A 72,089-nucleotide genomic window follows, 5' to 3' on the forward strand; every position below is an offset into this window, starting at 1 on the left:
TGTATGCGCACTTTAACCTAAATCCTGTGTACGAGATTCCTATTGTGTGGCTACTTCATGAGGTACTAGAGAGACGTCATATGGCAACGTCTGATCGTGCAGAGGAATAGCAGATGATGTTCTATCTTTTGATGACGTTCCACCTGACTTGAGTTGTGAAGACTTAGAACGTACTTTCCCTCAGTTTAGTAGTTTAGAGGGACTAGGTGAGTATAGAGTCTAGGCTAGCCTGGGTGCCAGCTTAGGGACTTCTTGAACAGGTCAGGGCCTAGGATGTTGTATGTATATATATGTATATAGTTATTATCTAGCTATATCTAGGGGTGTTCTAACTAAAAGTCTATACTCTAATAAAGCCTAAATCACTGAATGTTGTTGACTACCTGTGATATATTTATGTGTGGTTGTTTATAACTGTTTTATCTGTTATCAGTTCTGAATTGATTATGAATGATTCTGTTTATTAATTCAAACGTTTTCAAAAAAAAAAGTACCTCGCAAACTAACTACGCTTTTAACAACGAATCAGGCTCATATAATAAATAATAGATAATAATTAAGATGACAAATTGGTAGCACTCAGTTTCCGGTATGTCCTAGGCGTACTGAAAATTGGGTCGTTACATAAACTATTGTTTGAAGTTCTCAAGAGCGGATGTTTGGTTCATCTTGGAATTACTAAGAGATATCATGATTCAAAGAAGATATTTTGGGTGGCCAGAATAAAAAAAATGACGTGATGGTGCTTGAGTCTAAGTGTTTGACATGTTGGAAGGTGAAGATAGGGTATCAGATATTGTGCATCAAGAAGTTAGTGAGGTTAAACAGAAGTGCTAATCATCTCTATATTGATATGAACCTGGAAAAATCAAGCATTTTAGGTCCCAAAAGGATAAACGAAACGACGGAGAGAAGATCAAGCAAACTCGAGCTAAGATTTTAATTGAGCAAAACTGATAGAAAGGTTATTTGGATAAAAGAGGAGAACACTTAGAGGGTTTGAAGAAGGAAATTACGCATTCTTGAAGGTTACTCGAACAAACTGAAATTGGATGAGCAATCAAAAACTAAGGAGTTGAACCCGAGGTATATTAGGTCGTTCAAGGTGTTGAGACGTATTGGTGGCCAGTGGCATATCAAATAGTTTTACCGTAGTATTTTTTGAACATGTACAATGTATTCCACTTTCCATAGTTTTAGAAGTACACATCTGATGTCAATTGTGTTTTAGAACCTGAACCAGTACAACTGAGAGAGAATCTAACGCTTCAAGTAACTCCGGTTAGAATTGACAATACCAGTGTTAAGCGGCTACATAAAAAAGGAGTTTTGTTAATAAAGGTTGCTTGGAGTCGAGCTGGAATTGAGGAACACACCTAAGAACTTATGTCAGAAATGAGAGAAGACTGCCCTCACCTATTTTTCGGATAACTGAATCTGAATTTTGGGGACAAAATTCTTAATTAGGTGGGTAGGATGTAAAACCCGGTAAATTAATAAATAATTAACTAATAAATTAATTATGAACCAAAGAAATTAAAAAATTAAATTTTATAATTTAAAGATGTAAAAATATTTAGAACAGGATTTAAAACGCAAATTTTAAAGGTTTTGACCCAAAATTAGGCCAACGAGCTAAACCGGTTGGACATGGCCTATATTGAGCTCAAGGCCCAACCTATATAACCACCCATCATCCCTCCCCTCCAATTCAGCCACTTAAACCCCTCATTCTTGGTTCCATGCTGAAATGGAGATGGGGAACAAAATCTAAACAATTCACTATTCACTTCCCATTTCAATCTTCCATAACTTTCAATCCAGAACTCTGATTGACGAGCCGTTTATGGCCACTTGTTCGTCTTGGAGTTCTTTTCAATTTTATTTGAGAAAAGTAATCAGAAACTTTGTGATTTGTGCCCAATTTCTTTCCCCTTTCTATTTTTGTATTTTTGTATGAATAGTGAGTGATTTTAGTAATTTTGGTGGTTTAGGTACAATCTAGCATCGGATAATTGTTGATTTTTACCTCAATCATCAATGGATAAGGTAAAAAAACTCTAAAATCTTATTGTTTGTCCAATTTTGTGTGTCCTAGTACTAATTTGAGTGAATTGCATGAACTAGCTTGAGTTTATGTTAAATTGGAGTTGAATTAGCAAATGGGAGCTCTTGGGATAAAGCTTTGGTGGTCGGAATTTTGCTTGAGTTGATTTGAAATCTTGGAAGCTTGTATTATGGTGTTTTAAGCTTAGGAAGGAATCGACCAATGTATGATTTTGGTTTCTCATAGTTAATGTATAATGTCATGTGAAAACTTAGGCTAGTTGACCATAGGATAAGTTGAATTATATAAATGATTGAGGATTAATGATTTTGTTGGAAATTCTTAAATGAATTGGTTGGTTTAATAGAGTATATATGGTGTAAGTATATAGTGTGAAATGTTGATGAATGATATTGGATTCGGTGGGGTATCATTAAAGAAATTATGGAATAAATTGAAGGAATTATATGTTGATATGTTGTAGCATGAATGGAGAGTGTAAGAAATATGGTTTGGATATATTTGGTGCTATTTTGGTTGTGGAACAAATGATTTTGTTTTGGGATTTTGGAAAGAATGAGGTTTTGAACTTTTTGGTAAAAATTGACTTTTTGACCAACTTCGACGAGCCATAACTTGGCTTCTGGACTTCCAAATTTTATAAAACTTATTTAGAATGAAAATTGAGTCTGTTAAAGTTATGCGTGATCAAAGTTCGGTACAAAAATCTGATTTCTGAGACTTAGCAGCCTTTTGAGGAAAAAGGGGTGCATGCGTACGCGATATGCCACGCGACGCGAGGTTTCTCCATTGTTTTGTGATCTCGCATATACAGCATAGTCGTGTGTACATAGACCTGTCAAATTGGGGGTGTGTGTACACAAACATGTACCACGCAACGCAGACCCTGTGCTCTACCCAGACGTCCCGCGTACGCGGGAGGTATGTGTACACTAAACTCTGTTTTAGCTGAAAATTGTGTTTTTGAGCTTTAAGCCATTCTTTAAGCTTTTCAAACCTCTGTAACTACCAATTGAGATTCCCTAGCTAGTGTTTAAGCTTTTGGGGTGAGCGAAAGTATACTGATAAGATAAAAGAGGTAGTTTCTGGTTTGTGTTTAGAGCCGGAGACTTAGATTGCAGAGTGTTGTGGGTAGATTAACAGAAGTGATTTCGAGAAGTGTTTTGAGTTGATTAAGAAGAACATATCGGATTATAGAGAAGATAAGGTTGCATAAATATATTTTTAATATTATAAAACTGATTTTTAAAGGAATAATTGTTTCATTTGAGCACTCTTTCTTGAAAGTGCGACCTTAGGAGATGGTGGAAGGTGAGGATCCCCTTCTTTGTTCCTCCTGGTATTGTAAAATTGCCTCCAGCGAGATGGTGGGAGGTTAGGATCCCCTCCTTTGTTCCTCCTGGATATATGAGAACGTACCTCCTGGGTAGACGCAAGGGTTGTGGTTTCGACCCACTTGCTCCAAGTTGGTTAGTATTGAGGCTCCCCAGGTAGATGCAAGGGTGTGGTTCACCCCACTTGCTCCGGATTATGATGATTTGAGTTTCTTGGGTAGTAGCAAGGATTGTGGTTCGCCCCATTTGCTCGAGGATGGAAATATAAATTATTTGCATCTCATTCCTTTGACCCTGCGTCGTAAGTGTGGACGGACACTTATACCTTTCCGGATGAGCTCTCCCCATGGGTGTATATATATATATATATATATATTGAATGTATATGAATTTTTTAGCTTGGGGATGCGCACACGTAGGGACTGTCCATGTTTAGCTACCGGACATGTTGGGTTTGGCTGGATAACCGACAAATGAGACTCATCGGCCATAAAGCAAACATGCATCATGTGCATTTGTATGTTTTACTTGAGTGTGAATTACTTTGGTTTGCCGAATTGATTAGGCATGCTTATCTGCTATTTGTCTTACTTGCTGTAATTGCATCATATCTGTGTTTTCTTTGCCTGTCTTATGTGTCTTTACAACTGAGAGATCCCTCATAATGGCGGAGATGACGCTGAGGGTAGTTTTACCGATGAATACGAGGTTTGGTGAGACAGAAGATGCAGAGTTAGATTAGAATTAGAATTCCCTTAGATAATTACCAATATTACTAGTTTAGAATAAGTTTTAAGCTTAAATCTGAGTGTCGAAGTTTTAGGAATGCCTCTGCCTTTTCCGGGACCTTACATATTAGTTATGTGGGCACCTTTACCATACTAAGAATCTCCGGTTCTTATTCCATACATGTTTTATATATGTATGTATTTTATTTGATGGTTTCAGTGGCTAAGAGAAGGGGGGTTGAATCTTAGCCCCCTTTTTGGTTGCTAACACTTGCTGAACTCAGAGGAGACTTTTCTGTTTTAGCTCGTCTCTGGACACGAGACTTTTTCTTTTATCTCGTTCCTAGCCACGAGACTTTTCGTTTTGTCTCGTCACTTGGCACGAGACATTTTTAGATTTTTGCTCCTGTGCAGTAGAAAACAGAAATGGAGTAGGAGAGAAGAAAGATTACACCCAGATATATCCTGGTTCAGCTGCTAAGTGCAGTGCATCCTACATCCAGTCTCCATCACAACAATGATGGAATTTCACTATAATCAACTTGATTACAAACTGTAAAGTGCTAACCCAACTTACAAGGGGATTCCCACAGAATCATGAAACACAACATAGATGAACAAAGGAACTCTAAGACATCTATGGCTTTTTCTTTTAATTTTGCACTCTCTGCCTTTTTCCGCTCTATGGCTTTTTCATACAAACCTCACTGTTTGCCTTTTTTCCATGAGACTCAAGACATGACAAAATTAAACAGAAAAATACAAAGCAGAATACATTGAAGGAGAAGAGAAAACTATTAGCTCAGGTAGCTCTGAGAACACTGTGTCTTGCACTCTCAAATTTTTCTCCTTGCTCCAAACAGTGGCTGTTCTCCCTTTTTTATAGAAGAGAGAAGCCTCCACACTTGAAGCCAACACCCAAACCAACTTCTTCCTCCTTCAACAAATAGAACCGGTTCGGCCACATAGAGAGAGAAGAGATAATCGTGCAAAACCCAACATGCAATTACCTCTAGTCCTTTCTTGATCATCACCTCATCAATCCGAGCTCTCCATCCTTGGCTTGCTCTCCAAGATGGATTTTTGGCCCTTGATGCTTCATGATGATGATGACTTCATCTGCTTCAATCTCTGCCTCAACCATCACTTCGCCACTCTAGCTACTTCCTGTGGTGGTTGAGCAAAATCAAAGACAAGCCATGCTTCAAGAATCTCCCTTGCTGGCCGAATCTTCATCGTCCATTTTTGAGCATGAAGAGCTCAAGATTACTTCACCAAATCTAATCATATTTGGTGAAAATCTCAGCTACAGCTCATTTTTATTTTAGTATGTTTTCTTGCCATCATTAGCTTGATGGTATTGATGCATGCAGCTTCATTTCGGTAGCTCCATGTAGTTTCCATGGCTTCCTTTATTTTCTGGATATTGACCAAAAAGAAGAAAGAGATGAGAGAGAATAAACAACTTGAAAGAAAAGCAATTCAAATGTAATAAACCAATTAGTTAGTAAAAGTTGCTTTTACTTCCCTAGCTTAGAGTGGCGTGTAGCACTATGGCCATCAATCAATTCACCTGCAACCTTCTCTCTCATAGTTCTCATGCATTAAATGACAATGTAATGAATTTTGGAATCCATCACATGGTGAAGTGCTTGGATCCGTTGAAAGCATTTTTGCTTTCTCTTCATCTTGGTTTCGGACCAAGTTTGGAAACATTCATCAACAATAAGATTGGGCTTTGTAACATTGAGTTTTATTCTGGCCCAATTAGTAACATTTGCTTTCCTGATGAATTTTGTTTCGGATCAAGCAATGAAAACATTCATCAAAATTAAAATTGGGCTTGGTAGAAACAAATATTGATTTTGGCCCAATAATATTTTGATTTAGGCTAAGTATTGGATCACTTAGCAAAGATTTATAATTGGACTTGTAACCACAAGCATTAAGTCTGGCCCAACACAAGAACAATAATTCAACCAAACTTCATTGATTAATATTTTAACCAATGCTAAGCAAAAATTCACACTTGGGCTTGTAATCATTTATATTTTATTTTCGGCCCAATTAAAAACCTGCACAGCAAAATTAATTTAATTAATATATCAATCAAAATTAGATTAATAATTTTGCTGTTAATAATGTTTGATCATCATCAATTTAATTTAGAGTTTTCCAAACTCATCAATCTCCCCCTTGATGACAAACATTATTAAAATTAAAATGGAAAGAAATTTAAAGATTGAGTAAAGAATACTCCCTTTGAATTTGAATTTCTCCCCCTTTCAAATTGTCACATGGCTCCCCTTTAATATATGTCATTTTTATCAAGGGAAGCACTAACCTGTAACAATTTAATCAAGCTTCAAGTAACAATGTTATTCAACATGTTTATTTTAAAATGTTGAATGCTTGATTTATGAGCAGTTTTAAATTGATAATCAAAACTCATTTGATATCATAAACTGATTTACTGCTCAAACTTTTTACACACACCAATCAACAAGAAATTTTATTCAAATATTTTTCTAAACAAGATATCAGAGCATTATTATGGTAAAAAAGTATTTGAAGCACATATGGTTAAAACATGGCAATTTTTTTTATGCTTTCCATAGTTTAAAGGAACTGCCAAAAAAATTAAGCATATTAACCAAGATGAAAACAGAGTTTTAATCGTGCATATACATTCATCACAGTTAATTATCAACCATTCTTCATAAAACAAATGCATTGTCAACTCATTATTAAACAATATCAGCAAACACAATGCAGTTTCAATATTATCATCAAGCTATCATCAAGCACCAAATATAACAAGGGTGATCATGAATTTTCAACAGAAAATTTCATCCCCTGTTTTCTATTTTCTCCTCCCCTGTTTTTCATATTTCAATTTTCAGCTTTTCTCCCCCTTTTGTCATCAAAGGGGCATTATGTACCTGCAAGAGATCAGTGGCAATATAACAAAATATTCATAAGTTGCCAAGTGTGTCAAAGTACCAAGAAGCAATGAGTATCAAGTCATGCTACAACAAAATAGAGATTGAGCCTAATCATGCCAACATCAAATAACATAAAACAACAGTTATCAATCATCTGATAGATGAAAGGCGGAGTCCTCAGCGCCTTCTTCACTATTATCACCCAGATCCTCCTTAAGAGTTGCTAACATCAGGCTGACCCTTTCTTTGCAATTTTTCCAAGCTTTCTCGCTCTCAGAGGCTTACTTGCGAGTCTCTTTGTGAGATTGAATCATCATGTCTGCCATGTTTGAGAATTCACCCAAAATTTCTTTGATGGATTTGACTGTTTTGGAAGACTCTGGCCGAGTCTCATGGTCACTGTCTGATGCCACAGATTTGCCCCCTTTGGTTCCCTTAGTCGCTCCTCCTCCTCGGATTGAGGATACTTTGTTCTCTACTGCCTCATTCAACAAATCAACTTTAAAGTATTCAAAAATTCTTGTTAAAAACTTACCATAAGGCAGATTAGCCTTTTTGGTGCTTCTAACAAATCTCACATATGCCTGATCATAATATAGCCAAAAGATATAGGAGTAGAGGTAACCAAAGCAAATAATATGAGACAGTCAGAAAATGTTACTCGGTTGTATGAGCCACTTTGGGGAGTCAAAATATGGGTGATGATTCAGTGAAGCAGGGAATTGACTGGTCCTAGAGCTTTGTGGGTTGGAATCGTTCAATACAAGCCAGAAAGATTTTCACAGATGTGCTGAAGAACTGCTTTGTATGAAACGCCGACTTGTGTATCCCATTTGTCTACCATATGCGCTCGTGGTCCTTCATCCTTGAAGCCCAGGGCCGCTCCAATGGTCTCAGAATCAAGGGCTATTTGAACCCTTTTGACATAGGAATGAAGGGTGCCGTCAATGAGTCGCATATTGGCGTAGAACTCTCGGACTAGGCCAGGATAGACTGGTTTCTGAATGAGAAGAAGGGGCTTCCAGTTGAGGAGTTCAAACAGAGAGGAGATGTTGATGCCCTTGTTAGTGAGAGTGTCGAGATTCACAAGGTAGGTTGTACATAGATGACGTTTTTCCATAACCTCATTGTGAAACTCAAAAGAAGTACAAGAGTTGAATCTGCTAGGATCAAAGTGGGAGTGAGTCTTGCCATACTTGTTTCTGAATTCCAGGGATTCCAAGTTTGGAGGTTCGGTGGTGTCGTGAAGAGAAAAACCTTTAGTCTTTTGAGCACTCTTCCCGGATGCATGGGGAGTTGATCTCTTTGGTGGCGATTATGGAGGGGAAGGAATGGGAGAAGTATGAGACTCCTCTTCTTCTGTCACAGGAACACTTTTCTTCTTCCTTGAGGAAGTTTTTGTGGCAATGACATTTCTTCTCATTGTGTCTTTGCGTTTTGATGGGGGTGAGGGTGATGAAGATGATGTAGAATGGATGTGAATGTGTGTGTGTGATTGTGGAGTAGACTATTTTTGAGAGAATAGAAGCCTTTCACTTTTTCTTGGCGCGGTTTTCTTTTTCATGGTGATGGAAGAATGAAATATGAAAGGTTAGGGAGATAACCGAATTGAGTGGGTGAGAGAAGCAAGGTGAGTGACGAATTAAATAAGGTTTGGAGAGAGAATATGAAGAGAGTAATGACCATTAGTGGGTGGTTAATGACCATTATAGGTGGTTATTACCCAAAAAAATGATTTCTCTTTTTAACTTTTGAAATCTAAAACTGAAAAGTTGTTGCCTTAAATCAAGGGATTAGATGGAGAGAAGGATTTTGATTTGACAATAACTACTTCTAAGAAGATTTGATGACACAAGAAGGAGACTCTTATTTGTAGAGAGATAACTACCATAACTGTTAAGGTGGGGTCAAGGAATTTTGGTGGGGACCATAAAATTTTGAACTCTGCGTTGCCTCCCCCTTGACCACAGCTCCTTCATCATCCTTGTATTTTATCTCGTCCAAACCTACGAGACAAAACTGGACAGAGTTAAAAAATTCACAAATTTTCAATGAAACTTAAATCAAACATTCCCAAACTTTTTCTTAAGTTACAGAATCTGTCTTCACAGAGGGGTTTTGTAAAAATATCAGCAATTTGGTCTTCAGATTTTACAAATTGAATATCAATAGTTCCCTTTTGTACATGTTCCCTAATAAAGTGATATTTTATCTCAATGTGCTTTGTTCTTGAGTGCAAAACAGAATTTTTTGAAATGTTTATAGCACTCATATTATCACAAAATAAGGGTATACTATTGATTTTTAATTTGTAATCTTCTAATTGTATTTTTAACCAAATTAATTGAGTGCAACATGCAGATGCGGAAATGTATTCTGCTTCAGCGGTGGATAAAGCCACTGTGGCTTGTTTCTTGCTTGACCACATGTTGGGTGAGCTTCCAAGGAAGCAACACATGCCGGACGTGCTTCTTCTATCCACTCTATCTCCCGCATAATCTGCATCACAAAACACTACTGCACAAAAGTCATCAGATTTAGGATACCATAATCCATAATCACAAGTTCCCTTAATATATCTAATGATGCGCTTAACAGCCGTGAGATGGGATTCTTTTGGGTGAGATTGGAACCTTGAACATACACCCACACTTTGGACAATGTCCGGTCTAGAGGAGGTAAGGTACATGAGTGAACCTATCATTTCCCTATACCTTGTTTCATCCACATCTTGACCATCATCATCCTTTTCAAGTTTTGTGTTGGGATGCATCGGTGTACCCATAGATTTGGAATTTTCAAAGCCAAACCTTTTAATAAGTTCTTTTGCATACTTTTCTTGGTAAATAAAAGTATCACTAGGAGTTTGTTTAATTTGGAGGCCAAGAAAGAAAGTAAGCTCTCCCATTAAACTCATTTCAAACTCACTAGTCATGAGTTTTCCAAACTCTTCACACAAGGAAATGTTGGCCGATCCAAATACAATGTCATCAACATAAACTTGAACAAGGAGTATATCATCATTAGATGCTTTAATAAATAAAGTAGTGTCGGTGGTACCCATTTGAAATTGATTTTCCAACAAGAAGGCACTAAGCCTTTCATACCAAGCTCTTCGAGCTTGTCTAAGACCATAAAGAACCTTAGTTAATTTGAAAACATGATTTGGAAACTCTTTATGTTCAAAACCGGGGGGTTGTGCCACATACACTTCTCTATCAATAAAGCCATTAAGGAAAGCACATTTAACATTGATGAGCGGATAATTTATACGCTTTTTGGCACTGTTTTTAGTATGTTTTTAGTAGAATCTGGTTACTTTTAGGGATATTTTCATTAGTTTTTATGTTAAATTCACATTTCTAGACTTTACTATGAGTTTGTGTCTTTTTCTATGATTTCAGGTATTTTCTGGCTGAAATTGAGGGACTTGAGCAAAAATCAGATTCAGAGGTTGAAGAAGGACTGCTGATGCTGTTGGATTCTGACCTCCCTGCACTCAAAGTGGATTTTATGGAGCTACAAAACTCAGAATGGCACGCTTCTAATTGCGTTGGAAAGTAGACATCTAGGGCTTTCCAGCAATATATAATAGTCCATAGTTTGGCCGAGTTTAGATGACGTAAAAGGGCGTTGAACGCCAGTTCTACGCTGCTGTCTGGAGTTAAACGCCAGAAACACGTCACAAGCCAGAGTTGAACGCCAGAAATACGTTACAAACTAGAGTTCAACTCCAAGATTGACCTCTACACGTGTAACATTCAAGCTCAGCCCAAGCACACACCAAGTGGGCCCCGAAAGTGGATTTATGCATCAATTACTTACTTTTGTAAACCCTAGTAACTAGTTTAGTATAAATAGGACTTTTTACTATTGTATTAGAGATCTTTGATCAGTTTTATGCTATCTTAGACTTTCATGGGGGCTGGCCATTCGGCCATGCCTGAACCATTATCACTTATGTATTTTCATACGGTAGAGTTTCTGCACTCCATAGATTAAGGTGTGGAGCTCTGCTATTCCTCAAAGATTAATGCAAAGTACTACTATTTCTCTATTCAATTCAACTTATTCCGCTTCTAAGATATTCATTCGCACTTCAACCTGAATGTGATGAACGTGACAATCATCATCATTCCCCCATGAACGCGTGCCTGACAACCACTTCCGTTCTACCTTAGATTGAATGAGTATCTCTTGGATCTCTTAATCAGAATCTTCGTGGTATAAGCTAGATTGATGGCGGCATTCATGAGAGTCTGGAAAGTCTAAACCTTGTCTGTGGTATTCCGAATAGGACTCTGGGATTGAATGACTGTGACGAACTTCAAACTCGCGAGTGCTGGGCGTAGTGACAGACGCAAAAGGAGGGTGAATCCTATTCCAGTATGATCGAGAACCTCAGATGATTAGCCGTGCTGTGACAGAGCATTTGGACCATTTTCACAAGAGGATGGGATGCAGCCATTGACAAGGGTGATGCCTCCAGACGATTAGCCATGCAGTGACAGCACATCGGATCATTTTCCAGAGAGGATAAAAAGTAGCCATTGACAACGGTGATGTCCTTACATAAAGCCAGCCATGGAAAGGAGTAAGACTGACTGGATGAAGACAGCAGGAAAGCAGAGGTTCAGAGGAACGAAAGCATCTCTATACACTTATCTGAAATTCTCACCAATGATATACATAAGTGTTTCTATCCTTATTTTCTATTTATTATTTAATTTCGAAAACTCTATAACCTTTTGATATCCACCTGACTGAGATTTACAAGGTGACCATAGCTTGCTTCATACCAACAATCTCCGTGGGATCGACCCAGTGCACTTGCTGGTTAGTTGTATCGAAGTTGTGAATGAAAAACGATTTATTAAGACGTGCGTACAGAGTTTCTGGCGCCGTTGCCTGAGATCACAATTTCGTGCACCAAGTTTTTGGCACCGTTGCCGGGGATTGTTCGAGTTTGGACAACTGACGGTTCATCTTGTTGTTCAGATTAGGTAATTTTCTTTTTGTTCTATTTTCAAAAATTTTTCAAAAATCTTTCAAAAATTTCTCATCTGTTTTCGAAAATTATTCTAAAATTTTTTAAGAATGAATTCTAGTGTTTCATGAAGCATGTTGAAGCCTGACTGGCTGTAAAGCCATGTCTAAAGTTATTTGGACTGAGGCCTCCACATGTTAGAGAATTGCTTGTACTGCTAAAGCTTGGCTGGCTATTAAGCCATGTCTAACCCTTGGATTGGAGCTTTAGGCTAATATTGAAAGATTCTTGGAATTCTTCTTAAAGATTTTGGATTTCTTATTTTTCTTTTTCCATATGTTTTTCGAAAAATAATATACAAAAATCCAAAAAAGTCATAAAATCATAAAAATCAAAAAAATTATTTCATGTTTCTTGTTTGAGTCTTGAGTCAATTTTTAAGTTTGGTGTCAATTGCATGTTTTAAAGTTTGCATAAAATTTTCGAAAAATTCATGCATTCATAGTGTTCTTCATGATCTTCAAGTTGTTCTTGGTAAGTCTTCTTGTTTGATCTTGATGTTTTCTTGTTTTGTGTTGTATGGTGTTTTTCATATGCATTCTTGAATTCTTAGTGCCTAAGCATTAAAGATTTCCATGTTTGGTGTCATGCATGTTTTCTTTGCATTAAAAATTTTTCAAAAATATGTTCTTGATGTTCATCATGATCTTCAAAGTGTTCTTGGTGTTCATCTTGACATTCATAGCATTCTTGCATTCATTGTTTTGATCCATAACTTTCATGCATTGCATCATTTTCATGTTTTTCTCTCTCATCATTAAAAATTCAAAAATAAAAAAAAATATCTTCTCCTTTTTCTTCTCATAAATTCAAAAATTTGAGTTGACTTTTTCAAAACTTTTTAAAATTTAGTTGTTTCTTATGAGTCAATTCAAATTTTCAATTTAAAAATCTTATCTTTTTCAAAATCTTTTTCAAAAATCAAATCTTTTTCATTTTTCTTAGTTATTTTCGAAAATTTTAAAAATATTTTTCAAAAATTTTTTTCTTATCTTTATCACATAATTTTCGAAAATAACATCATCAATTAATATTTTGATTCAAAAATTTCAAGTTTGTTACTTGCTTGTTAAGAAAGATTCAAACCTTAAGTTCTAGAATCATATTTTGTGATTTCTTGTGAATCAAGTCATTAATTGTGATTTTAAAAATCAATTCTTTTTCAAAACTAATTTCAATCATATCTTTTCAAAAATATCTTCTTATCTTATCTTTTTCAAAAATTTAATTTTAAAATATCTTTTCTAACTTCCTATCCTCTTATCTTTTCAAAATTGATTTTCAAATTTGTTTCAACTAACTAACTAACTTTTTGTTTGTTTCTTATCTTTTTCAAAACTACCTAACTAACTCTCTCTCTCTCTAATTTTCGAAAATATCTCCCTCTTTTTCAAAATTTCTTTTTAATTAACTAATTATTTTAATTTTTGATTTTAATTTTCGAAAATTACTACCCTTTTTCAAAAACCATTTTCGAAAATCAGTAACTCTTTTTCAAAAATAATTTTCGAAAATTCTTCTCTCTCATCTCCTTCTATTTATTTATTTATTTACTAACATCTCTTCCTCACTCACCAAAAATCCGAACCCCCTCTCTCTCTCTGAGTTCAGATTTTCTCTTCTTCTTTTCTTCTACTCACACAGGGACCTCTATACTGTGGTAAAAAGGATCCCCATTATTATTATTTTTCTGTTCCTCCTTTTTCATATGAGCAGGAGCAAGGACAAGAATATTCTTGTTGAAGCAAATCCAGAACCTGAAAGGACTCTGAAGAGGAAACTAAGAGAAGCTAAATTACAACAATCCAGCAAGCACCTGTCAGAAATTTTCGAACAGGAAGAGGAGATGGCAGCCGAAAATAATAATAATGCAAGGAGAATGCTTGGTGACTTCACTGCACCTAATTCCAATTTACATGGAAGAAGCATCTCCATCCCTACCATTGGAGCAAACAATTTTGAGCTGAAACCTCAATTAGTTTCTCTGATGCAACAAAACTGCAAGTTCCATGGACTTCCATCTGAAGATCCTTTTCAGTTCTTAAGTAAATTTTTGCAGATCTGTGATACTGTTAAGACTAATGGAGTAGCTCCTGAAGTCTACAGGCTCATGCTTTTCCCTTTTGCTGTAAGAGACAGAGCTAGAATATGGTTGGACTCTCAACCTAAGGATAGCCTGAACTCTTGGGATAAGCTGGTCAAGGCTTTCTTAGCCAAGTCCTTTCCTCCTCAAAATCTAAGTAAGCTTAGAGTGGATGTTCAAACTTTCAGACAGAAAGAAGGTGAATCCCTCTATGAAGCTTGGGAGAGATACAAGGAACTGACCAAAAAGTGTCCTTCTGACATGCTCTCAGAATGGACCATCCTGGATATATTCTATGATGGTCTGTCTGAATTAGCTAAGATGTCATTGGATACTTCTGCAGGTGGATCCATTCACCTAAAGAAAACGCCTGCAGAAGCTCAAGAACTCATTGACATGGTTGCTAATAACCAGTTCATGTACACTTCTGAGAGGAATCCTGTGAGCAATGGGACGCCTCAGAAGAAGGGAGTTCTTGAAATTGATACTCTGAATGCCATATTGGCTCAGAACAAAATATTGACTCAGCAAGTCAATATGATTTCTCAGAGTCTGAATGGAATGCAAGCTGCATCCAACAGTACTAAAGAGGCGCCTTCTGAAGAAGAGGCCTATGATCCTGAGAACCCTGCAATAGCAGAGGTAAATTACTTAGGTGAACCATATGGAAACACCTATAATCCCTCATGGAGAAATTATCCTAATCTCTCATAGAAGGATTGGTGCACGAAATTGTGATGTCCAGGCTCGAACAATCCCTGGTAATGGCTCCAAAGCTTGGTGCTTTGATCTTAATTCATAATTGTCACAACTTCGATACAACTAACCAGCAAGTGCACTGGGTCGTCCAAGTAATACCTTACGTGAGTAAGGGTCGAATCCCACGGAGATTGTTGGTATGAAGCAAGCTATGGTCACCTTGTAAATCTCAGTCAGGCAGATATAAAGTGATAATGGTGTTTTCGAATTTAATATAATAAAATAGGGATAGAGATACTTATGTAATTCATTGGTGAGAATTTCAGATAAGAGAATGGAGATGCTTTTCGTTCCTCTGAACCTCTGCTTTCCTGCTATCTTCATCCAATCAGTCTTACTCCTTTCCATGGCTGGCTGTATGCAAGGGCATCACCGTTGTCAGTGGCTACATCCCCTCCTCTCAGTGAATCATATGCTCACGCACCCTGTCACGGCACGGCTATTCATCTGTCGGTTCTCGATCATGCTGGAATAGGATTCACCTTCCTTTTGCGTCTGTCACTAACGCCCAACAATCGCGAGTTTGAAGCTCGTCACAGTCATTCAATCATTGAATCCTACTCAGAATACCACAGACAAGGTTTAGACCTTCCGGATTCTCTTGAATGCCGCCATCATTCTAGCTTACGCCACGAAGATTCTGGTTAGGAGATCTAAGAGATATTCATTCTAGCTTAATTCATGTAGAACAGAAGTGTTTGTCAGGCACGCGTTCATAAGGGAGAAGGATGATGAGCGTCACACATAATCATCACCTTCATCACGTTCTTGGGTGCGAATGGATATCTTAGAAGCGAAATAAGAAGAATTGAATAGAAAACAGTAGTACTTTGCATTAATCTTTGAGGAACAGCAGAGCTCCACACCTTACTCTATGGAGTGTAGAAACTCTACCGTATGAAAATACATAAGTGAAGGTCCAGGCATGGTCGAGATGGCCAGCCCCTAAAACGTGATCAATAGTCTCCTAAGATGAACAATGGATTAAAACTGAGACCAAAGATGCCTAATACAATAGTAAGAGGTCCTATTTATAATAAACTAGCTACTAGGGTTTACATGAGTAAGTAATTGATGCATAAATCCAATTCCGGGGCCCACTTGGTGTGTGTTTGGGCTGAGCTTAAGTGTAGCACGTGCAGAGGCCATTTGTGGAGTTGAACGCCAGTTTCTATGCCAGTTTGGGCGTTCAACTCTGGTTTTGGATCCTTTTCTGGCGCTGGACTCCAGATTTGGGCAGAAGTCTGGCGTTGAACGCCAGTTTACGTCATCAATTCTTGGCCAAAGTATGGACTATTATATATTGCTGGAAAGCCCTGGATGTCTACTTTCCAACGCAATTGGAAGCGCGCCATTTCGAGTTCTGTAGCTCCAGAAAATCCACTTTGAGTGCAGGGAGGTCAGAATCCAACAGCATCAGTAGTCCTTTTTCAACCTCTGAATCTGATTTCTGCTCAAGTCCCTCAATTTCAGCCAGAAAATACCTGAAATCACAGAAAAACACACAAACTCATAGTAAAGTCCAGAAATGTGAATTTAACATAAAAACTAATGAAAACATCCCTAAAAGTAACTAGATCCTACTAAAAACATACTAAAAACAATGCCAAAAAGCGTATAAATTATCCGCTCATCACAACACCAAACTTAAATTGTTGCTTGTCCCCAAGCAACTGAAAATCAAATAGGATAAAAAGAAGAGAATATACTATAAATTCCAAACTATCAATGAAACATAGCTTCAATCAAATGAGCGGGACTTATAGCTTTTTGCCTCTTGAATAGTTTTGGCATCTCACTTTATCCATTGAAGTTCAGAATGATTGGCTTCTATAGGAACTTCAGATTTCGAATAGTGTTATTGACTCTCCTAGTTCAGTATGATGATTCTTGAACACAGCATCTTTATGAGTCTTGGCCGTGGCCCTAAGCACTTTGTTTTCCAGTATTACTACCGGATACATAAATGCCACAGACACATAATTGGGTGAACCTTTTCAGATTGTGACTCAGCTTTGCTAAAGTCCCCAATTAGAGGTGTCCAGGGTTCTTAAGCACACTCTTTGTTTTTGCTTTGGACCTTGACTTTAACCGCTCAGTCTCAAGTTTTCACTTGACACCTACACGCCACAAGCACATGGTTAGGGACAGCTTGGTTTAGCCGCTTAGACCAGGATTTTATTCCTTTAGGCCCTCCTATCCACTGATGCTCAAAGCCTTGGGATCCTTTTTATTTGCCCTTGGCTTTTGGTTTTAAGGGTTATTGGCTTTTTCTGCTTGCTTTTTCTTTTTCTTTCTATTTTTTTCTATTCTTTTTTTTTTCGCCTATATTTTTTTTTTCTGCAAGCTTTGTTCTTTGCTGCTTTTTCTTGCTTCAAGAATCATTTTTATGATTTTTCAGATTATCAAATAACATGTCTCCTAGTCATTATTCTTTCAAGAGCCAACATATTTAACATTCTTAAACAACAACTTCAAAAGACATATGCACTGTTCAAGCATACATTCAGAAAACAAGAAGCATTGTCACCACATCAATATAATTAAACTAAGTTCAAGGATAAATTCGAAACTCATGTACTTCTTGTTCTTTTGAATTAAAACATTTTTCATTTAAGAGAGGTGATGGATTCATAGGACATTTATAACTTTAAGACAAAGTTACTAACTACTAATGATCATGTAGTGAAGACACAAACATAGATAAGCACATAACATAGAAAACGAAAAAAAAACAGAGAAAGTAAGAACAAGGAATGAATCCACCTTAGTGATGTCCTTGAGCTCTTCTATGTCTCTTCCTTGTCTTTGCTGCTCCTCCTTCATTGCTTTTAGATCTTCTCTGATTTCATGAAGGATGAAGGAGTGCTTTTGATGTTCCACCCTTAGTTGCTTCCAATAATTGTGTGGAAGAAAATGTATCCCCTGAGGTATCTCAGGGATCTCTTGATTTGCAGTCAAATGTTCTACCACTGAGCTATAGACCCTTGATGGAAGCTTTTGTCTTCCCTTTCCTCTTTCTAGAGGTTTCTTTGGCCTTAGGTGCCATCAATGGTTATGGAAAAAACAAAAAAGCTATGCTTTTACCACACCAAACTTAGAATGTTGCTCGCCCTCGAGCAAAAGAAGAAAGAATAGAAGAATAAGAAGAAGATATGGAGGAGATGGATGGGAGTGTGTATTCGGCCATATGGGTGGGATTGGGTGGGAGAGAGATGTTGAATTTTTGAAGGTAGTGGGTGTATGGATGTGAGTGGTAAATGGAAAAAAAGAAGGGATGATCATGAATGGAAAGAGAGATGATGAGGTAGGTGGGGATCCTGTGGGGTCCACAGATCCTGAGATAATCCTGTGGGGTCCACAGATCCTGAGGTGTCAAGGCATTTACATCCCTGCACCAATTTAGGCATGCAAAATGCCCTTGCACACAACTCTGGGCGTTCAGCGCCAGGTTGGTGCCCATTTTGGGCGTTCAACGCCCATTTGCTGCCATTTCTGGCGTTGAACGCCAGAACCATGCTTGTTCTGGGCGTTCAGCGCCAGGATGCTCCCATTCTGGGCGTTCAGCGCCAGAACTATGCTCTGTTCTGGCGTTTGAACGCCAGACAAATGCTCCTCCAGGGTGTGATTTTTCTTCTGCTGTTTTTGATTCCGTTTTTAATTTTTTTTGTTTATTTTGTGACTCCACATGATCATGAACCTAAGAAAACATGAAAAATAAGAATTAGATAAACATTGGGTTGCCTCCCAACAAGCGCTTCTTTAATGTCAATAGCTTGACAGTGGGCTCTCATGGAGCCTCACAGATGTGCAGAGCTTTGTTGAAACTCTCCAACACCAAACTTAGAGTTTGGATATGGGAGTTCAACACCAAACTTAGAGTTTGACTGTGGGGGCTCTAGTTGACTCTGCTTGGAGAGAAGCTTTTCCTGCTTCCTCCCCATGGTTGCAGAGGGAGATCCTTGAGTTTTGAATACAAGGGAGTTCTCATTCCATTGAAGGACTATTTCACCTCTGTCAACATCAATCACAGCTCTTGCTGTGGCCAGGAAAGGTCTTCCTAGGATGATGAATTCATCCTCTTCCTTTCCAGTATCCAGGACTATGAAATCAGTAGGTATGTAAAGGCCCTCAACCTTTACTAATACATCTTCTACTTGTCCATAAGCCTGTTTTCTTGAGCTGTCTGCCATCTCTAGTGAGATTTTAGCAGCTTGCACCCCATAGATTCCCAGTTTCTCTATTACAAAGAGGGGCATGAGGTTTATTCCTGAACCAAAGTCACACAGAGCCTTAAAGAGCATGGTGCCTATGGTACAGGGTATTATGAACTTTCCAGGATCCTGTCTCTTCTGAGGCAATGTCAGTTGATCCAGATCACTTAGTTCATTGATGAACAAGAGAGGTTCAACTTCCCAAGCATTAATGCTAAACAATTTGGCATTCAGCTTCATGATTGCACCAAGAAACTTGGCAGTTTGCTCTTCAGTAACATCCTCATTCTCTTCAGAAGAGGAATACTCATCAGAGCTCATGAAGGGCATAAGGAGGTTCAATGGGATCTCTATAGTCTCTAGATGAGCCTCAGAGTCCTTTGGTTCCTCAGAGGGAAGCTCCTTATTGATCACTGGACGTCCCAGGAGGTCCTCCTCCTTGGGATTCATGTCCTCTCCTCTCCTCAGAGGTTCGGCCATGGCGCTTATGTCAATGGCCTTGCACTCTCCTTTTGGGTTCTCTTTTGTATTACTTGGGAGAGTACTAGGAGGGATTTCAGTGATCCTTTTACTCAGCTGGCCCACTTGTGCTTCCAGATTTCTAATGGAAGACCTTGTTTCATTCATGAAACTTACAGTGGCCTTAGATAGATCAGAGACTAGATTTGCTAAATTAGAAGCATTTTGTTCAGAGTTCTCTGTCTGTTGCTGAGTTGATGATGGAAAAGGCTTGCTATTGCTAAACCTGTTTCTTCCACCATTATTAAAGCCTTGTTGGGGCTTTTGATCCTTCCATGAGAAATTTGGATGATTTCTCCATGTTGAGTTATAGGTGTTTGCATAAGGTTCACCTAAGTAATTCACCTCTGCTATTGCAGGGTTCTCAGGATCATAGGCTTCTTCTTCAGAAGATGCCTCTTGAGTACTGTTGGATGCAGCTTGCATTCCATGCAGACTCTGAGAAATCATATTGACTTGCTGAGTCAATATTTTGTTCTGAGCCAATATGGCATTCAGAGTATCAACTTCAAGAACTCCCTTCTTCATAGGCGTCCCATTACTCACAGGATTCCTTTCAGAAGTGTACATGAACTGGTTATTAGCAACCATGTCAATGAGTTCTTGAGCTTCTGCAGGCGTTTTCTTTAGGTGAATGGATCCACCTGCAGAAGTGTCCAGTGACATCTTTGATAGCTCAGATAAACCATCATAGAATATATCCAGGATGGTCCATTCTGAAAGCATGTCAGAAGGACACTTTTTGGTCAACTGTTTGTATCTTTCCCAAGCTTCATAGAGGGATTCACCTTCTTTTTGTCTGAAGGTTTGAACATCAGCTCTAAGCTTGCTCAGCTTTTGAGGAGGAAAGTACTTGGCTAAGAAAGCCGTGACCAGCTTATCCCAAGAGTTCAGGCTGTCTTTAGGTTGAGAATCCAACCATAATCTAGCTCTGTCTCTTACAGCAAAAGGGAAAAGCATGAGCCTGTAGACTTCAGGATCTACTCCATTAGTCTTAACAGTATCACATATCTGCAAGAATTCAGTTAAGAACTGAAAAGGATCTTCAGATGGAAGTCCATGAAACTTGCAGTTCTGCTGCATCAGAGAAACTAATTGAGGTTTTAGCTCAAAGTTGTTTGCTCCAATGGCAGGAATGGAGATGCTTCTTCCATGTAAATTGGAATTAGGTGCAGTAAAGTCACCAAGCATCCTCCTTGCATTATTATTATTTTCAGCTGCCATCTCCTCTGCCTGTTCGAAAATTTCTGAAAGGTTATCTCTGGATTGTTGTATTTTAGCTTCTCTTTAATTTTCTCTTCAGAGTCCTTTCAGGTTCTGGATCTGCTTCCACAAGAATGTTCTTATCCTTGCTCCTGCTCATATGACAAAGAAGAAGGCACAGAAAAATAATAATAATAATAGAGATCCTTTATACCACAGTATAGGGATCCCTTTGTGAGTGAAAGAAAAGGGGGAGACAAAGAATGTAATATAAAGGAAGAAACACAACTGTGAGAATGGAAGAGATGTGAGATGAGATGTTAGGATATGAATGAATAAATAGAATAGGATGGGGGAGGTATAATTTTCGAAAATTATTTTGAAAAGGAGTTAGTGATTTTTGAAAATTGGTTTTTGAAAATTTGTTAGTATTTTTCGAAAATTTTTTTGAAATAAAAATAAAAATAAAAATAATTAGTTAATTAAAAAGAAATTTTTGAAAAAGGGGGAGATATTTTCGAAAATTAGAAAGAGAGAATTAGTTAGGTGGTTTTGAAAAAGTTAAGAAACAAATAAAAAGTTAGTTAGTTAGTTGAAACAAATTTTGAAAAGATAAGAAGTTAGGAGGTTAGAAAAGATATTTTGAAAAGATATTTTTGAAAAAGATAAGATGAGAAGATATTTTTGAAAAGATATGATAGAAATTAGTTTTGAAAAAGATTTGATTTTTAAAATCACAATTAATGACTTGATTCACAAGAAATCACAAGATATGATTCTAGAACTTAAAGTTTGAATCTTTCTTAACAAGCAAGTAACAAACTTGAAATTTTTGAATCAAAACATTAATTGCTATTGTTATTTTCAAAAATTATGATATAAAATAAGAAAAAGATTTTTGAAAAATATTTTTGGAATTTTCGAAAATAACTAAGAAATTTGAAAAAGATTTGATTTTTGAAAAAGATTTTGAAAAAGATAGGATTTTCAAATTGAAAATTTGATTTGACTCATGAGAAACAATTTGATTTTAAAAATTTTTTGAAAAAGTCAATCCAAATTTTCGAATTTGATGAGAGAAAGATATTTTTTTTATTTTTGAAATTTTTATGAAAAACATGAAAAATATGCAATGCATGAAATTTTTAGATCAAAACAATGAATGCATGCAAGAATGCTATGAATGTCAAGATGAACACCAAGAACACTATGAATGTCATGATGAACATCAAGAACATATTTTTGAAAAATTTTTTTTTTAATGCAAAGAAAACATGCAAGACACCAAACTTAGAAATTTTTCATGTTTAGACTCTAAGAAACGAAAAATGCATATGAAAAACAATAAAAGACACAAAACAAAAAATCATCAAGATCAAACAAGAAGACTTACCAAGAACAACTTGAAGATCATGAAGAACACTATGAATGCATGAATTTTCGAAAAAATGCAAGATGCATATGCAATTGACACCAAACTTATAACATGACTCAAGACTCAAACAAGAAACAGAAAAATATTTTTGATTTTTATGATTTTCTGATTTTTTTGGATTTTTATTTTATATTTTTCGAAAATTAAAAGAAAGATAAGGATTCCAAAATTTTTAATATGAATTCCAGGAATCTTGCCATGTTAGTCTATAGCTTCAGTCCAGGAATTAGACATGGCTCACTAGCCAGCCAAGCTTTCAATGAAAGCTCCGGTCCAAAACACTAGACATGGCCAATGGCCAGCCAAGCTTCAGCAGATATGGATACTTTTCATGTATAGAATAACTAAGTGTGTGAGAATCTCTTCATTTGTGATGGTAAGTTGAAACCCTAGTCCAAAAATTAGACATGGCTTACAGCCAGCCAGGATTCAACAAATCATCATGAAACACTAGAATTCATTCTTAAAAATCTTGAATAAATTTTTGAAAATATTTTTATATTTTTTCGAAAACAGATGAGAGATTTTTAAAAATATTTTTGAAAAATTTTTGAAAATAAAATAAAAAGAAAATTACCTAATCTGAGCAACAAGATGAGCCGTCAGTTGTCCAAACTCAAACAATCCCCGGCAACGGCGCCAAAAACTTGGTGCTGTTGCCGGATCAAAAGGGAATCTGGCACTGATGTTACCGGACCAAAAGCTTGCCGAAGACTCAAACAATCCCCGGCAACGGCGCCAAAAACTTGGTGCACGAAATTGTGATGTCCAGGCTCGAACAATCCCTGGTAATGGCTCCAAAGCTTGGTGCTTTGATCTTAATTCATAATTGTCACAACTTCGATACAACTAACCAGCAAGTGCACTGGGTCGTCCAAGTAATACCTTACGTGAGTAAGGGTCGAATCCCACGGAAATTGTTGGTATGAAGCAAGCTATGGTCACCTTGTAAATCTCAGTCAGGCAGATATAAAGTGATAATGGTGTTTTCGAATTTAATATAATAAAATAGGGATAGAGATACTTATGTAATTCATTGGTGAGAATTTCAGATAAGAGAATGGAGATGCTTTTCGTTCCTCTGAACCTCTGCTTTCCTGCTATCTTCATCCAATCAGTCTTACTCCTTTCCATGGCTGGCTGTATGCAAGGGCATCACCGTTGTCAGTGGCTACATCCCCTCCTCTCAGTGAATCATATGCTCACGCACCCTGTCACGGCACGGCTATTCATCTGTCGGTTCTCGATCATGCTGGAATAGGATTCACCCTCCTTTTGCGTCTGTCACTAACGCCCAACAATCGCGAGTTTGAAGCTCGTCACAGTCATTCAATCATTGAATCCTACTCAGAATACCACAGACAAGGTTTAGACCTTCCAGATTCTCTTGAATGCCGTCATCATTCTAGCTTACGCCACGAAGATTCTGGTTAGGAGATCTAAGAGATATTCATTCTAGCTTAATTCATGTAGAACAGAAGTGTTTGTCAGGCACGCGTTCATAAGGGAGAAGGATGATGAGCGTCACACATAATCATCACCTTCATCACGTTCTTGGGTGCGAATGGATATCTTAGAAGCGAAATAAGAAGAATTGAATAGAAAACAGAAGTACTTTGCATTAATCTTTGAGGAACAGCAGAGCTCCACACCTTAATCTATGGAGTGTAGAAACTCTACCGTATGAAAATACATAAGTGAAGGTCCAGGCATGGCCGAGAAGGCCAGCCCCTAAAACGTGATCAATAGTCTCCTAAGATGAACAATGGATTAAAACTGAGACCAAAGATGCCTAATACAATAGTAAGAGGTCCTATTTATAATAAACTAGCTACTAGGGTTTACATGAGTAAGTAATTGATGCATAAATCCACTTCCGGGGCCCACTTGGTGTGTGTTTGGGCTGAGCTTAAGTGTAGCACGTGCAGAGGCCATTTGTGGAGTTGAACGCCAGTTTCTATGCCAGTTTGGGCGTTCAACTCTGGTTTTGGATCCTTTTCTGGCGCTGGACTCCAGATTTGGGCAGAAGGCTGGCGTTGAACGCCAGTTTACGTCGTCAATTATTGGCCAAAGTATGGACTATTATATATTGCTGGAAAGCCCTGGATGTCTACTTTCCAAGGCAATTGGAAGCGCGCCATTTCGAGTTCTGTAGCTCCAGAAAATCCACTTTGAGTGCAGGGAGGTCAGAATCCAACAGCATCAGTAGTCCTTTTTCAACCTCTGAATCTGATTTCTGCTCAAGTCCCTCAATTTCAGCCAGAAAATACCTGAAATCACAAAAAAACACACAAACTCATAGTAAAGTCCAGAAATGTGAATTTAACATAAAAACTAATGAAAACATCCCTAAAAGTAACTAGATCCTACTAAAAACATACTAAAAATAATGCCAAAAAGCGTATAAATTATCCGCTCATCAAGGATCAAAAGCCTCAACAAGGCTTTAATAATGGTGGAAGAAATAGGTTTAACAATAGTAAACCTTTTCTATCATCCACTCAGCAACAGACAGAGAACTCTGAACAAAATACCTCTAATTTAGCAAACTTAGTCTCTGATCTATCTAAGGCCACTGTAAGTTTCATGAATGAAACAAGGTCCTCCATTAGAAATTTGGAGGCACAAGTGGGCCAGCTGAGTAAAAGGATCACTGAAATCCCTCTTAGTACTCTCCCAAGCAATACAGAAGAAAATCCAAAAAGAGAATGCAAGGCCATTGACATAGTCAACACGGCCGAACCTGGAGAGGAAGGGGAGGACATAAATCCCAGTGAGGAAGACCTCCTGGGACGTCCAGTGATCAATAAGGAGTTTTCCTTTGAGGAACCAAAGGAATATGAGACTCATCTAGAGACCATAGAGATTCTATTAAACTTCCTTATGCCCTTCATGAGCTCTGATGAGTATTCCTCTTCTGAAGAAAATGAGGATGTTACTGAAGAGCAAGTTGCCAAGTACCTTAGTGCAATCATGAAGCTGAATGCCAAATTATTTGATATTGAGACTTGGGAGGATGAACCTCCCTTGTTCACCAATAAACTAAGTGATCTGGATCAACTGACATTGCCTCAGAAGAAACAGAATCCTGGAAAGTTCGTAATACCTTGTACCATAGGCAACATGATCTTTGAAAAGGCTCTGTGTGACCTTGGTTCAGGGATAAACCTTATGCCCCTCTCTGTAATAGAGAAACTGGAAATCTTTAGGGTGCAAGCTACTAAAATCTCATTAGAGATGGCAAACAATTCAAGAAAACAGGCTTATGGACAAGTAGAGGTCGTGTTAGTAAAGGTTGAAGGCCTTTACATCCCTGCTGATTTCATAATCCTTGATACTGGGAAGGATGAGGATGAATCCATCATCCTTGGAAGACCTTTCCTAGCCATAGCAAGAGCTGTGATTGATGTTGACAGAGGTGAATTAGTCCTTCAATTGAATGAGGACTCCCTTGTGTTTACAACTCAAGGTTACCCTTCTGTAAACATGGAAAAGAGGCACAGTAAGCTTCTCTCAAAACAGAGTCAACCAGAGCCTCCACAGTCAAACTCTAAGTTTGGTGTTGGGAAGTCTCACCAATGCTCTGAATATCTGTGAGGCTCCATGAGAGCCCACTGTCAAGCTATTGACATTAAAGAAGCGCTTGTTGGGAGGCAACCCAATTTTTATTTATCTAATTTTATTTTTCTTGTTCTTTCATGTTTTATTAGGTTCATGATTATGTGGAGTCACAAAATAAATATAAAAATTGAAAACGGAATCAAAAACAGCAGAAGAAAAATCACACCCTGGAGGAAGACCTTACTGGCGTTTAAACGCCAGTAAGAAGCATCTGGCTGGCGTTCAACGCCAGAACAGAGCATGGTTCTGGCGCTGAACACCCAAAATGGGCAGCATCTGGGCGTTTGAACGCCAGAATTGCACCCTGGAGAAGAGCTGGCGCTGAACGCCTAGAACAAGCATGGTTCTGGCGTTCAACGCCAGAAATGGGCAACAAATGGGCATTCAACGCCCAGAACAAGCACCAATCTGGCGCTGAACGCCCAGAGTTGTGTGCAAGGGCATTTTGCATGCCTAATTTGGTGCAAGGTTATAAATCCTTGATCACCTCAGGATCTGTGGACCCCACAGGATCCCCACCTACCTCCACTCACTTCTTCTCACCCCTCTTTCACACAATCCCATAAACACTCTTCCCCAAAACTCTTCACCAATCACCTCAATCTCTCTTCCCTATAACCACTTCACCACTCACATCCATCCACTCTTCCCCATAAACCTACCTCATAAACCCTACCTACCTTCAAAATTCAAAATCAATTTCCCACCCAAAACCCACCCTTATGGCCGAACCTTACCCCCCTCCCTTCCCTATATAAAGCCCTCTATTCTTCTTCATTTTCACACAACACAACCCTCTCTTCCCCTTCTTGGCCGAATCACCCCTCCCTCCCCCCCCCCTCTCCTCCATATTTTCTTCTTCTTCTTCATCTATTCTTTCATCTCTTGCTCGAGGGTGAGCAATATTCTAAGTTTGGTGTGGTAAAAACATAACCTTTTTGTTTTTCCATTACCATTGATGGAACCCAAGACCGGAGAATCCTCTAGAAAAGGGAAAGGGAAGACAAAAGCTTCCACCTCCGAGTTATGGGAGATGGAAAGATTCATCTCCAAAGCTCATCAAGACCACTTCTATGATGTTGTGGTCAAGAAGAAGGTGATCCCCGAGGTCCCTTTCAAGCTCAAGAAGAATGAGTATCCGGAGATCCGACATGAAATCCAAAGAAGAGGTTGGGAAGTTCTAACAAACCCCATCCACAAGTCGGCATCCTAATGGTTCAAGAGTTCTATGCCAATGCATGGATCACTAGGAACCATGATCAAAGTAAGAACCCAAACCCAAAAAATTATATTACAATGGTTCGGGGGAAATACTTAGATTTTAGTCCGGAAAATGTGAGGTTGGCGTTTAACTTGCTTATGATGCAAGGAGATGCATGCCCCTACACTAGAAGGGTCAACTTTAATCAAAGGTTGGACCAAGTCCTCATGGACATATGTGTGGAAGGAGCTTAATGGAAGATTGACTCCAAAGGCAAGCCGGTTCAATTAAGAAGACTGGACCTCAAGCCTGTGGCTAGAGGATGGTTGGAGTTCATCCAACGCTCCATCATCCCCACTAGCAACCGATCTGAAGTTACTGTGGATTGGGCCATCATGATCCATAGCATCATGATTGGAGAAGAAGTAGAAGTTCATGAAGTCATCTCCCTTGAACTCTACAAAATAGCCGAAAAGCCCTCTCCTGGGGCAAGGCTAGCTTTTCCTCATCTTATTTGCCATCTATGTTACTCAGCTGGAGCTTTCATAGAAGGAGACATTCTCATTGAGGAAGAGAAGTCCATCACTAAGAAAAGGATGGAGCAAGCAAGAGAGCCCATTCATGGATCTCAAGAGACGCATGAAGCTCATCACCATGAGATCCCGGAGATGCCTCAAATGCATTTTCCTCCACAAAACTATTGGGAGCAAATCAACACCTCCCTAGGAGAATTAAGTTCCAACATGGGACAATTAAAGGTGGAACATCAAGAGCACTCCATCATCCTTCATGAAATAAGAGAAGATCAAAAAGCAATTAGGGAGGAGCAACAAAGACAAAGAAGAGACATAGAAGAGCTCAAGGATATCATTGGTTCCTCAAGAAGGAACGCCACCATCACTAAAGTGGACTCATTCCTTGTTCTTACATTCTCTGTTTTTCGTTTTCTCTATGTTAAGTGCTTATCCATTTTTGTGTCTTCATTACATGATCATTAGTATTTAGTAACTTTGTCTTAAAGTTATGAATGTCCTATGAATCCATCACCTCTCTTAAATGAAAACTGTTTTAATTCAAAAGAACAAGAAGTACATGAGTTTCGAATTTATCCTTGAACTTAGTTTAATTATATTGATGTGGTGACAATGCTTCTTGTTTTCTGAATGAATGCCTGAACAGTGCATATGTCTTTTGAAGTTGTTGTTTAAGAATGTTAAATATGTTGGCTCTTGAAAGAATGATGATAAGGAGACATGTTATTTGATAATCTGAAAAATCATAAAAATGATTCTTGAAGCAAGAAAAAGCAGCAAAGAACAAAGCTTGCAGAAAAAAAATAGCGAAAAAATAGAAAGAAAAAAAAAACAAGAGAAAAAGCAAGCAGAAAAAGCCAAAAGCTCTTAAAACCAAGAGGCAAGAGCAAAAAGCCAATAACCCTTAAAACCAAAAGGCAAGGGTAAATAAAAAGGATCCCAAGGCTTTGAGCATCAGTGGATAGGAGGGCCTAAAGGAATAAAATCCTGGCCTAAGCGGCTAAACCAAGCTGTCCCTAACCATGTGCATGTGGCGTGAAGGTGTCAAGTGAAAACTTGAGACTGAGCGGTTAAAGACAAGGTCCAAAGCAAAAGAAGAGTGTGCTTAAGAACCCTGGACACCTCTAATTGGGGACTTTAGCAAAGCTGAGTCACAATCTGAAAAGGTTCACCCAATTATGTCTCTGTAGCATTTATGTATCCGGTGGTAATACTGGAAAACAAAGTGCTTAGGGCCACAGCCAAGACTCATAAAATAACTGTGTTCAAGAATCATCATACTGAACTAGGAGAATCAATAACACTATCTGAACTCTGAGTTCCTATAGATGCCAATCATTCTGAACTTCAATGGATAAAGTGAGATGCCAAAACTATTCAAGAGGCAAAAAGCTACAAGTCCCACTCATTTAATTGGAGCTATGTTTCATTGATAGTTTGGAATTTATAGTATATTCTCTTCTTTTTATCCTATTTGATTTTCAGTTGCTTGGGGACAAGCAACAATTTAAGTTTGGTGTTGTGTTGAGCGGATAATTTATACGCTTTTTGGCACTGTTTTTAGTATATTTTTAGTAGAATCTGGTTACTTTTAGGGATGTTTTCATTAGTTTTTATGTTAAATTCACATTTCTGGACTTTACTATGAGTTTTTGTGTTTTTCTGTGATTTCAGGTATTTTCTGGCTGAAATTGAGGGACTTGAGCAAAAATCAGATTCAGAGGTTGCAGAAGGACTGCTGATGCTGTTGGATTCTGACCTCCCTGCACTCAAAGTGAATTTTCTGGAGCTACAAAACTCAGAATGGCACGCTTCCAATTGCGTTGGAAAGTATACATCCAGGGCTTTCCAGAAATATATAATAGTCCATACTTTGGTCGAGTTTAGATGACGTAAAAGGGCGTTGAATGCCAGTTCGACGCTGCTGTCTGGAGTTAAACGCCAGAAACACGTCACAAGCCAGAGTTGAACGCCAGAAATACGTTACAAACTGGCGTTCAACTCCAAGATTGACCTCTACACGTGTAACATTCAAGCTCAGCCCAAGCACACACCAAGTGGGCCCCGGAAGTGGATTTATGCATCAATTACTTACTTCTGTAAACCCTAGTAACTAGTTTAGTATAAATAGGACTTTTTACTATTGTATTAGAGATCTTTGATCAGTTTTATGCTATCTTAGACTTTCATGGGGGCTGGCCATTCAGCCATACCTGAACCATTATCACTTATGTATTTTCATACGGTAGAGTTTCTGCACTCCATAGATTAAGGTGTGGAGCTCTGCTGTTCCTCAAAGATTAATGCAAAGTACTACTGCTTTTCTATTCAATTCAACTTATTCTGCTTCTAAGATATTCATTCGCACTTCAACCTGAATGAGATGAACGTGACAATCATCATCATTCCCCCATGAACGCGTGCCTGACAACCACTTCCGTTCTACCTTAGATTGAATGAGTATCTGTTGGATCTCTTAATCAAAATCTTCGTGGTATAAGCTAGATTGATGGCGGCATTCATGAGAGTCCGGAAAGTCTAAACCTTGTCTGTGGTATTCCGAGTAGGACTCTGGGATTGAATGACTGTGACGAACTTCAAACTCGCGAGTGCTGGGCGTAGTGACAGACGCAAAAGGAGGGTGAATCCTATTCCAGTATGATCGAGAACCTCAGATGATTAGCCGTGCTGTGACAGAGCATTTGGACCATTTTCACAAGAGGATGGGATGCAGCCATTGACAAGGGTGATGCCTCCAGACGATTAGCCATGCAGTGACAGCACATCGGACCATTTTCCAGAGAGGATAAAAAGTAGCCATTGACAACGGTGATGTCCTTACATAAAGCCAGCCATGGAAAGGAGTAAGACTGATTGGATGAAGACAGCAGGAAAGCAGAGGTTCAGAGGAACGAAAGCATCTCTATACACTTATCTGAAATTCTCACCAATGATATACATAAGTATTTCTATCCTTATTTTCTATTTATTATTTAATTTCGAAAACTCCATAACCTTTTGATATCCGCCTGATTGAGATTTACAAGGTGACCATAGCTTGCTTCATACCAACAATCTCCGTGGGATCGACCCTTACTCACGTAAGGTTTATTACTTGGACGACCCAGTGCACTTGCTGGTTAGTTGTATCGAAGTTGTGAATGAAAAACGATTTATTAAGACGTGCGTACAGAGTTTCTGGCGCCGTTGCCTGAGATCACAATTTCGTGCACCAAACATCCATTTGAAATATTTTGAAACCTTTATGGGCGGCATAGGCAAGAAGCAACCGAATTGCTTCCATTCTAGCTACCGGAGCAAAAGATTCATGAAAATATATACCCTCTTCTTGATCATAACCTTGGGCCACTAATCTAGCCTTGTTACGAACAACTTGTCCATCCTTACCAAGTTTGTTTTTAAATACCCACTTAGTACCCGTTACCTTTTTACCATCCGGATGAGGTACTAATGTCCAAACCTCATTCTTGTCAAATTGAGCAAGCTCCTATTGCATGGCCTTGACCCATGATGGATCATCAAGAGCTTGTTTGACATTGTTGGGCTCCATTTGTGATAAGAGAGCGAAATTGCTAGGTTCGGTTTGCCTTTTGGTGGAGGATCTTGTTGTTACACCATGAGAGGGATCACCAATGATGAAGTCATGAGGATAGCCCCTCATAGACTTCCATTCTCTAGGCTTTCTGACAGGTGTAGAGCTTTGATGAGCTTCTGGTGGTCTCACTGTTTCAGTTGCTCGTGTCTGCTCAGGAGACAAAATGGAAATTTCTCCTCCAATATGACGAGACAAAACTGGACTGACAGATTCTTCATTTTGAACAGATTTGGGATTTTCTTTGCTTGTTCCAGCTTCTTCACCATCTGAATCCTTATCTATCACAGTACTGGGAATTAAGTTAGAATCACAAAAAGTAACATGTATGGATTCCTCTATTGTTCTATGCTCCTTGAGATAAACTCTATAGGCCTTGCTTGTGGTGGAATATCCAACAAACATTCCTTCATAGGATTTTGGATCAAACTTTCCAAGGTTTTCTTTATTATTAAGCACAAAACATTTGCATCCAAAAACATGAAAATACTTAAGATTTGGAGGGGTTCCTTTCCATAACTCATAAGGGGTTTTCTTTAATCTTTTTCTAATGATTGTTCTATTCAAAATATAACATGCGGTGTTCACAGCTTCAGTCCACAAAAATTTAGGAATTTCATTCTCATATAGCATAGCCCTAGTCATCTCTTGAAGGCTTCTATTCCTTCTTTCAACCACCCCATTTTGTTGGGGGGTTCTAGGGCATGAAAAGTTATGAGAAATCCCTAAGTCATCACAGAATTTTTCAAAGTCTTGATTTTCAAATTCTCTTCCATGATCACTTCTCAAATGGGCAATTTTCAAATCTTTTTCATTTTGGATTTTCTTACAAAGGGTGGAAAAAGCATGAAAGGCATCATTCTTATGAGCAAGGAAAAGTACCCATCCAAATCTAGAGTAATCATCTACCACCACAAGACCATAGTGTTTACCTCCTAAACTTTGAGTTCTAGTAGGACCAAAAAGATCAATATGTAACATTTCCAATGGCCTTTTGGTTGAGATTCCATCTTTTGTTTTAAAAGAGGATTTTACTTGTTTGCCCAATTGACAAGCGTCACAAGTAAGATCCTTGTCAAACTTGATGTTTGGAATTCCTCTAACCAAATTTCTTTTGACTAGCTTAGAAATTTGATACATGCTAGCATGTCCCAACTTTCTATGCCAAAGCCATTTTTCAGATTCAAAAGATGTAAAGCATGTTACATTTTGTTCCTTTAAATCCTCAAGAGTTAATCCATACACATTGTTGCATCTTTTAGCTTCAAGAAGAACATTCCCAGTTTTCTCACAAACAACTAAACAAACAAACTTCTTAAAAATAACTTCAAAACCCAAATCACATAGTTGACTAACACTAAGTAAATTATGTTTCAAGCCATGTACAAGGAGAACATCATTTATACAAGATGAGAAATTTTTACCCACTTTTCCAACAGCCACAATTTTTCCTTTTGCATCATCACCGAAAGTGACAAGCCCTCCATCATATTCATCAAGCTTTATGAAGAAGGTTTTCTTTCCGGTCATATGCCTAGAGCATTCGCTGTCCATATACCACATATTTTCCTTTCTTTTGGATGTTAGGCATACCTACAAAAACAAGCTTAAGTAACCTTAGGTATCCAAATCCTTTTGGATCCTTTTACGTTAAACCATCTTCTATGTCCTAAGCCATTGTAATAAAAAACAATTTTATAAACCTTATCACCGACCATTCTTTCACAAAAAAAGCATTGAATGGGAAAGTGTCCATTCCTATTGCATAGTCTACAAAATCTTGGAGTTGCTGTTTTGTTAAAGTAGGTGGGATCTTGAAATCTTGTATCATTAGAAGATGAAGCAATATTTTCAAAATGTGATTTTTCAGATTTATAGAACCCCAACCCAGCCTTATCATAAAGAGGTTTTTGACTAGCCAAGATGTGATTCAGATTTTCGGAACTTTGGGTGAACTTGGCTAAGTCTTCCTTAAGTCTTTTAACCTCTTTAAGCAACTCTTCATTTTGCTTAAAACAATCTACATATGCAAGAACAGAATGGTTACTTTCACAGCTTCTAACTTGGGCTCTTAACTGCTTATTTTCTTCAACAAGATCACAAGCAGTTTCGGCCTCTCTTACTTTTTCTTTTAGAAAACTGTTTTTAGCCTTAAGAATGGTAATTTGTTGTTCAAGTTCTTGATTTTCCAGCAGAAAACATCTTATTTTTTCAGAAAGGTGGTCTATCATAAGATGAAGATCTTCAGTATTAGGGTTATGAAAGACTACCTGATCTATGTGGTCTGCCATGAGACATGTTTGTGACTTGGTCTCGGTTTCTTCATCATCATCGGAGTCATTCTCCAAGTCTTCCCATGAGGCCATTAGTCCTTTCTTCTTTCCTTTTTTTGGCTTTTTCTCCTTCTTTAACTTGGGACAATCAGATTTGAAATGTCCCATTTCCTTGCAGTTGTAACAAGTTACTTTGCTAAGGTCTTTCTTCACTCTCCTTGAGCTGCTGCCTTTGCCTTTAAGCTTTATCATTTTCCTGAATTTTTTTTTGCAAACAACACAAATTCATGTTCAGAGGAGTTATCACTGGATTCTTCATCCAGAGGGTTAGTCATAGAAGAAAAAGCAATTCCTTTCTTTTTTGAATCTTTTTTCAAATAGATGTTTTCAAAAGCAAGAAGATTTCCTCTCAAATCATCAACTGTCATGGAATCTAAGCTACTGCTCTCAGAAATAATTAAAGCTTTAGTTTCCCACTCTTTTGTGAGACATCTCAACACTCTTCTCACTAGCACAGATTCAGAGTGTGTAATTCCCAAAGCATCTAAGCCAACAATGATGGCGTTGAACCGTTCGAATAGTTCATCAATGGACTCTCCTTCCTTCATTGCAAACATTTCATACTCTCTATTTAACATGTCTGTCCGAGTCTTCTTTACAATGGTGGTTCCTTCATGAGTTATTTGTAATTTGTCCCAGATTTCCTTTGCCGTTGTGCATCTTGATACCCGTCGGTACTCCTCAAAACTGATAGCACAGTTGAGCAGATTGATGGCCTTGGCGTTGAGCTCCACCTTTTTTCTATCTTCATCCGTCCAACTTGCTTCAGGTTCAAGAGAAACAACTCCTTCGGCACTTGTAACAGTAGGATATTGAGGTCCTTCCAAGATGATTTTCCATAGTCTGTAATCCACTGCTTGCACAAATATCTTCATCCTCTCCTTCCAATAGGTATAATTTTTCCCATTGAAAAGATGGGGTCTATTGCTTGATTGTCCTTCAGTCAGATTATAGGACACCACATTTGTGCCACTGTTTTCTGCCATAAGGATCTTTACTCCAAGCTGCAAAGCTTGATCTCTTTGAGACCAAGCTCTGATACCAATTGATGGTTTCAGTGGCTAAGAGAAGGGGGGTTGAATCTTAGTCCCCTTTTTGGTTGCTAACACTTGCTGAACTCAGAGGAGACTTTTCTGTTTTAGCTCGTCTCTGGACACGAGACTTTTTCTTTTGTCTCGTTCCTAGCCACGAGACTTTTCGTTTTGTCTCGTCACTTGGCACGAGACATTTTTAGTTTTTGCTCCTGTGCAGTAGAAAACAGAAATGGAGTAGGAGAGAAGAAAGATTACACCCAGATATATCCTGGTTCAGCTGCTAAGTGCAGTGCAGCCTACATCCAGTCTCCATCACAACAATGATGGAATTTCACTATAATCAACTTGATTACAAACTGTAAAGTGCTAACCCAACTTACAAGGGAATTCCCACAGAATCATGAAACACAACATAGATGAACAAAGGAACTCTAAGACATCTATGGCTTTTTCTTTTAATTTTGCACTCTCTGCCTTTTTCCGCTCTATGGCTTTTTCATACAAACCTCACTGTTTGCCTTTTTTCCATGAGACTCAAGACATGACAAAATTAAACAGAAAAATACAAAGCAGAATACATTGAAGGAGAAGAGAAAACTGTTAGCTCAGGTAGCTCTGAGAACACTGTGCCTTGCACTCTCAAATTTTTCTCCTTGTTCCAAACAATGGTTGTTCTCCCTTTTTTATAGAAGAGAGAAGCCTCCACACTTGAAGCCAACACCCAAACCAACTTCTTCCTCCTTCAACAAACAGAACCGGCTCGGCCACATAGAGAGAGAAGAGATAATCGTGCAAAACCCAACATGCAATTACCTCTAGTCATTTCTTGATCATCACCCTTCATCAATCCGAGCTCTCCATCCTTGGCTTGCTCTCCAAGATGGATTTCTGGCCCTTGATGCTTCATGATGATGATGACTTCATCTACTTCAATCTCTGCCTCAACCATCACTTCGCCACTCTAGCTACTTCCTGTGGTGGTTGAGCAGAATCAAAGACAAGCCATGCTTCAAGAATCTCCCTTGCTGGCCGAATCTTCATCGTCCATTTTTGAGCATGAAGAACTCAAGATTACTTCACCAAATCTAACCATATTTGGTGAAAATCTCAGCTACAGCTCATTTTTATTTTAGTATATTTTCTTGCCATCATTAGCTTGATGGTCTTGATGCATGCAGCTTCATTTCGGTAGCTCCATGTAGCTTCCATGGCTTCCTTTATTTTCTGGATATTGACCGAAAATAAGAAAGAGATGAGAGAGAATAAACAACTTGAAAGAAAAGCAATTCAAATGTAATAAACCAATTAGTTGGTAAAAATTGCTTTTACTTCCCTAGCTTAGAGTGGCGTGTAGCACTATGGCCATCAATCAATTCAGCTGCAACCTTCTCTCTCATAGTTCCCATGCATTAAATGACAATGTAATGAATTTTGGAATCCATCACATGGTGAAGTGCTTGGATCCGTTGAAAGCATTTTTGCTTTCTCTTCATCTTGGTTTCGGACCAAGTTTGGAAACATTCATCAACAATAAGATTGGGCTTTGTAACATTGAGTTTTATTCTGGCCCAATTAGTAACATTTGCTTTCCTGATGAATTTTGTTTCGGATCAAGCAATGAAAACATTCATCAAAATTAAAATTGGGCTTGGTAGAAACAAATATTGATTTTGGCCCAATAATATTTTGATTTAGGCTAAGTATTGGATCACTTAGCAAAGATTTATAATTGGGCTTGTAACCACAAGCATTAAGTCTGGCCCAACGTAAGAACAATAATTCAGCCAAACTTCATTGATTAATATTTTAACCAATGCTAAGCAAAAATTCACACTTGGGTTTGTAATCATTTATATTTTATTTTCGGCCCAATTAAAAACCTGCACAGCAAAATTAATTTAATTAATATATTAATCAAAATTAGATTAATAATTTTGCTGTTAATAATATTTGATCATCATCAATTTAATTTAGAGTTTTCCAAACTCATCATTATTTTTAGAGGTCGTAACGCTTCGCCACCTTTGATTTACATTCTAAGCGTAAAACTCTGTGTCGTAGGATGTTATAATGTCTAGACGTAATTATATATTACATGAATTACATGAAGTTAATATCATACGTCGAGTTTGCATAAATAAAAATTACCATAAATTACCGTTGTATAATAATTTAGATAGGAACTTTGTTAGGGAGACAATGAAAAAATTTGACAATGTGTACAATGGATTGATTTATTGGCCCACGGTGGATTAAAAAATAAAAAACACCTCCTAAACTCTAATAACAAAAAACTTTTACTCCCACTTTCAAATTTTAACCATTTCCTACCCACAACGAAACCCCCCAAAATATATGACAAAATAACCATCAAATTTTAAATTTCAAATCCCCCCATTTTAAATTTTAAATTTTAACAATGTGACACCCTGCAGCCCCACAGCCGCACCCATGCCTTCCCCACCCATGCTTTTCCCCTCACGTGCCCATTGATAGATGTTCAGTTCAATAGGTTGGCAGATAGTTATTATAATTCTTACGATGATGGTTAGTTTAAGTATATATAATTAACAAATGTAGGAAGTTCATTTCATTAAGTAGCCAGATGGTTATTTTAATTAAAGTTATGAAAAATGTTAAGTTTCTCTAGAGTCTGGAGAAGATTTAAAGTTATGAAAATTCTAATAGTGATTTATAAATAATGTAACCACTCAAACAGATTTTTTGAATTTTGTTCTGTAACATAGAAGCTTTTATACAAAGAAAGTGAAATGTTTAATTACTAATCCTAATTATTATCATTCTCGATTAACGTGGCTGTGAGGAGTGATTCACGTATGGTACGACCATCGGCTTCTATCCCTTGTTTATGGCGGATGAAAACGGAGTGACAGTAAAACACGCCGGCTGCGGGAGGGGCCGCACGGTTGGCGCGTTGAGATGCTTCTAGTGAGTGACACAAAGTGCGCGACGGTGCTGCTCGTACATTGGCGGGTCACAGGACGGCGTGGTCCGATGCTCTGGCAGCGGCGACTGATGTTGCTATCGGAGCTTTCACCGATGAGAAGGGAAGAGAGTGGACGAGAAGGAATTCACATCACATGAGAAAAATGGAGGCCATTTTTGCTATGTACGTAACTGCAAATCCTTATTTGCTTTAAATTTCAAATTGAAAATTATTAATAATTAATTAACTTAATTATTATTTGATGTTAATTTCAATTTTATCCCTATTATACACATTATACACTACATTTATTAGCTCCTCATACTTTCTCTTTAGATAAACATAAACATATATATATATATATATAACGCAAACTAAATCATACATAATTATTATTATATATAATATATTATCCATTATTAACAAATTCAAAAATTGAGACATGGGGATATTAGTATATTACTAAACATCAAGAGAAAGGATAACCAAATTACATGGCTGGTACAAATACAATACCTGAAATGCTTTTATAAATAGAAATTTAAAAGGGATATAATGGTACAATAAACCATGGTCTTCTGAAGAGAAAAAACCATGAGAAGAATGAGACTACCACTGCGAATCATATGCTCGTTGGCAAATATACGCCATCCCTTTCCAAAATACCATTCTCTTGAAGTACTTGGTCGACAACGGCCATCTCCATGAAACTGATTGGAAGTCTAAATCAATTCCAAGCTAAAACTAATTAGAGATGTGAAATGGATGGCCTCACTAAAGAAAGTGCACAACTATCGGGAAAACAAAATGTGTTAGTTCAACGATGACATCCTAAGAAAAAATGATAATAACTTACCAGTATATTCTCGTCGAATTGGTATTTCAATACCCTTTTCTCAACCACAATTGCATCGGGAATGAACAAATACTTGCTAAAGTGGTTGGATACAGCAAATTTCCAATACAGCAAATCATTGTAGGATAGCAGATAACTAATCTCATAAAAATTGACCAAAGTGTTCACGGAACAACTATGATTTGGAAAAGAAGTTGCTATAAGATTCCAAAATGCAGGAATAGAGTAAGCACTGCAACATATCTGAACTTTGTATGGATGCACCCAACAAAAAATGATTTGAAGAAATCCTCTTCTTCCTTGTGCTCAACAACCGCATAATTAAGCCCATGTAAAATTTCCCGATCAGAGCCAATACAATAACCTCCAATCTTAATCATTGCATCACCAAGCACACCAGGCCTATTCATCAACAACATAACAATATAGAAAACTCCATTACCACCATACGCGAAAAAAATCAAAGCACCATCGACGATGTTATACACACACCTGATGAGACGAAAGCCTTCCACTAAAATACCGGTGGTATCTAATTTTTAGAGTTTCATAGGAAAGCATTGGCCAGCAAAATCAACGAACTTGACCTCAGAGCCTAGATCGTTCGTGTATTTAGCATAGAAATTTTGCGGTAGAGCGAAAATGACCTTTGCCAACATAAAAAAACCAAACTCAACACAGTAGATCTAGAGCACGGTGGTATCAAATCACCGACAAATCAATGACTCAGTCTTACCAGGGATGAGTCGAGGCAAAATACCAAGGTGCACGAACATTTCGCAGTGCTGGAATGCATCCCAAATGATGTGTTCATCACTGGATCACTGAATATCAATTCACTGTTGAGCGTAAAAGTGGAAGGAAAATTGGCAACCATAACTAAAAAAAAATTTCCCTCTTACATGCAATCCAGAAACATAACACGAATCGCTTTGCTTCAACATAGTTGACTATTAATTGATTACCTGATATGTATAAGCGACGCAGACCAACTATGGAGATACCCCAATGGAATGAACCAAAAATATTAGAATAGTTAGGAGAGATTACTGCAAGTACCGTGTAAAGCGACGAAAAAGTTATATGGGGGTAGGGATGGCAAAATTTCCCGAGACGCGGGATCCCTGCGGGGACTGCCCCGAATGGGGATTCGATTGTGGGGAATTTTTCTCGCGGGGATGGGGATGGGGGACGAAATTCCTCCGAAGCAGGCGCGGGGACCCGAGTGGGATCCCCGCCCCGTCCCCGCTATTTCCCGAAATGTATAAATTCTTTGAATTATCCTTAATAGTTTATTTCTCATATATGTTTTTTAGACATTTCTCACACACATATATATAAAAACCCAAAACTCCTAATCTTTATTTGCATAACCCTTCTTCAATTCAGATATTTCTAAGGCAGTCCATACTTCATCCAACCTCTCTGCAGCCACCCCCTCGTCACCCTTCTCACCGCATCGTCACACCTCACCGTGCCATCACCCTTACCGCGTCGTAATTTCTTTTTGCGGCGTCCCTTTTCGTAACTCTGCCGTCGTGTCCATTCTCCTCTCTGTTTCCGCGTCTCCCATCTAGTCTACTACTTTGTCCTTTGGCTCGTCGTTGTGTCCCCATTGCGTTATTTCGAAAGAAGTCACCATTGTGTCATTTAGACTTTTTTGTATAAAATCTTGCAATTTTTGTATAAGATAGATACTTGTAGCTCTATTCATATGGAAATTAATAATTAGTTAGAACTATTATGTACATGGGGAATGGACGGGGAATGGGGATGGGGATCAATATTCCCCCACGGCGGGAAATGGGGCGGGGATGGGGAGCAAATCTGAGGGCGGGGATGGGGAGAAGGGAAGCATCCCCCGCCCCCACCCTGCCCCATTGACATCCCTATATGGGGGAGTCAAAGCAGGACCATCAGAGAGTTCTTTTTAACCAGCTATAGACAGTAATACCCACTTTATATCAAAGCCATTTTCCATTCATGCAATCGACATATACTTTTCCTATACACCACATATATAATATATAATATAAATGTATAAATATATAAATTGTTTTAAAAGACCAGTTACCATTGATATTTGTTATGCCCCTTACGAATGTATTTCGTAATATGGCGTGGATAAAGGGGCTAAATAATAAGTAGCTTTGATTCCTGATATAGATAGATAATCCTAAATTAATACCTCACGAAATAAAACATTTATTGTGTTTTTGGACACATCCCCATTGTTGTCTAAGATCAGCAACCTTCTTACAGCATTATCAACTGTGTGGAAGAGTCTGATCCTTGTTAAATAAAATGGCCATGCCCCTATTAATGATCATAGATCCTACTCTTAGGAGATCAAGACCTTCCCAGTTCCCAGGAACAATAGCCCCTGGAAAAACAACTCCCAATTGAACCATACTTCAACGATAGGAATTCTACACTACTTCTATCAGTCATATGGCTCCTCTCGCATATCCGTCCGCTTCCTGGCTTGCAAAGCCAGTCTTGCATCTCTCTCCCTCTCGAACTCACGGTAATCTGTTCGCTGCAAGAAGGAGACCTTATCTAGATACTGGTCTGAACTCCTCTTGTAAGCATCAAGCTCCCCTTCCAGTTTATTTTCTTCCTTAAACTCTCCCCAGTCCATTTTGGTCTTATCAAGTACACTGAGCTTCTGCTTCTTCTTGATTTGTTCAAGAACAGCATCCACCGCAGAAGGTGCAGCAATTTTGGCTCTTTCCATTGCCTCCTTTGAGTCAGAATCTAAGAGTTTCTTTACTTCAATGTCTTGACCAGCAAAGTCCCTAACCTCAGTAATCTGTGAAAGGAAACAGATGAACAAACAGTGACAGAGAACTCAACGGTTCAAGTCATGCAATTGGCAGTGGTAAAATAAATAATATTGGAACTACATATAACACATACAATTAAAGCCAGAATTATTTCAAAGGCTTCATGCTATAATTCAAGGATGTTAATATATAGATCCTTAAACTTTGGAAATTTAGAACATGAGGAAATAAATCAATGCACAATCCCTTAAGTCTTCTATGTGTTTCCCCCTACTTTTGGGTCAAATGAGAATGTGCTTACCACAAGTTTACCCTTGCTAGAGGAAGAAGCAGCAGCATCATCTTTCACTGCTGCAAGAGCAGCAGCAGCAAGCTTCTTGGCTTCATCATTTGTATTGCTCTGCTCCATTACAGTCCCATTACGGGTAGCGGCTTGCCCAACAGATTCAGTTGCCTTTGGTGCTAACCCCAGATATGACAAACAATTCTGTGTTCGAAGTTATTAAATTAGGAAGTTATTAAACTCATGCTAACAACAGCTAAAAGAGCTTTATCTAGAAATCCTATGGTTCATAGACAAAGAGAGCAACAGTAAGGTCTTACAAAAGCTCCCTTCTTTGCAGTTCTTTTTGGAGTGGAATTAGACTTGCTTGCAAAACTTCTGAGGATATCATTAGATACTCCTTTCTTCATTTGTCCCCACATGGCATCAACTTGAGCTTTTATTTCTATCAAGACAAGGACGACTTTAGGGAATTTGTCACTACAATCATCAAATCTCTAATCATCGAGACAGCCATCCTGAGGAAAACATAAGTTTTAAACACGCAGATGAAAACATAAATTCAGAAATCCATACTTGTATCATCCTGCTGTGTTTCCAGGCTTGTCCCTGGAACAGATTCTTTGACAGACTCAGCAGAATTTGCATTGATGGTATCTGAAACACGAAAAATTAAGTTGTTATCCAAAGGCAAATCCATCTTATATCCACAGATACAGACAGATTATGATAAACTACAAGGCATGCTCCTTGAGCCACAAAACCACATATTTTCACTTGTAAAATTTTATGAGCTGCTTAAATTAACATAATTCGAATTTCCTGGAACAAGGACTTATAAAAACGTGTATATCCAATCACAAAGTACTTATCTTCACCTTTCCCCAAAAGTGTAAGCAATCAATGCAAATAAAAACGAGCCTACAGCTAGAATTCAGACCGTGGCAGCATCCACCAAGAGTAAACCAAAACTACAGTGGCCATATGAAAAAGAAAAAAAAAGGGTAAAATTTGTTTATAAATTAGGGGTTTTACATCTGCATTAGCACCTTACAGTCTTACACAGTCCGAGTCTCACCCCTACCATAACACCCCCCCCCCCTAAAAAAAACTTTTTAAATATATAAAAAAAAACTAATCAATAATCACATATTGAGTGTGTAACAAAATCAGCTAAATGGATAAATAATGTGTTAGAATCCGATTGAGGCATAGATTCTAAATCCATATTTCAAAATTTATCCTTTATGAAAAGCAGAAGAGAAAGCATATACGCACGCAGTTTCAGAGAGAGAGGGGGGGGGGGGGTTTTACCAGCGGAGCTCATCACTGCTGCGAATTGAAATCGAGGAAGCTAAGGCTTTGCCGATGTGTCGAGACTTCAACGAAAAACACACTCCTTACTTAATATCTTAAAATCCAGACATGTAGCTCCAGGTGTCACAATATCCTTCTTCCTGATGTTTTTGTTTGCTTTTCTCTATTGGCATTGAAAAGTCATCAAATGTGATGAAAGCTAGAAGTCCCCAAAGTCTTACCACGTGCTGGTCATAGATGGAAATTTCAACACCTAATTAAAGTACCTGTTAGTTCAAAAATGTAATAAACGTAAATTTAAAATATCAAACAAGTGTGTATGATATTTGGCCAATCTATTCTGAAAATCTACTCTGTTACATGCATCATTGATGAAAACTTTACCTATAAAAAGAAGTAATTCATTCATTAGAAGGGAAAAAGCTTTTTGAGCAAAAGAACCCAATTCATCCCTTCTTTCTTATAACTTATTTTTTATGCATCACAAATTTTTCATTTACCCAAGCATCACCAATATCACACACAATTACTTCATTATCATACAGACAGTCACAACATATATTGGGTATACATAAAAGATTGTCTCTGATTTTGAACATGAGGTTGCTGTCTTCCGAGGTTGGTGTGTCACCGAAAGTTCTACATGAATGAATCATGGAGCTGCCATTCCTCTCTCCCTCTCCCTCCCCAAGTTATTAGTAAATATGTGTCTTAAATTAAAAACAAGACAGCACATGCCCCTTGATATTTATTTATTTTTTTACTTGGGCCAAGGAAGCATGAATAAAATAGAACAAGCTCACTGCAATAGTCCAAAACAACAATGCAGCACTTTCCTTTTATTTTCCATTACTTATTTGTTTATCTTTCAGAGACCATGATGGCAAGAAAACACCTAACTTATGGCAGAAACTTTAACAAGGATAACTTACCAAAAATCTAACTACAATATCCAAAGTATGAGAAACTAAATCAATCTGAATATATAATATGTAATATATTCTTTTGGTGTCTGAAAATAAAGGAAAGAAAAAGAAACCAAAAAAAAAAAAACCAAAGAATAAGCACTGTCTAAATGGCAGTAAGTACATCACAACGCAGCAAAGGAATGTAATATGTAATATGTAATATATAATATAATATTACTGAATCTGTTGAAGTAAGAACCATTAGATTGAAAACATAAATTTAGAAGCACATGCAAACAAAATGTTCCAATACTGCACCTCAAGAAGGAAAACATAAATTTATAACAATCCCATCAACAATCTAGCATACATAACAATTCCATCCATCAACAATAACATAAGTCTCAATGAAAACATAAATCTAATGACATAGAACATAACATAGCATTCATAACATTGTTGAACTTTCAAATTGGAACAAAATTTTATGCTTTTAACTTCTGTCAACACTGAAATTAAATTAAACAAGGGAACAAAAAAAAATCAATAATTGCCTGAGGGAACAAATTTCAGCACTGTCCAAAGAACTATTATCAGAGCTCGCTGGGACAAAAAAAAAACAAAGCATGTAGAAGCAGAAAATGGTATCACGAAGGGGAGGGCTGGAGAAGAGGACGGCAAAACAACAGAGGTCGGAGAAGAGGACGGCGGGTCGGCCGCGACGCTGGCCAGACGAAGGCCGCAATGCTCGAGACGGAGACTCGACGGTGGCAGAACTCACGAGACCAAGAGACGGCAGAGCTTGAAGCACGGTGAATCGGGGACGGCGAAGCTCGAGGCATGATGAAACGCAGACCGCAGAGCTCCAGGCGCAGTAAATCGCGGACGGCGGAGCAGGAGCTTGAGGCGTTGTGAATGATGGATGCCGTGTGAGACTTGAGTGTGTCAGGAAGATTCTTCCACTTAGTGGCTGGATAGGAAAAAATGGGATACAGGGAGAGTGGATTATCGAAGTTCAGAATCCCTGCCTCTGTTTTCAATTTTTGGCTTGGATTATCCTTTATCATTAATTTATATCATTGAATTTATAACTAAGGAACCCAACCAGTTAACAGATTAACAAATTATACCAAATTATAAGATAGAAACAATTAAAAAGTTATAGCAAATTATAATAACACGAGAACATGAACATGAACTAAAAATCACAATAACTACAAGAACAATTAAAACGCAGCAAAGACACTAATAGGAACAATTAAAACACAGCAACAAAGTGAGAAATATCTAAGAATCACCATTGCTGAAAACAATAACTTGATACGTGTATGCTCAAAGAATCAAAGAACTCAAGAAGTTGTGGTTTCATTGTTGAACACAAACTAATATATAAAAATTGATAAAATCAAAAGCTTAATATAATATATAATCTCAAAACACATCCAGAATAACATTGTAGCAAATAAAATACTATCTAAATACATCCAATACTTGTACAAGCTCATCCAAAAATAAAAATCCCTGCTCTAAACACAACATACATTGCCTGCATACAAGCATTCATCCTCTGCATTGCAAACTGATAAAATCAAAACTCAAAAGCTGAATAATATATACAACTTCAAAACTTTACAACACATTTAAGATAATATAATAGCTACACATCCAAAATAACAAACAAACATAATACTTTCTAAACACATCTGAAAATGAACATAGTTGAACACCACAAACACATCCAAATTGAGAAGAAATAACTAAACAGTCGAGAAAATCCTCTTCATCTATTGTCAAGACACATCCAAAATTATTTCGAGGTAAAACAAAATCACTTTGTCTATTTTCATCACACATCCAAACTATATTGATCTCTCAAACCACAAATCAAATAAAGAAATATAAAAAAAATTAAAAACACAAATACATCCAAAACCAAAAATATATAACTGAAAAACAAAAGAACTTCTTCTTTGTCTATTCTCATGACACATCCAAAATTAGCCAGAGATTAAACATATCAAATCATTCAAAAAAAAAAAAAAGGCTGGGATAGGGGCAAGAACTGTACCGATGCTATGAAGGGAGAATCTGGTGGAGGTGGCGCGTTTCGGGACCAGGAGCGGCGCGGACGAGGCTCGATTCCGATTCAGAGGAGGCACGGGGGTGGGTCGTCTAGTGCGCGGCTTGGAGGCTGGAAGGAGCGAAGAGGATGTGGGACTGAGAGGCGGCGCGGAGGAGGAGCCACAGGCGGCGCGGAGACGCGGAAGAGATCGTAGGAGACGCGCTGCGGAGGAGTGGCAATGAGACGATTCGACGAGTTGCGATGGCAGAGACGAGTTGCAACGGCGATGGGGAAGTGGGGACGGCGACTGGAGCAGATTTGATGGCGGCGCTGGGACGGCGGCGGCGACACAGCTTGAAGAAGAGAGAAGTCTCTGAAGGAAAGGAACATGTGAGGTGAGGAGGGGCTGGGCAAAAGGCGTCGTTTCAGGCAAACCGGTTGAATAGGTTTTCGAAGAAAATCTTTTATTATAGTGAACCCTCTTATTGACGGTGCACCCTCCTTTCTTGTAGCCGTCGAAGGAAATCGCTAATGCCACGCGACTCATGTCACAAAAAAGTATCAACCAAACAATAATGGTAATGAATAGAGTAGAGCGGGGTAGGGTAGGATAGGGTAGAGTTTGGAGTCAACTCTACTCGTTGATGCGAATTGAGATTTTTATATAAATTCAATTTTATTCTATTTGAGGGTTGAGAATATCTCAACCCTAACTTTATCTTTCTTAATTCACGAGTATCCAACCTTATCTACGGGTTACAAAAAAGATGCAATATTATTATATAACTTGATGATAATTTAAAATAAAACTGATGATTATGTAAAAAAAATATTAAATTATTAATTAATGACTTTTTTTTAATAGTTAATGATCTTTTGTATTTAGTACGAGATTTTTTGTTTCACATCCACTTAAAATATATTTTTATATAAGTATATAACATATACATTTATAGGGTGCGGGTTGATCAGATAGGATTGAGACTCAATCTATACCCTACCCGATCCGCACGAAAATCCTACCCACACCCTACCATATCCTACAGATGAGTTGACAACCCTACCCAACCGAGTAGAATCGAATTGAGTACTCACAGGTAGAATGTAGGGGTGTTCATGGTCCGACTCGGTCCAAAGACCCGGCCCGGCCCGAGCCATAGCTCAGGTCACCCGAACTTGACCCGGTAGCCCAGTCATTATACACAATTAATATTTTGTGTTATTAGTCATTATAAGACTATAAGTTAATGTTTTGTGTTTAAAGTGTATAAAACTTTAGACTAATGCATAATATTATGTTATTTGTATTGATTTAAATATTTGGTGTTATTAGACAATATTAGTATTGATTGTGGTTGTGCTTTAATTTTAGGAAAGGGTTGGTTCTTGTTATATTTTTCTAAGTGAATTTTACCATGTTAAATAATGGTTAGAATCTTGAAAATTTGAATATTTTCATATGCTAGCTTACAATGAGATATCAGGTAATGTTAACGGTCCAGTTTTTACTCGATTTTTACCCGATATAATCGTGGTTCGAAAGTGTGTAGGTTTTTTCAGATCTAACAAATAAGTTCGGTATATATTTTGGACCGGATCTGGATCATATCAAACCCAATTTCACCCGACCCATAAATACCTAATAGAATGTATGTTGCCACCCCTAATTCCAGTCTTCCAATTTTCAATTTTGTTTCCTTTGTTTTGTGTAATCAACACGAAAACAGTGACATTAAAAAAATGTTATATATCCCACAAAATTGTCCGCTAAATTAATTATCTATGTATATGCATTATTTATAGAATTTAATTTTTATGTTGTAGAATAATTTTATAAATATATTTAACTATGTAATATTACATTTAAAAAATAATTATTTTTTATATTAATTACATAAATAATTATTTTTTATGACATCAAAATTAAAATTTTATTTATGTTGTGCATTTTATAATTATTAATTTAATTACTGATATATTATTTATGAGTTTAATTTTACACATTTATATAATTACATTTATTTTTTTACTAATATAATTAGATATACGCATAAAATTATTTTATACTAACAGTATATTAAAATTAAATTTATTATTTATGTTAGGTATTTATAAATGGGTTTAGTTAACATGTTTGTAAATTTATTATTAGTAAAAATTTTAAATATTTTTATTTAATAAATATAAAATATATATTAAAAACATAAAATTTTTATGTATTTAATAAAAAAATTTCATTTTATAATTTTAAGATGTGATAAATGTTTTCACATTGTCAATATATTATTTCATAAATTTTTTTTTACATAAATATAAATATTGTTTAATTAAATATAGTCTTTATTTAAATAAATATAAATATTTTTAAATTAAATTTAACATATGTGATAAATGTAAGTTAATATAATCTTTCTAAAAACTATTTAACAAAGTGGATAATTACTAGTTACATTTTCTATATTAATTAACATGTCCTTAATTTCACTAATGCATTTTGAACCACATGTAAGATAAAAAATTAATTGACTTGTCAATTGTCTATAATAATATTAGTATCTCTTACGTTAACATTAGTTGTATAATTGTATATTTTATATACCTTTTTTATATTTTAATATTTAATAAAAAGATTCTTGTTATGAAAAAGAAAAATTGTATATGATTTTTAAAAATTATTTAATTTTAGTTATATTTATTTTGGTTAATTTTAAATAGCGATGCATTTTTGTTTGTCTATATAATAAATATTTATTTTCTTAAATTACACTTAGAAAATCATATACAATATCAATTTTTTAGAAAACTACCATAAAATTTGTGTATCCTTTTTTTTTTTGTGCAAATCCAACATCGCTAGCGAACAGAAAAATTTTTTAGCATTCAACTTTTGAACAAAAACAAAAATTTTTGCAAGAACAATTCCAAAGGCCAGATTGACGACCCATTTTAAACGAAGCGAGAATTTAAAAATTTGCCCAACATACCGTGCATATTGATATTGTTTTTTAAAATCAGTGGCAAATTTAAAATTACATATTCACTAGTTCCAACAAATCAAAGGTCACAATTAACATGTGAACCTGACACATTGATACATTTGTCACGCACTCTGCCTACCAACATCACATAAAGTACGAGGCGTGCTACGCGGCTCATTTGGACTCGTGCATGTTAAAACCCACCTATAGGAAAAGCAAAATGATCTTAGCATATATACATACATTTTCAAATACCAGAATTTTCATATGGCATAAAAATATAAAGGTATAAGTATGATGTGAAACAGAAGCTACAAGATAGGCTTGAAGCAAAAGATTACAAAACAGATTGGCGTTAAACCAACGTGATTAACGTTCGCACACAGATCTCACACCAACTTCAGAGATTCAACTATTCAAAATTCAATATAAACTTATCTCCACTATTCTCAACCGTACTTCATCAAACAGCTTATCCGACGGTTCTCAACCCCGTTAAACACTTTGCAAACCTTACTATTGGTTATAAGTCCAATATCACAAACTCTATTGCGAGAATCCAAACTCCATAACCTCCTGTGACGTCGCACACTTATAAGTTTCACATTCCGCATCCACAAAAGGTGTACTAAAGAACTAACACATCGCTTGCTATGCTTAAAGGTCGTGCATGACACCAAAACAAATCTCGAATCACTCAAAAAGATACCATATCTCAGAGAAAGGACAAGCAACAAGGACAAGATTCACAAAGATTTCAACGATTCACTTTCGTACATCAAATAAATCTAAAATTACATAAGAGAATACATGAGTCGAAAGGAGGAGTTTGAACAACACAAGACAGATATCCAAGAAATTTAAGCGGACATATGCGGTTAAAATCAACGAGAATTCATATGAACAAAAGAATAGGGTTGGAGAATAATCAGTTTACTTTTCAAGAAAGAAATCTCAAACAAGGGCTTCAAGGTAAATCATAAAAGAACAAGATATGTAACTGAGTAACCTCGAGAAGCAACCTCTAATGTTTCCCAAACCCCGTGATAAGCGTTACCTATTACTCCTATTTCTTCTATGATAACCCGTCAGTGCTCTCATATACATAAGTCATTAGTGTTAAGCTGGCCAAACTTAATACCATGAAGTATGCAATAATAGATTAACGGTATTAATCAATAGACCATCATGTGCATAAGCTCTAACTCTCATCATCAAGACAAGACCTACAATATGACAGACACTCAGAGTATGCAATTGAAGCATAGTCAATCCATTCCTCAGGCTTTACAGGAAAGACTGCTCTGATATCATAATGTAACACCCTCACTATTAGAATGTCATGCTTCCGACTGCGCTACTCTAATGTCGAGAATATTACGACAACTCTCATATATATAATAATAAGATATGAGCCTTGAACTCGAAATCGTATCATCGTTTTCTTTGAAAACCGGAAATACTTTTTATTTCAATCAAACATGCATATATAACCCAATTAAAATCAAAATCATCATATATATATATATATATATATATATATATATATATATATATATATATATATATATATATATATACATATCATTACAATTTCTATCCCTCTTATAAATATAATAATAAAGGCGAGAAAAAACTATAAGGTAGCATTTGGTGGAGAGATAGAGACGGAAAGATTGAGACTGAGAGACAGAGACTAAGAAATAGAGATTGAAATAAATTTCAGTATTCTGTTTGGTGCAAAGTGGGAGACAGAAATTGAAACAAGAATGAAATTCTAATTTAATTTGTACAAAGGGTAAAATTAGAATTAATTAATTAAAATGAAGGTATTTTAGGTATAAAATGTTATTAAAGTTGAATTTGGATCCTCTAAATTTTGAATTTGTACTTTAGAAGGTAAAGTGTGATCTTCTACCCTTGAATAGTTTCTCTCTCATATTTACTCTTGGTCCCACCTATGAAATAAATGGTGAGAGATCACACTTTAGACTCTAAAGTGAAATTCAAAATTTAGAGGATCCAAATCCATTAAAGTTTCAGTCTCCATCTCTAAAAATTTTAGTCCCCTGTGTCCCCACTTTTTGGAGGTACTGAAATATTGAAATTTTGGGGACAGAGATAGAAATTTTAATACCAGTCTCTGAACCAACAAACATGATACTGAGTCTCAGTCTTCTAGTCTCTGTCTCAGTACCTCAAAACAAACACTACCTAACTGTGTATACAATATATAGAATACAATCAAATGCTCGAAAGAAACTCCTTAAACTCTTTGTCCGTCCTGAAAAGAAAAATCTGTAGGAGGTGAGAATATTGTCTTCGCTAGTTCTTAATATAAGGGTTTTAAGAATTTTCACAAGAGGGTATTTAAAAGAAAACTATTTTTCAATTGTAGTGATCATCATTTGTCTTATGAATCTTTTTTGAAAACCAAATGTTAGTCCTCAAAAAACCCAAACTTTTTCAAAAAATCATTAGTTAATTACCCAAAAATCTGAATTTCATATTTTGAGTTTATAAAAAAAACTCTAATTAATCCAAACTTTCCATACTTAAAATGATATACACTCTCACTGGTCTAAGCTAATCAAAGATCCAAATTGAGGACATTTATTATTTTTCACTTAGAGGTGGTGACATGCTAAAATTAAGAACAAAAGAGGTTAAAATAGGCTCAAAATTGGTTAACAATGGTAGATAAAAGGGTAAGGCCATTTGGGTAAGTGAGCTCAAATGAAATAAAGGACTCAATCATATAAACGCATTCATACACAAAATAATGGACATAAAGAATCAAACAAATTAAAGATTACAATCATAGAAAGAGAATAATACACACAAGAATGAAAATAGTGGTTATATGATGCAACCACATAATTAGGCTCAAAAACTCACAAGCTTATGTGTTCTTAGCTCAAAACATGTTCCACAATATAGTTTAAGCAAGTTTCAATGAAAGATATTTTAACTCAAATCAATTTTGGAGGGCCCTATAGATAAATTCCTTGCTAAATGTCATTATTTTAACTAAACTTATTATATATATGAAAACCAAGAAAATGCAACTAAAAATCCTAAAAGACCTAGAAATAACAGAAAAATTGAAATGTGAAAGTGTTGGGATTAGAAAATTTTCACCCAAAATTCGGCCGATTGGTCAGACGACCTCCCCACACTTAAAAATTTGCACCGTCCTCGGTGCATCCAAAGATGAGTAGGGGGGTACAGCGACTTCACAGATTGCCAGCTTCAGCTGGTGGATCAACTGGCTGCTGCATGTTCTTTCTTCCGCTTCCCTTTTTTCTTATAGTAAATCATCCTGAAAGATACAAAACAGGATAGTAAGACAAGTAAATGCAAAAGTAAGAAAGCATAGATTGTTTGAATGAGGTGATGATTACTAAAATAAAGTGAATGAATCGGTTTGTGACATGAGTGATATAAGTGTGTGAATTCTAAGTTTGCGGACGGTTTAGAACACACACACTAGCATGAAAGGCTATGTCACAATTACACAAAAGAAGTATGCACTTCACTCATTCTAGTGTGCTTGAAATGCTTTAAGGAAACTTGTTAGTTAAGACAAACAAACAAGTAATAAAGACGCAAGAAAGCCATCAAGCAAGAATCAAGAAATTGTGAAATGGATATTGAATGGGCATTGGTTGATGTGCAAGAGAATCTAACAGACTAAAGAAAGTATGGAACTCACACATCAATCAATGACACATTTTGAATTTGATTTCGCATCACCTAATTGACATAAAGTGGGACACATGTTTGCTATGTAACTTAGAAAAAGAGAGATATAAGGTAAAATTAATCACATAGTAAGCATGGTCCATATAGCTTGAGAAATTCAAAAAGATGTCCTTAGGTGAGATTATAATCCAATTTCACAAATGAAACATTATGCCAAAAATGACTAGTTTCAAGTATGTGTAGAGCACATAGCTAGACAATTAAGGATTAACATGTCATTAAGGCATAAGCATAACATATGGATGCATATGATCAAGTAACACAATGCATTAAGATAAATGCACATCATCCAATCATAAAAAATTGCCTAGTCAAAGTAAAGAATTCAAATCACATGGTTGCTAAATCATGCAATTCAAAAGATTTAAAAAGCTTTGAAGGCAATGTCATAAGTACTTGGTATTCATAAATGTTAAGCATGAAAAATTCAATACCAAGCAACAAATTTAAACCTCAACAAAGAAATCTAACGATGAATATCAACAACAATGATACTAAAATAGCCTCATGTTAGTAATCAATAGCAATATCTCAACACAATTAGCAAATCAAATTAATAATCCAACACTTATTACCAAAAACAGAAAATTAAACTAACTAACTAAAGAAGGTGATGGTGGGTGGTGAATGATGGTGGTGGATGAGGGATGGAAGAAGGAAAGAGGAGAAGAGAAGAGAAAAGAAGAAAAGAAATGGAGAGAAGAGAAGAAAAGAAGATTTGGTGAAACAGGGCAGGGGGTCACGCGTACGTGTCTGGCACGCGTAGGCGTGAGAATGGGGAAATAGAAGGTGACGCGTACGCGTGGGAAGAAATTGTGTTAGACGCACAGTTCCCACACACCACGCGCACAACTCTCTGTTTTGACCGTGCGATGGCACAATCCACGCACGATCCTAGCACGGTCATATTTTAGGGTCACGCGTACGCATGGGTCAAGCTTAAGCGTGAGGGGACTTTTATTTTTTTTTTAACATAAAAACAGAGCAAAACTATCCCAACCACTATATACATGTCTAACACCAACCAAAATTCAAAATTAACAAAATTCCTAACTTCTAAAAACTATGCAAACATGCAACTAAGCAATTCAAACCAAAAATACAATTCAAAATAAGATGCAATTCAAAATAACTAACCTACAAGTTAAAGCATAAATCTAACAAAACAAACTAACACATAAGGCAATATGTACAAAAGTACTATCAAAGCAAGAAATTACCTAACAATGGCAACTCAATTCATTCATCAATTATTTATGTACAAGAGAATGGAAAGAGTTTACTATGGTGGGGTGTCTCCCACCTAGCACTTTTATTTATTATCCTTAAGTTAGACAATTGATGGGGTTCTTGTCAAGGGGGCTTGTGCTTGAATTCTTTTTTGAATTTCCACCAATGCTTGCATATCCAATGTCCACCAGGATCCCAAACTACGTGCATAAAGCTTCCAAGAAAAATTAGACAAGTGAGAAGACCCCAAAGTTGTTGATTGTTGAAGTGAATTCTGGGGTCGCAAACCTTGTTTGTTAACACCATTTCTTCTTGATCTTCATGCTTCCATTTGGGTTACAAGGTTGAACAATTTGAATACAAGCATCCAAACACCTTCCTAGAGGATCAATTGAGTGGTACACCAATCCTTGCTCCTAAACTTTGAGCTAGGGGCATTCCTGGTTTGGTTAATCCAAAAACCAAACCAATTTTTTTGTTAACCAAAAATATAGTGTTGGTTATTAACCAAATTGTTTTTACATTATAAAATTGGTTTTTATACCAAAAAACCGATTTTTACACCAAAAAACTAATTTTTATACCAAAAAATTGATTTTTACACCTAAAAACCATTCTTTACACAAAAGTTAATTTTTTCACATACAAAAACCCAAATTTTTACCTTTTTTTTAAATTAATTTTTTTAATCTAAAAATTATTTTTTTTCTTTCTAAGTAATACAAGTAACATTTGTAAATAATGAAATCCCTTCCAATCTTCCATTATAAATAGTAATTACTTTTCTAAACTTTAGGTGGCAACACTTATCACATACACCAAAAGCAAAGAAGGTATAAGACGCATTAGGATCAAACCCTTCATTCCCAATGGCACTTCAAAAGGCCTCTTCAATGATAGAAATTTTCTCCTAAGCCAAAGAAATGATGCAAAATTCCAACAGCATCCCTAAACTATACAAGAAATTCACTGTGGATATAATCTCATTGAGGCTAAAAAATGACATTCCAACTGCTATAATTGTGACACCAATATTCCCATCCAAAAATTACATTGTGATGACTTGCATCATCTACCTCTTTCTCTTATCTAAAAGGACCATAGAAATAGTGAAATCTCATTCAATTAATGCAATTTAATGAACCAAATGATGAATTTTATGGTACATTGCTTTGAAATGAGTTGTGTTTAAATTTTAGGTGAAAAGAGCAACAAAAGAAGAAGAAAACAAGGAAGAAGAGCTACGCATGTGAGCTGGGCGTGCCACTTGATGCAAATGCCAACAAACTGAATGGGTGTGGCACGCCAGCAATTGGGCGTGGCACGCCAGTTAACAATTCCAGAAGAGAACCCATGGAGCTTTACTATGGGTGTGGCACGCCAAGGCCAAGCGTGGCACGCCAACTATAAATTCTAGAGAAGCATTCTTGAAGACCCATAAGGAGCGTGGTACGCCAGGCTGCGCGTGGCACGCCAACCCCACCATCTACAAGGGGCGTGGCACGCAGATCGAAGGCATGGCACGCCTGTTCAAGTAAGCAGAGGGGAGTGAAAGGTTCAACACAATGGGCATGCCACTTGATGCTTGGTACGTGGCACGCCAACCTTGTTCATATTCTGGGCGTGCCACTTGAGTTCTAGGCGTGGCATGCCAAGCTTGAAGAGGCTCAACACCATAAGGGGCGTGCCACTTGAGATCGAAGGCATGGCACGCCAGTTCATTGGTCCAGAGAGGAAGAATGCAGCCACAACAAGGACGTGCCACTTGAGATCGAAGGCGTGGCACGCCAGCACAAGCTTCCAAAGAAGAAGATCAATGGGCGTGCCACTTTGGATTTTAGGTGTAACACGCCAAAGCACAATGATAATGGGCGTGCCACTTGAACACTGGGAATGGCACGCCAGTCTACTAAACCAGAAGGGCTTACTCATGCTTTATCAAGGGCGTGGCATGCCAGACCTGGGCGTGGCATGCCAGCACAAATTTCCAAAGAAGAGGATGAAGTGTTTATTAAGGGCGTGGCACGCCAGTTCAATTTACCAGAGAAGGAAGATGAAGAACTTGACATGAGCGTGGCACGCCAGGTGTATTTTCCAGGGAGGAGGAAGAGAGAAGCCACAATGGCGTGCCACTTGAGCTCGAAGGCGTGGCACGCCAGGTTAGCTGAACAAAGGGGGCGTGCCACTTGGAAGCCAGGCGTGGCACGCTAAGCCAAGCTGAGGAGCTGGGCGTGACACGCCGCTCACACGCCACTCACACGCCAGGCACATGGTTCATTTTAATGAGTTTTCCTTTTCTTTTCAAATGTAATTTTCTTTTCCTTTTTGTAATTTTTATTTTCTAGTGATAGGAGTAGTATAAATACCCCCTAAAAGTACTGAAAAGGGGTTGGGAATTGGTTGGTTAGTTTTACCTTTACACTTCACTTCATCTTCTTCCATCCCTTGTACTTTTCTCTAAGCTATGAGTAGCTAAACTCCCTCTCATTGGAAGAGGGAGCTCTGTTATACTTGATGGATTAATGATAGTGAATTTCTTCTTCTTTTCATCTCTCTTTGATTTGCTAAAAGAAATTTTGTTGTTCATGTTTAGTGTTCAATCATCTTGGAAAAGAGGTTGAATGCAAAATGGGTTTCATGAGAACCTTGGAAAGGGAAACATGAAACCATGCTTGAAATCCCTTTTCACACTTGAGTAGATCTGGGTTTCGGGATTTGGATATGGTGACATGAAATCCACCCACTTTTTAGATTTATGAGGATGCGTGGTATAATTAGGGATCAAGCTTATCTCTCTTTATGAGCAATTAGACCAAGGAACTGGCTGATTATCAAGATTTGATAGATTGAATCACCAAGGAATTGGGGTTCAATCAATCATGATTGCCAAGAGATCAATAAGTTGCATGAAGATGAGATGATCTAGATTTAATCCAAAGAGAGCAACATCTCCTAATCCCAATGAATTTCCCCTATTCTTATCTTCCCCATTCTTTATAGCTTTCTTTAATTCATACCATTACCCATTCTCCATTTACAATTCAGTTATTTATGTTCCAGCACTTTACATTCTTGTTATTTACTTTTCTGCACTTTATTGCTTTCCTTTACCTTTAAGTCATTTACATTTCTGCTATTTAGAATTCTGTACTCAACAATCTCTATTGATTAGCTTGACTAAAATTTCTTATTAACTAAAGTTGCTCAATCAATCAATCTCTTTGGAATTCGACCTCACTCATAGTGAGTTATTAGTTGACGATAATTTGGTGCGCTTGCCAAAGAACGGATTCATTATATATATTGATATAGTGAGCAATATCCGGTCATCAAGTTTTATGGCTCCATTGCCGGGGATTGATTTTGAATTGACAATGATTAAGTTGATGAGTATTTAGATTAAGCATTTTTAATTACTTTGTTAATGCCTTTAATTTCAGTCTCTCATTTTCTTCTTTTCTTTTAGCCCTTGAGTTTCTAGTTGTTCATTGTACATATATCCATTATAACAAGAAGCACACTAACTGTTTGACACTTTGCATAAATCAAATTTGACTTACCCACCCTTCTTCCAAAGAGGGTGATAACTCTTGTTTTAGATTGTGTTTGTGCTGTGTATGATAGGGAGAAGAGGAGTTGCAACCTCTTATGATTCTGAACTAGAAAGGACATTCTTAAGATTGAGAAGAGAAGTAGTGGCTAGAGGCAAAAGAGTAGTTGGTGAAGAGGAAGAAGAATAAAATCCAGCTCAAGATATGGAAGGTGAAGGCCATAATCATTAGATGAAGTAGTGGGAAATCATGCCCCCTACAAGAAAGGAGAGTGCTAGGCTCTTACATCAATCCCAATCTTGGGAATTGTGGGAGTAGCATCTTGAAACCCACCATATATGCTAACAATTTTGAGCTCAAACCACAGCTAATCACTCTTGTTCAGAATAATTGTTCATTTGGAAGAAATACTCAAGAAGATCCAAATCAACATCTAACCACATTCTTGAGAATCTGTGACACAGTGAAGGCTAATGGTATTCATCCGGATACCTATAAACTGCTTCTATTCCCCTTTTTTCTCAGGGATAAAGCAGCTAAGTGGTTGGAATTCTTTCCAAAAGAGAGTTTGACAACTTGGGAAGAAGTAGTAAATAAGTTCTTGGCAAGATTCTACCCTCCCCAAAGAGTTAACATGTTGAGAGCTGAGATGCGAACCTTTAGACAACAAGATGGGGAGACTCTCTATAAAGCTTGGGAGAGATACAAAGAGTTGACAAGAAAATGCCCTCTGGACATGTTCAATAAATGAGTCCAGCTGAACATATTCTATGAAGGTTTGTCACAAGAATCAAAGAAGTCCTTAGATAACTCTTTAGGAAGTTCTCTCAACAAGAAGAAGATAATTGAAGAGGCCATAGACATCATAGAAATTGTGGCCAACAATGAGTATTTCTATGCTTCTGATAGAAACTCAAGAAGGAGAGTGATGGAGCTAAATCACATGGATGCTCTGCTAGCTCAAAATAAGGTGATTGCAGCCCAATTAGCAGCTCTAACCAAGCAAATAGAGAAGAATCAAGTCTCAGCAATTAGCAGCTCTAAACCAAAACTTGATCATGGAATTTATGTATCACTACAAAAATTCCTTTGGCAAGTATACCAAATTATCGTCAAGTAATAACTCACAAGAGTGAGGTCGAATCCCACAGAGATTAACGGATTAAGCAAGCAATAGTTAATTGATTATCCTAGTTAGACAAGCATAAATTGGATGATAAGCAATAAGAAAATGTAAATGACATGAAAGTAAAGGAAAGCAATAAAGTGCAAGAAAGTAAATGGCAAGAATGTAAAGCACAAGAAAGTAAAGTGCAAGAAAGTAAATAGTTAGAGCTAAAAAGGAAAAGGGGCATTGGGATCAAGAGGTATTGCATTCTCCGGACCATCATATTCTCATATCATCTTCAATCATGCAACTCATTGACCTCTTGATAATCATGAGTGATTGAACCCCAATTCCTTGGTGATTCAATCTCTCAATTCTTGATCAATAGCCAATTCCTTGGTCTAGTTGTTCATGGAGAGAGATATAGCTTGGTCCCTTATTATACCACATATTCTCATAGATCTAAATAATGGATAGATTAAATGTCACAATATCCAACCCAAAACCCAAATCTACTCAAGTGTGAGAAGGGATTTCAAGCATGTTTTCATGTTTCCTCTTCCAAGGTTCCCATGAAACCCAATTTGCATCAACCTCTTCTCCAAGATGATTGAATGCTAAACTTGAAGAACGAAATTCCTTCTAGCAAATCAAAGAGAGATGAAGAGAAGAATAAGAAGAAAAAACAAATTAATTCATTAAATTGCAATAGAGCTCTCTTTCCCAATGGAAAGAGTTAGTAACTAAAATATTTACAAAGTGATATGAAAGAACATGGAGGAGAAGAGAAGTATTGGAAGGGAGGGGTCCGAAGACCCACTCCCCTAATTATGTCCAGAAAAATGATATCCCCTAAATTCTATGAAACTAAGGCCTTTATACAGGCTCTCCTAAATTATAAACTTAAATGAAATTAAAAGCAAATTACAATGAAATGAAAATTGAACTATTTTAGATGCTTCTTGTAGCCTTGATTGGTTGACAATTGTGGCTTGAATGAGAGTTGGAGTGGGCTTGGTTGAAGGTTGGGGGCTGCAAGGAGAAGTTGGCGTGTGGTTTCAAGTGCCACGCCCAATAGAAATTTCACATTGGAGTATGACCCACTTTGTAACGCTGAATAGATGGAGTTGTTTGAGCCTCAAATTGAATGTCCACTATGAATTATCATATATTGTTAGAAAGCCCTGGATGTCATCTTTCTAAAGCCACTAAAATCAACTCATTTGGACCTCTGTAGCTCAAGTTATGCTCATTTGAAGGTGAAGAGATCCATCTGTCAAATACCCCGGCGTGCGACGCCCCGTGTGTTGTGAAACTGGCGTGCCACACTGCCACGCCCATTCTTGGCATGCCACGCCTTCAATGATACACTAAATCTTCCTCTCTGGCCATTAGAACTGGCGTGCCACGCCCTCGAGCTGGCGTGCCACACCCAGGTTTGCAACGCTAAAATAATGGTCTTTTTCACCTGCATATTTAACGTCCACTATAGAGTGTTATATATCATTGAAAAGCTCTCGATGTCAGCTTTTCAATGCCACCAAAATAACATCATTTGGACCTCTACAACTAATAAATGAGAATTATTGTATGGTTCGGAATTGATCAAAATAAGAATCAATTCGTTGGTAGCACAGTCCGAACTAACAATGAATCCTCACAATCAAATAATAAATGTCACAATACAAAATATAAACTGAGAGTATTTAACTCCCGAGTCGTCTTCCCTAGGAGTTGCAATGAAATGTATAGTTATTGGCTATGAGAGAACATGGGGAATTGTGAATGCAAGAGAGAGCAAGAAATGTAAATAGCAAGAAATTTAAGTGCAAGAAGGTAACTTAGCATGCAAGAAAGTAAATAGCAAGAAAGTAAATGAACATGCAAGGAATATAAATGGCAACTCTTGACAAAAATTGGATAATCTAGGCTTCCTATCCTAGTTGTGGACCACAAACATGGCAATTGTGTGGAAGCAAAACAAACTAGTCAATCCTCCTTGAGAATTAGTCAACAAGCCATAATTGATCTCAATCCATAAGTCCTAGTCAACTCACTAATTAACTTAGTGAACGACTAGCGTCAATGGAAACCAAACCAATTAACTATTCTCACACAATACAGAATGGACATCCAAAATTCAATTCCACCCAAACATCGCATTTCTCAACCAAGAGTGTGAAAATTAAACATGCAAGAAATTAAACATCAAAGCAAATAAAAGTCAACGCAATCAAAGACAAGGAAAGGAAACTTTAAATGCAAAAAACCTCTTGGCAAGTAATTGAAGTCTAAGGCTACCTATCCTAGTCAATGACCACAAACATATGATGATTATGAAGAGTTAATCCTACTTAGTCAACCTTACATCGAAGATAAGTCAAATAGGCATAGTTAATTTCAATCCCTAAGTCCTATGTCAACACTAGGGGTCACATAGAGTCAAGGGAAATCAAATCAACTAACTACTCTAATATATCAAACAAGAATGGACATCAATGACTCAAGGAACACCAAAGTCAACAATTCCAAGCCAAGAGTGAAGAAAAGCTATGTAAAAACTAAGCCAAGCATTTTATCAAACACTTGGTGTGCATAAGAATAAAATAATATTAAATTGAAATAAAATAAATTCTAAAACTATCAAAGCAAGAAAGTGACAATAACAACTAGAGAAAGCAATAAATGACATGGAAACATAAATTTACATTAATTAAAATTAAAGTAACAAAGAGTATCCATAAGCATAAAAATGACAAAATAAAAGAAATAACAAGAGAAATGAAGAAGAGTAAAGAAGCAATAACAATAAATGACAAGGAAAAGTAAATAGAAACAAGAATTAAATATAGAAATTACATGAAAATAAACTAAGAAACCCTAATTCTAGAGAGAGGGGGGAGCTTCTCTCTCTAGAAACTAAGAGGAAACATAATAAAAACTAAACCTAATTGCCCCCTTCATTCCTCTTCACTTTAGCCTTAAATAGTTTCAGAAAATGAGTTGGATTGGGTTTTGGAGGCCCAGAATTCACCCCAGCGATTTGCATTAATGAGCTCACGTGCAGGGACCTGTGCGGACGCACAGACGCGTGCCTCCGCACACATGCTGAAAATTGACCTGTGCGGACGCACAAGTATCTGTGCATACACACAGGTAGACTTATGTCCACTATAGAAAATTACATATCATTTTGAAGCCCCAGACGTTAGCTTTCCAATGCCGCTGAAATCGCCTCATTTAGACCTTTGTAGCTCAAGTTATGACCAATTTAGTACAGAGAGATCAGGGTTGGCAGCTTTCCAAATCTCATTTTCTTCATGATTTCTCCCCTTTTGGATGCTATTTCTTCACTTCGTCAACCCATACTTGCCTTGGAAACCTAAAAATCACTTTACAAATACATCAAGGCACCACATGGGATTAAAGTGAATTAAAATTGGCTAAATTAAGCACAAAAGAGCATGTTTTCACTCTCAAGCACAATTTAGGAAGAAATCTCAAAAGCATGCTATTTAGATGAATAAATGTGGGTTTATATGATGAAATCCACTCAAATCAAACCAAAAGATATCGTAAAATATGGACTCATCAATTCTCCCACACTTAAACCAAGCATGTTGACGTGAAGGCAGAAGTCAGCTAAGTAAGAAATCAATATAGAGAATGCGTTGAGAGTATAGTTCTTAACCAGCTAAGATCTGCCTTGTCAATTTAGAAAAGTTGTCAGGAAATTTAGAATTAAAAATACTGGGAGTATGAGTCGCAGGTCGTCTCCCAACGAGTTGCAGGAAAGGGTGCTAACTTATTAATCAGGAATTTTCGAAAGAGTTTAAGTTTGGATAACGAGCAATTTAAATAATTATAAATTAAAGCAATAAAACTAAGAATGATTATTAATATTTTAATAAAAAGCCTTGACTGGGGGAATGATTAATTGGAAGTTCTATCCTTGTTGGGATCTCTTGAGTGTAGTATCAAAAAGGTTGTTGTTTGCACTTAGTTAATCCTTACTAAATAAAGGAAAGTCAAGTGATTGAGCTAATCCTTATTTGCAAATCCTAGTCCTCTCCCTTGGGAAGGTCTAGCGTTAGTAAATACAGAACTAGCTAACAACTTCCAATTTAACCAACACTTAAGCCTTCCAACTCAAGTGTCTCCTCTTAATCAACCCCCATGTCAAGTTTGGAAAATCTACTCCATTGACATGAATATAATACTCAGAAAAATATAAGAAGAAGACAAAATGAATTAAATAAAATAAAATAGAGACTAAAAATTAATTGAAAATAAAAGTAATCCTCTTTATCAACAATCCATGAAAATAATCCAATTAGAACTCTAAATAAAATAAATAAGGATATGGAAGAATAAGGGACAAAGTAAACAAACTAGAATAATGTCTTCAATGGAGGTAATGACTCTTCAATATCTAACAGCATGAAACAATGAATGTAAAGTGAACCTAGAGGGAAAGTAATCCTCTCTAAATTCAGATCTAGAAACCTAAAACTATCCTCATGTATCTAAAATTATATGTCTATTATGTCTAAGATGTGTGTTGAGTCTCTACATGTTTCCTGGCTTTATTCTGTGTTTCTAGGCCGAAAACTGGGTCAAAACTTGGCCCAAAATCATCCCCAGCATTTTCTGTTATTTCTGCAGATCGCGCAAGTCACGTGTACGCGTCGTCCACGCGTTCGCGTCATTCAGCAATTTTCCTTGTCACGCGTACGCTTCGTCCACGCGTTCGCGTCATTCGTGCAGACTCCAATCCGCGCGTATGCATCAGGCACGCGCTTGCGTCGCTGCGATTTTCTCCATTCTGCACGCTCGCGTGAGCCATGCGCGCATGTCAGTGTTCGCTGGTCATCTCCTTAGTTTCTTGTGTTCCTTTTATTTTTGCAAGCTTCCTCATTCCTGCCCTATGAAGCCTGAAACACTTAACACACGGTTCACGGCATCGAATGGTATAAAGGAGAATAAAAATATACTAATTAAAGATCTCTAGGAAGCAAGTTTTTAACCATAGAATAATACTAGGAAGGAATTATAAAATCATGCAATTAGTATGAATAAGTGGGTGAAGACTTGATGAAACCATTCAATTAAACATAATGTAAACCATAAAATAGTGGTTTATCAACCTCCCCACACTTAAACATTAGCATGTCCTCATGCTTAGCTTAAGGAGATAAAGTAAATGAGTAGGAAAAAGTAAGACTCATGCAATGCAATACAAATTATATATATGAATGCAACTATATGACCCTGTCTACTTAGTTAAAATAAATAAGGTCTTCAAGACAAAAATAACTCAAACTTCACTAATTCAAACTATACAGTAAAGACAAGTAAACTTGTAAGAAGACAGCTCATGAAAGCAGGAAACATAGAATTAAGCATTGAACCCTCACTGGTGGTGTATATGCACTCTAGTCTCTCTAGTGTATAGGGTAATCACTCTACTCTTCTCTAATCATGCTTTCTAAACCTTGTTCTTCACCTAACCAATAATCAACAAATATTTAATGTACCAATGCAAACATCATGAGGTCTTTTCAAGGTTGTAATGGGGCTAAGGTAAAGGTGAGGGTATATATATGGCTAAGTGAGCTATAAATTGAATCCTTGATTAACCTAAGCTCTTACCTATATACACATTCTATATACTTTAAATTCATGCCTAGCTACCCAAAATTCTCACTTTTGCATTACATACTCATGCATCAACTTTTTTTTTTTTAATTTTTATTACACATGCATTGATCTTTTCATTAACTTAACTTAGTATTGGGGTAATTTTGTCCCCTTATTTAATTACTTAATTACTTGAATATTTTTAGATTTTTTTTAGCATAAAAATAAACATAACATTATCAATGCACATGGATTTTCAATTTTTCTAGTTTCACATGAGTAGGTACCCAAATTCCCATTATTTTATCATGACACATTCCCTTATTAACCCATGTTACCACAATCTTCCCAAACTCAATTGACACACAATTTCTATCTTAATCTAACCAAAGATTCAATTGGGATATTTAATTATTTTTCTGCTTAAGGCTAGTAATGTGGTAAATTATAGAACAAATGGGATTTAAAGGCTCAAAGTGGCTAACAAAGGTAATTGGAAGGGTAGCTATTTTGGGATAAGTGAGCTAAAATGATTAATGGCCTCAATCATATGCATGCATATAACACATTAAATATTGGACATATAGGATGGAACAAAATAAAGATTACAATCATAGAGAAGCAAACACACAAGAATAATATTTATGGTTAAATAATGTAACCATGTAATTAGGCTCAAGTCTCTCAGGTTATGTGTTCTTAGCTTTTTAAACTATGTTCCAAATACAACTTCTAAACAAGTTTAACACAAAAATTTTGGTTTAAATTAGTAAAATTTTTCAAAAATAGGGTCTTAAAAAGAAACTTATTATTTTCTAACCAAATAGAACATGCATGCAATTAACCTATTACTATGCAATTTATCCTATCCTAATAAAAGAAAAATTAACTAAATATCCTAGTCTATTGGTGTTAAGAGAGAGAAATTACCTCCGGAAGTCAGGTACTGACTGACCTCCCCACACTTAAAGCTTTGTACCGTCCTCGGTGCCATCAGTCAGGAACAAAGGGGGGCTGGTAGCAGCATCTCCACCATCGAGACCGTCATGGCTCCCTGTGCTGGTAAATGAAGTCACTACAAGAAAATAGAATATTTGTAACAAAAAATTTGTATCAAATTTAAAATTGTTACAAATTATAGTTTTTTTGTAACAATAAGAAAATTTGTTACAAAACATTTCAATATTTTGTAACAACTTGATTTCTTTTGTTACAAATTATGTTGGCTTTCGTATCGAATTGTTGTTTTGTTACAAAATGTTATAATGTTTTGTAACAAAAGATTATATTGTTGCAAAAATTCAAAATATTTTGTAACAAAATATCTATTTGTTTCAAAAGTTCTAAATATTTTGTAACAAAAATTAATTTGTCACAAAATACAATATTTTTGTAACAAGTTATTTATTTGTCACAAAATTCAAAGATTTTTTGTAACTAATAAAAAATTTTGTTTCAACATACTAAATATAAGACTTTGAATTTTTTAAAATTATGAATTGCTTGATGAGAGATTATTGTGATTTCTGTACTTTGATGGATCAAATTGAAAGTGTTGCTGTTGAGCTGGTTTACTGTAACGGACTTAGTTAGTGATTAATTGAAATTGGGTTTAAGGAATAATTAGAAGACTGAATCTTGAAATGTTGAGCTAATTGCTGAAAATTTGATTTTTGAAATTAAAAGGCAACTTTGGAAGTGAATCAGTTATTCAATAATGATCGAAATGATATGAGAGTAAATGTTGAGTAAACTATGATAAAAGTTGTTATTGGGATTCAATTTTGAAATGTAACAAATATAGGTTGTAATGTGAAGTTTGGTTACAGTTGTGAGAGATGTAACAAATATGAAAGCTAGTTGGCTATAGCTACTCCTAGAATTCTAACTTCTACTAACATACTTCACATGTGGTGGCTAGTTACTATGTATTTTAGTTATTTAGATTTTTTCTACATTTGTGACTTTCATATCTAAGAGACTTCTAGATAGTTTCTCTTATTATAAGGTAAATGGGCATCACTAATTCATCAGAGACTTAGTACTTATTAGTAATGGAGGATCAGTTCATAATCTGAGTCATTGGATTGACAAAAATCTTTTCAGTAATGCAGTAGACAATAATTCATTCAATCTTAATGCTGTTTGTGATTATTCATGGTAAATGTGCTGCTGTCCTATTATTCTTTATGCTTTTGTGGCTTAATTGTGATTAGATTGTGACTGTCTTGATCAAATTGTTGAGGATTGTTGCCTCCAGATTTGGTTGCTCCAATTGAATATCTATAGTTTTTGTTTTCATGATTTGTTGGTTTGTTTGTGATTATTTAAAATTTGGAATGCTTTGGCTGGGTTGATATTGTTGCTGATTTTGAACCTGGACTTTGGCTTTGTTATTACATTTTCATTTGAATTTCTGGATATCGTTGCTCTACAGCTTCAATTTTCATTTCACACGGCCTTCCACTAAACCAAGCTTTCAACATAGATTTTGGATCTTTACCGAAAACCTCCCTAGGAATACGAGATTTCACACTTAGTTGCTTCCTTCTCTTGAATTTACTACTAAGAGATTAACTTGCTATCATTTCAGAACATTGTCAAGCATGGGTTTGGAAGATGAGCTTTTATTCATGAGATTTTATCACAAAGAGAAAGTTATCATATTGTTAAGAGCTATTATTCAACTGATATACACTTTTATTAGATGGTTCTTATTCATGAGCTTTTATTTAATTCTCTAATTATCTATGACATAGGATCTATTAATTATTCAATAATTAGTTTTCTGGTTTGAGTATTTAAGTATTAGATTTTGATATCATTATGAATAAAATTTATATGTTTTGTTTCTGAATATCACTTGTGGCAATGGCTTCTCAGCTTTCCGAGGCAAAAGAAAATGTTACATGATCATCACTCATTTGAATATCATTCAATGTTGTGTAAATATCATATTAACAACAATTTTATACTAACTATCTTTTTATTACCATATTCAATTATCTTATAATAGAAGGTATTTCACTGTTACCCTCTTTTTTTCCTCTTGCAGCTATTCCTTGAACTACTTGATTGTCTGCTAGAATACTACTCCTATGTATTACTTTACTGGTAGTCCTGGCTTTACTAACTTCTATAAGGTAATAAATACAGGTAAAAAGCAAAGATGTTCCTAAACATCTTGATTATTGTTCCATTGTTTTATACTTTTATGATATTTAATAAATTTCTTAAACTAAAATGCATGTTTAGATCTGAGTCATGATTATTGTATCAACATGTCCTATTTTATTGTACTTCTCTCCAAAGGTTATTCATGGTAAGAATTTTAGAGTTTGTATTCATTGTTGAATAATACGAGTATAGTTTTTTGTTTTTTTTTTGTGCATTTTTAAAGGAAAAACAAATCTTGTTTCTTAAGCTAGTATTTTTTGTTTGGTGGTCTTTTCAGGTGTGTGGCACTTATTAGAACTTCTCCATGAGAAATGAGAAATGAGCTGTATGAACATGATGGAGTTTGTAATTTGTAGTTTACATTTTGGAGATTTATAATTCCTTATTTTTCTTGTTCTATGTATCTATCTAGTTCATTAGGATTCTTCAATGTGTCTTGTTAGTTTGTACTTTAAAGTTTATATGTTGAAGATTTATAAAACAATATTAGTTAATATATTAATTAATTAAAAAAATAATATAATTTGATAAATTATGTGTGTAATTTGTATTAAAAAAAATTATTACAAAATAAATAGTGTTTTGTAACTAAAGAAAAAAAATGTTACAAAATCAAGTTACATTTTGTAACAAAATTTTATGATAGGAAAAAATGCATTGTCACAAAAAATACCTTGAAGATCAAAATTTGTTATCACTTTTGTAATGACTTCTGATTTTTTGTATCAGAAAAATTTGTAACAAAATATCACTTTGAATTGTAACAGTTCCGTTTTTTGTTACAAAAATTTTTTGTAACGGGACATACTGCAACGACCTCTTTTTTTGTTACAAAATTCTTTTGTTTCAAAATTTTGATTTTTTGTAACAATTTTATTTGTTACAAATATTGCTTTTTCTTGTAGTGAGTGTGGGGTCCGGAGTGTCTAGTTCTTCTTCAGGTGGGTGGTTACCAATAATCAGCTCCTTGAGGTATGTAAATCGGCGCTTGTTACGGCGCTCCCTTTGCTTTCCTTTCTGCTCAAGCCGGTCTAACTTTTGAATTATTTGTAGGAGTAGCTAATTTGTTGAAGGTGCTTGTGATGTGGAAGGAGAAGGAATATCTTCGGCTGGTTTTGTGCTCCAGTTGATAGTGGCTGCTGGAGGTTTGATGTATTTCCCATTAGGGACGTACTGATCATCCCGTGAAATCATGGCTTTGGTGTCTTCAGCTCTGTAGGCGACTCCGGCTGCTGAGACTAGATCTGAAACCAAGGCGGGAAAAGGTATGTTACCCGCAATCTGTACGTGTCCTATAGCATGTCGAATGTGTCTTGGTAGATTGAGGTGCTGGTTTGTAAGGATACACCAGAGTAAAACAGCCATGTTTGCAGTGAAGGAGGACTCGTGAGTGCTCGGAAAGACGTAATGGGACATCTGTGCCCATACTCGAGCTTCCAAGGTGAGTGCTGAAGCCAATATGCCCTTAGGTCGGGACTGATGGTATCCGTAGATCCATATGCTGCCAGGTTGTGCTATAACTCTGAGAACGGCGTCCCAGTCAAATTGGTATGTCTGGCGCTTGAGTGAGGCTTCTTGGAGTGCGTCCAATCCTTCTGGAGCAGGGGGAAGATTTAGAGCTCGTTAAATGGCCTCTTCAGTTATAGGGATTTGCTTCTGACGGACATAGACAGACTGTATGGTTGGCATGTGAAAATTGGAGTAGAATTCTACTACCCATGATAGATTAACCTACCGTGGCTGTCTCCATAGGAATCCCCAATGTCTTTGCTCAATGCGGGGCTCAACAAATTCAACAATGTTGGTTGGGAGGATAAGAAGATACTCATTGTTATAATTCCTCTCAGCCAGGATGGGGAACATCTGCTCATAGTAGCGGTTAGTGAACCGCACAGTGTCCTTTGCTAGAAAGGCTTTCTCTTTTTCATCGACCTTGATGATCCTCTTGATTCGTTTTGTTGAGGGCTTTACGGCTATCTGGTGCACGAAATTGTGATCTCCAGGCTCGAACAATCCCTGGTAATGGCTCCAAAGCTTGGTGCTTTGATCTTAATTCATAATTGTCACAACTTCGATACAACTAACCAGCAAGTGCACTGGGTCGTCCAAGTAATACCTTACGTGAGTAAGGGTCGAATCCCACGGAGATTGTTGGTATGAAGCAAGCTATGGTCACCTTGCAAATCTCAGTCAGGCGGATTTAAACATGATACTTTATTAGATTAAAATAAACAATAAAAGGGATAGAGATACTTATATAGATTCATTGGCAGGGATTTCAGATAAGCGAATGGAGATGCTTTTCGTTCCTCTGAACCTCTGCTTTCCTGCTATCTTCATCCAATCAGTCTTACTCCTTTCCATGGCTGGCTTTATGTGATACATCACCACTGTCAATGGCTACTTTCGGTCATCTCTCGGGAAAATGATCCAATGCCCTGTCACGGCACGGCTAATCGTTTGGAGGCATCACCTTTGTCAATGGCTTCATCTTATCCTCTCAGTGAATAATATGCTCACGCACCCTGTCACGGCACGGCTATTCATCTGTCGGTTCTTGATCATGCTGGAATAGGATTTACTATCCTTTTGCGTCTGTCACTAACGCCCTGCAATCGCGAGTTCGGAGCTTGTCACAGTCATTCAATCATTGAATCCTACTCGGAATACCACAGACAAGGTTTAGACTTTCCGGATTCTCTTGAATGCCGCCATCATTCTAGCTTACGCCACGAAGATTCTGGTTAGGAGATCTAAGGGATATTCATTCTAGCTTATTTCATGTAGAACAGAAGTGTTTGTCAGGCACGCGTTCATAAGGGGGAAGGATGATGAGCGTCACACATAATCATCACCTTCATCACGTTCTTGGGTGCGAATGGATATCTTAGAAGCGAAATAAGAAGAATTGAATAGAAAACAGAAGTACTTTGCATTAATCTTTGAGGAACAGCAGAGCTCCACACCTTAATCTATGGAGTGTAGAAACTCTACCGTATGAAAATACATAAGTGAAGGTCCAGGCATGGCCGAGATGGCCAGCCCCCTAAACGAGATCAATAGTCTCCTAAGATGAACAATGGATTAAAACTGAGACCAAAGATGGTCAAAAAGACTAGTAAAAGGTCCTATTTATAATAAACTAGTCACTAGGGTTTACATGAGTAAGTAATTGATGCATAAATCCACTTCCGGGGCCCACTTGGTGTGTGTTTGGGCTGAGCTTAAGTGTTGCACGTGCAGAGGCCATTTGTGGAGTTGAATGCCAGTATTTGTGCCAGTTTGGGCGTTCAACTCTGGTTTTGGATCCTTTTCTGGCGCTGGACGCCAGATTTGGGCAGAAGGCTGGCGTTGAACGCCAGTTTACGTCGTCAATTCTTGGCCAAAGTATGGACTATTATATATTTCTGGAAAGCCCTGGATGTCTACTTTCCAACGAAATTGGAAGCGCGCCATTTCGAGTTCTGTAGCTCCAGAAAATCCACTTTGAGTGCAGGGAGGTCAGAATCCAACAGCATCAGCAGTCCTTTTTCAACCTCTGAATCTGATTTCTGCTCAAGTCCCACAATTTCAGCCAGAAAATACCTGAAATCACAGAAAAACACACAAACTCATAGTAAAGTCCAGAAATGTGAATTTAACATAAAAACTAATGAAAACATCCCTAAAAGTAACTAGATCCTACTAAAAACATACTAAAAACAATGCCAAAAAGCGTATAAATTATCTGCTCATCACAACACCAAACTTAAATTGTTGCTTGTCCCCAAGCAACTAAAAATCAAATAGGATAAAAAGAAGAGAATATACTATAAATTCCAAACTATCAATGAAACATAGCTGCAATCATATGAGCGGGACTTATAGCTTTTTGCCTCTTGAATAGTTTTGGCATCTCACTTTATCCATTGAAGTTTAGAATGATTGGCATCTATAGGAACTTCAGATTTCGAATAGTGTTATTGACTCTCCTAGTTCAGTATGATGATTCTTGAACACAGCTTCTTTATGAGTCTTGGCCGTGGCCCTAAGCACTTTGTTTTCCGGTATTACCACCGGATACATAAATGCCACAGACACATAATTGGGTGAACCTTTTCAGATTGTGACTCAGCTTTGCTAGAGTCCCCAATTAGAGGTGTCCAGGGTTCTTAAGCACACTCTTCTTTTGCTTTGGACCTTGACTTTAACCGCTCAGTCTCAAGTTTTCACTTGACACCTACACGCCACAAGCACATGGTTAGGGACAGCTTGGTTTAGCCGCTTAGACCAGGATTTTATTCCTTTAGGTCCTCCTATCCACTGATGCTCAAAGCCTTGGGATCCTTTTTATTTGCCCTTACCTTTTGGTTTTAAGGGTTATTGGCTTTTTCTGCTTGCTTTTTCTTTTTCTTTCTATATTTTTTTTTCTATTCTTTTTTCGCCTACTTTTTTTTTTCTGCAAGCTTTTTTCTTTGCTTCTTTTTCTTGCTTCAAGAATCATTTTTATGATTTTTCAGATTATCGAATAACATGTCTCCTAGTCATCATTCTTTCAAGAGCCAACATATTTAACATTCTTAAACAACAACTTCAAAAGACATATGCACTGTTCAAGCATACATTCAGAAAACAAGAAGCATTATCACCACATCAATATAATTAAACTAAGTTCAAGGATAAATTCGAAACTCATGTACTTCTTGTTCTTTTGAATTAAAACATTTTTCATTTAAGAGAGGTGATGGATTCATAGGACATTCATATCTTTAAGACAAAGTTACTAACTGCTAATGATCATGTAGTGAAGACACAAACATAGATAGGCACAT

General features: G+C 36.9%; 1 protein-coding gene, 1 long non-coding RNA gene and 2 other non-coding genes across 14 annotated transcripts; 1 reads left to right on the top strand and 3 right to left on the bottom strand.

The window, feature by feature from the left end:
• Nucleotides 1-14,364: 14,364 nt before the first annotated feature.
• LOC112788301 (small nucleolar RNA R71) lies at nt 14,365-14,468 on the bottom strand. The gene has a single exon (XR_003195669.1). It is a non-coding gene; the product is annotated as a small nucleolar RNA R71 (small nucleolar RNA).
• A 5,949-nt stretch (nt 14,469-20,417) lies between these two features.
• Nucleotides 20,418-20,525, top strand: LOC112787740 (small nucleolar RNA R71). The gene has a single exon (XR_003195135.1). It is a non-coding gene; the product is annotated as a small nucleolar RNA R71 (small nucleolar RNA).
• A 17,467-nt stretch (nt 20,526-37,992) lies between these two features.
• Nucleotides 37,993-39,578, bottom strand: LOC140182865 (uncharacterized). 2 transcript variants are annotated; one of them, XR_011879108.1, is made up of 5 exons: nt 39,439-39,578; nt 39,210-39,297; nt 38,966-39,120; nt 38,474-38,875; nt 37,993-38,339 (listed from the first exon to the last, which is right to left on the bottom strand). It is a non-coding gene; the product is annotated as an uncharacterized lncRNA (long non-coding RNA). The 2 variants fall into 2 exon arrangements; XR_011879107.1 differs by having other exon boundaries at nt 39,210-39,312; nt 39,439-39,566.
• A 948-nt stretch (nt 39,579-40,526) lies between these two features.
• On the bottom strand, nt 40,527-46,406 carry LOC112786883 (uncharacterized). 10 transcript variants are annotated; one of them, XM_025830263.3, is made up of 6 exons: nt 45,836-46,406; nt 42,857-43,112; nt 42,119-42,199; nt 41,863-41,987; nt 41,561-41,746; nt 40,527-41,285 (listed from the first exon to the last, which is right to left on the bottom strand). In XM_025830263.3, the coding sequence occupies exons 2-6, from the start codon at nt 42,867-42,869 to the stop codon at nt 40,917-40,919; spliced, it is 774 nt and encodes a 257-aa protein (XP_025686048.1). In that variant the 5' UTR covers nt 42,870-43,112; nt 45,836-46,406; the 3' UTR covers nt 40,527-40,916. The 10 variants fall into 10 exon arrangements, with proteins under 10 accessions (XP_025686048.1, XP_025686046.1, XP_025686047.1 ...); XM_025830261.3 differs by having other exon boundaries at nt 41,863-42,005; nt 45,836-46,381; XM_025830262.3 differs by having other exon boundaries at nt 42,857-43,125; nt 45,836-46,381.
• Nucleotides 46,407-72,089: the final 25,683 nt, after the last annotated feature.

Source organism: Arachis hypogaea, chromosome 20 (genome assembly GCF_003086295.3).
Source record: "Arachis hypogaea cultivar Tifrunner chromosome 20, arahy.Tifrunner.gnm2.J5K5, whole genome shotgun sequence".
Classification (NCBI taxonomy): Eukaryota; Viridiplantae; Streptophyta; class Magnoliopsida; order Fabales; family Fabaceae; genus Arachis; species Arachis hypogaea.

Coding starts and splice junctions, on each gene's coding strand:
- LOC112786883 (XM_025830254.3), bottom strand. CDS start 46,376: ATGAGTCGCGTGGCATTAGCGATTTCCTTCGACGGCTACAAGAAAGGA. Junction 44,738..45,835: donor ATTCTCCCTTCATAGCATCG/GTACAGTTCTTG, acceptor TTTCCTATCCAG/CCACTAAGTGGAAGAATCTT.